Here is a 72,089-nt window from a genome sequence, read left to right on the forward strand (position 1 = left end):
GTCGAACTCAACTACTATGGAGTATCTATCGCTTTTCCCTTTCATTATGCTTGATTACTTCATGAATGCGTGCGATGCCTTTCAATTACTTTAAGCTAAACTACCCCTACTAAATATTTAACAGGATGGTTAGACCAGCTGGCCGCCCGCGTGGCCGTGCCAACGATGCACCACCCCCGCCTCCTGAGTATATGGCGGGGATGATCCAACAGTTTGAGCTGAACCGCCAGTTTATGCAAGGGCTCATGGATCAGTTCCAAAGGCCGAACATGAACCAACCACAAGGCGTGACACTGCAAGACTTCTGCCGTCTCAACCCTGCGATCTACCGCAGCTCAACTCAGCCTCTTGATGCTGATGACTGGCTCCGTGACATTTCTTATGAGCTAGAGTCTGCCAATGTGCCCCTGGCGAGCTATGTCAACTTTGCCGCCTACTTTCTGAAGGGTCCCGCTGCTCAATGGTGGGACAGCCACAGGCGCTCTCAGCCCGATGGAACTATCATCACTTGGGCAGAGTTCAAGGCTGCTTTTCGTGCTCGATACATTCCCCAGGGAATCATGGACCGGAAGAAGCGTGAGTTCCGCAACTTGGTCCAGGGCAACAAGACTGTGGATGCTTATCAGCGGGAATTTCTGGAATTATCTCGCTATGCTGAAGAAGACATTGCGACTGATGCACGCAGGCAGGAGAAGTTCCGTGAAGGCCTCCACCCTGATATCAAGCTGACACTCCTCGTTCAGGACTATGCTGATTTCGCCACCCTCGTGAACAAGGCTATTCAGGTTGAGACTGGTCTGCAGGAATACAAAGATAGCAGCAAGCGCAACCGTGACATGGGCTCATCTTCGGGCTCATCTGCACAGAAGCGGAAGATCTGGATTCCCAACAACATGTACCATGCACCTGCTCCTCCTCCGAGGCCGTCCTATGCTGCACCTCGCCTGCCTCCTCCACCACCTAGGCAGCCGAGGCTTCCAGCTCCACCGCCTCGAGTTCCTCCTTCCCGTCCTGAGGACGGGTTGTGCTTCAAGTGTGGCCGTCCAGGTCACCGTGCTAGAGACTGCAGGCAGAATCAGAATCAGCTGGCACTTCCCGCAACTGGCCGTGGCAACAACCAGAACCGCAACTTCAACGCTAAGCCTGCTTATGTTCGTGGTCAGGCCAACAACATTGATATGGGTCAAGCTCAAGACCAGCCTGCTACCGTGATGGGTACACTTCTCGTTAACTCAGTACCTGCTTCTGTATTGTTTGATACAGGAGCATCGCATTCCTTTATGTCGGAAAATTTTGCATACATGCATGACATTAGGAGCGAAGAGATGAACATCCCGATAGTGGTAAACACCCCTGGGGGCGAATGCCGAACCTCTGTGGTTTGCCCCCATGTTCCAGTTGAAATTGAAGGATTAGAATTCCTTGCCAACCCCATCCTACTAAAGTCATCCAACATTGATATCATATTGGGGATGGACTGGTTGAAAGCTCATACGGCATCGATCGTTTGTGCCACTAAGACCGTCCACCTCCTACACCCTTCAGATGAACTAGTAAGCTACCATGCTCATCTCGTCCGTAATGCTGAGGCACGGCTGTATGCCTTGAATGCATTAAATGCGTCGCCTCTTGAAGGGATTGAAAACATTCCAGTGGTCCGAGAATTTCAAGATGTCTTTCCAGAAGAACTTCCGGGGATTCCCCCTGCTCGAGCTGTCGAGTTTGTCATTGACTTGGTACCCGGTACCACTCCTATTGCCAAGCGTCCTTATAAAATGCCACCACATGAACTCCTTGAACTTAAGCAAGAAATTGACAACTCGCTCCGTCTGGGTTTCATCCGTCCGAGTTCCTCTGCTTGGGGAGCACCTTCTCTCTTTGTTAAGAAGAAGGATGGGACAAATCGATTGGTTCAAGACTATCGTCCTATAAACCTGCCACTATTCAAAACAAATATCCTCTCCCTCGGATAAATGATTTGTATGATCAACTTGCTGGTTCCACCGTTTTCTCTAAGCTCGACTTGAGATTGGGATACCACCAGATCCGTGTTCGCAAGGAGGATATTCCAAAGACCGCCTTTGTTACTCGATATGGATCATACGAGTACACCGTCATGTCCTTCGGCTTAACCAATGCACCGGCAACTTTCTCTCGATTGATGAATTATATATTCATGGACTACCTCGACAAATTTGTCGTGGTATATCTGGATGATATTCTGGTGTTTTCGAAGAACAAAGAAGAGCATGCTGAACATCTTCGTCTTGTACTGGATAAGCTTCGGGAGCATAAACTCTATGCGAAGTATTCCAAATGTGAGTTCTGGCTAGACGAAGTGACTTACCTTGGTCATGTGATTTCCAAGGATGGTATTGCGGTCAACCCCGAACGAATTCAAGCTATTCTTGATTGGACTCCCCCGAAGAATGTCAAGCAAGTCAGAAGTTTTCTCGGACTCGCCAGCTATTGCCGTCGATTCGTCGAGAACTTCTCCAAGATTGCGAAGCCCTTAACCAACCTGCTTCACAAAGGTGTTAAGTATGAATGGACTGATAAATGTCAGGAAAGTTTCCAGGCACTCAAGGACAAACTAACGTCCGCTCCAGTACTTGCTCCTCCAGATACGAAAAGGGATTTCGTCATATACTGTGATGCTTCTCGTCAAGGAATAGGTTGTGTCCTAATGCAGGATCGCAAGGTGATCGCTTATGCTTCACGTCAACTGCGTGCTCATGAAGAGAACTACCCAGTTCATGATCTCGAGCTTGCCGCAGTCATTCATGCATTGAAGGAATGGCGACAATACCTTGTCGGTAATCGCTGTGAAATCTACACCGACCATCAAAGTCTGAAGTACTTGTTCACTCAACCGGAGCTGAACCTGCGTCAACAAAGATGGATGGAGCGTATAGCAGATTTTGACTGTAGTATATCATATACCCCTGGCAAGGCTAATGTAATGGCTGATGCCTTAAGTCGCAAGTCATACTGCAACCACCTCCAGGTTCATGAGGTTCACGATCGTCTGCAAGAGGAATTCTGTAAGCTGAACCTCCACATTGTTCCTCAGGGCTACCTTGTTCCGCCTCCTGAAGAGTATCAAAAGATGAACCTTCGTGTTGTTAATCAGGGTTCCCTCAGTAACCTAGTGGTTGAACCAGATCTTGTGAGCTCCATAAAGAATATACAAAACTTTGACGATGATGTCGACAGGATTAAGAGTTATATTGCGAAGGGTAAACCCTCCTTTTTCACTGTTGATGAAGGTGGTGCCTTGTATTTCAAGGGTCGCCTATTCGTTCCAAATAAGAAGGAAAATCTCAGGATGACTGGGAAGGTGATGGAAGAAGCTCATGACACACCATTGTCTATTCACCCGGGTAGTACCAAGATGTACCAAGACATCCGGCAAAGATTCTGGTGGCCCAATATGAAACAAGACATTGCACGCTATGTGGCAGAATGTGATATATGCCGGCGTATCAAAGCAGAACACCAAAAGCCTGCTGGAACTCTGCAACCTATCTCTATTCCCGAGTGGAAATGGGATCACGTTGAAATGGACTTCGTCACTGGTTTTCCCAGGTCTCAGAAAGGTAATGATGCTATTCTTGTCGTCATTGATCGACTGTCCAAAGTTGCACATTTTCTGGCCGTCAAAGAAACGATTAATGCTAGTCAGCTGGCAGATCTTTATATGTCAAGAGTTGTTTCACTGCACGGTATTCCGTTGGTGATCAGTTCGGACCGTGGCAGCTTGTTTACTTCAAAATTCTGGGAAAGTTTTCAGAAGGCTATGGGGACTCATCTGTCCTTCAGCACTGCATTTCATCCTCAATCCCAGGGACAAGTTGAACGAGTCAACCAAATTCTCGAAGACATGCTTCGAGCTTGTGTCATTTCTTTCGGTAAGAAATGGGAGGAATCTCTCCCGTATGCCGAGTTCTCTTACAACAATAGCTATCAAGCTAGCCTGAAGATGGCCCCTTTCGAAGTATTGTATGGGCGAAGGTGTCGAACTCCTCTGAATTGGTCAGAAACTGGGGAACGATCACTCTTCGGTCCGGATATTATTCAACATGCCGAAGAGCAAGTCCACATTATTCACGAGAATCTGAAGGCTGCTCAGTCTTGTCAGAAGAGTCAGTATGACCGTCATCATCAAGATATGGTCTATCAACCTGGCGAAAAGGCTTATCTTCGTGTCACACCAATGAGAGGTGCACACCGTTTCGGAATCAAGGGCAAGTTAGCTCCTCGTTATATTGGTCCTTTCACTGTTCTCGAAAGGCGTGGAAGAGTGGCTTATCAATTGGAACTGCCGGCGAACCTTTCTCAGGTTCACGATGTCTTCCATGTTTCTCAACTCCGTCGCTGCTTCAAGGATCCTATTCGAGCAGTGGATCACGATATGCTAGAGCTACAACAAGACCTCTCTTATAAAGAGCATCCGGTCCGCATTCTCGACCAAGCTGAACGTAAGACTCGTCGCAAGGTCACTAAGTTCCTTAAGGTGCAGTGGTCAAATCACTCTGAAGATGAAGCCACTTGGGAACGCGAGGATCATCTTCGTGATGAATACCCCGGGCTCTTTCCCTCTACCTCTTAATTCTCGGGACGAGAATTCTTGTTAGTAGGGGAGAATTGTGACATCCTCGACTTTTGCTACAGTAGTAATTGTAATTAAGCTACAGTGATCACCGCTAATGATGCCACGTCATCGAATTCCCATCTCAGACCCGCGTGGATTCGCGTCTGTCCGGATCGATGATTTGAAAGCAATGGGAAGCACCTTATCGGTTCATTACAAGTATTAAAAGGATATACATATAAGAGGAAAGTATTGAAGAAATAGTAATGATAAAAGAAAGAAAGAAAACTGAAAGAAAGAAATAATAAAAAAAAAGAAAAGGGAAAAGGTAAAGCAAAATAAAAACAAATCAAAAAAAAAAAAGGAGAAAGCCCCCCCCCCCCAGCCGGCCCAGCTGGGCCAAAAGGGGCCCAGCCGGCCACCTCCCGCGCCCCACCCCCAAACCCTAGCGCCCTCCTGGCGCCACCCTCCCCCACGCCAACTCCCTCCCCCCCCTGGGCGCCGCCGCCAGCCCTCCCCCACGAGGGCCCCACTCCCTCCCGTAACTCCCTCCCTCCCGTGACTCTCGCCCCCTCCCCATCCCACGACCGAGCCCCTCCACTCCCCTGCCGAGCCCCCCTCCTCTCCACCTCGCCCCTCTCCCTCCCCAACCGGCGGCCGCCCTTCCCCCCGCCGGCAGCCCCCTCCCCCGGCGGCCTCCTCTCCCCACGGCCGCCCCCCTCATCCCCCTCACCCCCCGGCGGCTCCTCCCCTCTCTCCGCGGCGAGCTCCCCCGTCGCCCCCCCGGCGGCCACCTCCTCCACCGGGCCACCCAACCCGGCGGCCCCCCCTCCACCACGCCGGCCACCTCGGCCCCCCCCTCCAGGTCCGGCGGCCGGGGCCCTCCCCATCCCGTCGGCCGACCCCGGGAGCCCCGCCGGCCGAGCCCCTCCCCGTCGGCGGCTCCACCTCCGGGGGCCTCTCCTCACCGGGGCCTCCACACCGGCTCCTCCTCGCCGGCACGTCACCACCACCGTCACCGGCACCGTCTCCACGTCCGTCTCCACCGTCAACTACGTGCGAACTCCGGCTTCACCGGGCCGTCACGTCACCGTCGGTGAGCCCCTCCTCGGGCTCCTCCCACCTCACCGTTCTCCTCGACGTCACGGTTCCGTTCCGGCAAACGGGGCCTCGATCCGTCGAGGGTAGACTCCGGTAGGAGGATTTGAGTATTTGGTTCTTCTAGGTGGTGTTAGAGAAAATTGTTCTCTGTCTCTGTTAACAGAGAGAGATGAGTGTTGAAAAAAAAAATGTAAAAGAGTAAATGGTGTATTAGATGCGTATGTATGTATGTATGTATGTATGAGATGTGATGTATGTATTTGCGTATGTGGATATTTAGAGGAATACGGTATTTGCACGGATAGGTATCTAATAAAAAAATAAATGAGGAAATAACCTTAGGCCACTTACCGGTGGGGCCAATGCACCGCTGTCAATGACAGGGAGGCCCCACGCGATGATTAAAAATAATGTTTTCTTAGAATAGATAAATAAATAGATATTTAGTTAAAATAATTAATTAACATAATTAGAGTATGACACGTGGGTCCCTCGTTGAATTAATCTGATTAATAAATAATTAATCTTAAATAAAACTTGTGCCTATGACGTTCGGGACCCGCTGGTGAGTTGACCGGTCAAATGCGATGTCAGCCTGACATCGCGATGATGTCATAATAGGATTTTACTAAATCTTTTAAATCTGTTTTTAATTCTTAAATAATTAATAAACCTTTGAAAATTAATATTAAATAATCCGTAAGTCAGATCAAAATATTTTCAACATGAAAGTTGATCAGCAAAGCGAGACGAACCCGGATACACGGCCCGTTCGTGTGTCACGCGTCCCTAGCATAGCAAACATGGAACTTTTCCATCGTTTCCAGTGTAACCGGTAGTAGCCCGAGACCCGGAAAATATCGTCAGATATTCTTCCGACCCGTCTATGATGGATGATGCTGCGTTAGCTCATGCCTAGCCTGCATATTTCCATGTCATGCTTTGTGTTGCATCGGTGCTATTATTTATTGTTTCTTCCCCCTCTTCTTACCGGTAGACCCCGAGACTGACGCTGCTGCCGGGTACATCTACGACCCTGCCGATCAGTCCTTTGCCGCAGAGCAGCAAGGCAAGCAAATTCCCCTTGATCATTCCTATATCGCCTATGTCTTTCTTCCTATTGCTTGCATTAGTATTTTGCTACTGTTGTAGTTAGCTCCTATATCTGATGCATAGCCTGTTTTTGATGAACTGCTACTTTCAGTCCTGTACCTTTAATCTGCTTAGTATAGGTGGAGCAGTCATCCCCTCTGACCCCGTAGATCAGTTGCCCCGCTTGTTTTCAAATCTCGATCTCTGATCGACGAGCCAGACCCGACACAGCACGTTCACCCCCCCTTCGTTGTACGACACTACAGGGATACTATCGGGTACCGAGGGTGACACCTCGCTAAGTACTCCTGATGATATCTCTGTAGTATAGCTAGTCGGTCGTGGTTCTCGAGGGTGATTCCTCTTTCACCATTCCCGATGACGTCTCTGTCGTGCCACCCCGCGAGTGTGGGACCCCCGAGGGTGATTCCTCTAAGCCCACCTTGACGGGTACATCGTTCGGAATCCAACGAGGGTGATACCTCGGATTCCCCCCGATGTTACAACCACACAGTTACCTGACCATGTTACTGGGATCATTGGTGTTTAGTTGTAAGACGGGTGGATTCCCGCGAGACCGTGTTGTTGGCCTAATTAAAATGCTAATGGATTTGGGTATTTGATCTGGGTTGGTCGGAGACCTTTTCGCACTAACCGGCTACGCGGGAAGAATTATGGGTACTCGACGTCGCGGTATCAGCCGAAGCTTTTCAGATGCCAGCAGTGTAGCGGCGCGCGCCCGAGTGGTCCCGAGATGCATCGCGCTTGTGATTAAGGGATGCTAGGACTGACGTCGGCCGCCCACGCCACGTGCAGGAGCGTGAAGGGGAACTGGGCCCATGAACCCTTTGTGCTTAGGATTTAGACCGGCGGGCTGGCCTCTCTGATTTGTCTTAGGTGGGGCTGCGACGTGTCGATATTCCGAGGCCGGGCAGGACCCAGAAAAGTATGTCCGGCCAGAGTGTTATCGAGCGTGACGGGACATGTGGTGCACCCCTGCAGGGATGAAAATTAACTATTCGGATAGCCGTGTCCACGGTTACAGGACGACTTGGAGTTGTGCCCCGATCTTATACAACTAAAATTGTTACTTAACTGGAATTAGTTTGCCTCGGGATTGCTTCCTCGCAGGGAGTCGAGGGAGGATCTTTAGGCGTGACCTCACTTTAATATTGCTGCAACAATATGACTATTAATGTTTTACCCCTGTTCTACTCTCGTCTAATGCTGCAAGACCCTGAAGATGCTAGTCTTCGATAGGACTAGGTCTTCTCTCTCTATTCTCGCATTGCTGCAGTCAATCCACATATAACCCCCTTCTTTGATACTGGTGCATTATTAGAATAGTTCTGATGTAAGACTTGCGAGTACTTTGGATGAGTACTCACCGCTGCTTTGCTCCCCCCCCTTGTTCCCTTGATCCGTTTGCTGCGACCAGATGATGAAGCCCAGGAGATGGAGGTCCCCGCCACCGACGACTGCTACCCCGACGGTGCCTACTACTACGTGGAGGCCGCTGATGATCAGGAGTAGTTAGGAGGTTCCCAGGCAGGAGGCCTCGCCTCGTTCGATCGTTGTATCTTTTGTGTTAGCCTTCTCTAAGGCACCCCTTGTTTTATGTCAGTACTCAGATATTTGTTGCTTCCGCTGACTCGTGTGCTTATCGAGCTTTCGTATTCTAGCCCTCGAGGCCCCTGGCTTGTAATATGAAGCTCATGTTATTTCATTTGTGTCTAGAGTTGTGTTGTGATATCTCCCCGTGAGTCCTTGGGTTTGATCGTACGCATTTGCGTGTATGATTAGCGTACGATTAAGCCGAGGGCGTCACAGAGGGTAACAAGATTGAGGAAAACAAGGAGAGGAGGAGGCTAGTCAAACAGTTCGCTCTTCATAAGATGGCCGACGCATTCCGGAAATTCAAGCAAAATCTAGCCCATGACTTTGTCAAGCAGAACAAGACTCCGGATTTCAAAGGACAATATGAGAAACTGAAACATGATTGGCCAGAATTTGTGAAGCAAAAGAAATCGGAGCAGTTCATTCAAATATCGAAAAAAATAAGGAAAATGCGGCTAAGAAGGAGTACAATCATATTATGGGGCCAGGAGGGTATCGCATTTGGGTGCCTAGGTTGGAGAAGATGGAGAACGAGCTGAGGGCGCGAGGAATCCGTCCAGGTACGGAGGGATGGGACCCAAGGGCCAAAAGCTGGTGGTACGGGCATGGGGGAACGCTGAACCCGGAGACAGGGGAGTGTGTTTACCGGGGCAAATTAATTAAACCCACCCAAGCCCTTATTGACGCAATGAGGGATGCTCAAGAGGGGAAGATCAAGTTCAACAGAGAGAACGACGCGCTGACAAAAGCCCTCGGGAATCCTGAACACGGAGGACGTGTACGAGGCATGGGGCACATTCCGTGGAAAATAGGGTTCCCCCAGAACGATGACCCGTATGGTTACAGAAGCCGTAAGAGAAAGATGGATCGGGAAGCAGATGTTGTGGCGCGGTTGGCATCGGAAATGGATGTGATGAAGAAAACCGTGAGTGTACTATTAGCAGAAAGAAATGTAGCTCGGGCGCAGCATGAAGATCATCCAGCGGATCTCGGAAGCCAGCAGCGGAGAAGCAGCGTGGCTTCCACGGAGGCCCCACCGGCTGGTGCAGATGCACCGACGATCGAAATTACTGCACCGAAGCCTCTGGTGGTCGAAACTACTGCACCGGAGCCTCCTCGCTACCCCGTGGACGATATAAAGGAGATGAAAGAATGTCATCTGTATTATCCTATCGGGAACATGTCCATGAAGGTAGCCATCGGCAGTGCTTTACCATGTTTACCTGGAGCACTCCACCACAACAACCCCATTCAAGATGGCCATGCTCGTGTCACGGTGGAGGACATAGTCCAAGGGTTTGAGGACCTGGAGATTGACATTGCTACACCTGAAGGGGAGAAAAGACTTGGAGATGTCAAGCGCCATTTCATTCTATGGCAAAAGAAGTTTATCAAGTTTCCAGGCGAGGCGCCAAGGACAACAAGTCCACCCCCCTACGGTGGTGGTGGTGGCGGTGGCGGTGGTGGTGGTGGTGGTGGTGGTGGTGGCGGTTCACCTACACCTCCGTCACGTCAGCCGACGCCCCCCAGTCCACAACGTCCGGCGGGTGATCAGACGCCGCCCCCTAGTCCTCGTCCGGCGGGTGATCAGACGCCGCCCCCCAATCCACCTCCGGCAAAGAAGCAGAAGCAGTCCTGGATTATTAACCCGGACCCTTATGTACCTAAGACCACAAAGGTACCGGAGCCATCACTGAAGCCTCTCCCCACAAGGCCTTGGGAACGTAGTGCCAAGGAAACTGCCGCGGCCGCGGCTGCTGATCATGAGAAATGGAAGGCGGACTGCAAGAAGAAAAGAGAGCCCGAGCCCAAGCCAGTATTTTCTGATGAGCAAAAGAAGTGGGTTAAGTCATTTTTGAGCACACCGTCCCAAGCCGCGAAGAATCTGCCTGACGACTATGCACGTGAACTTCGTAGGCAGGCACTCATGTTGAAGGAGAAGAAAGAGCGGGCGGAGAACCAGGAGAACAAAGCCTTGGAGGAGGCCGAGAAAACGGAATTAGAAAGTAAAAAAAGCGGGAAACGAGTTGCCCAGCTCGGGGAACAAAGTAAACAATCGATTGCCCCGCTTATAGTGAAAGCCGCCGGTCCGGATGACCCCGATATCATAGCAGCTGCGGCAGCACATGGATTGACTGTAACGAGTGCCAAAGAACAAGCGGCCAACTTAGGTATTACTCTTCGTGAACTGTTAGTCCTTGATGAGGTGCCAGTGAAGGAGGTAGTAATTACATATGTGAAGAATGGGCCTCTCGTCGAGCCTGCGCAGGAAGAGGATCTACCTCCACAAATGAAAGGTCTGCTGAAATGGTACAAGGGTTACATAAAAAATAAAAACGCCAAAGAATATATTTATGCGGAAGTTAGATATGAGCATCACTTCAAACATTACTATGTACAAATTCATCTGAGTGAATTGTTCCAGCTTTTCAATCTGCGCGAGCTCGACAAATCTATCATCAGTTGCTACGTTCTGTAAGTGATTTATTTCTACCCCATCTCGTTCATATTGCCTGCACTATATATATGTCCTAACTATATTGTTGTGTCCGCTATTATACATGCAGAATGAAGATTAAGGAATGCAGAGTAAGGAACATCCATGATGTTGGGTTCATTGACCCACACATCGTTAATGGATATGTGTTGGAGCATCACCCCGCCGACATGGAGGCAGACCTGTGGCAGTTTCTTACAAAGCAGGAACTCAAAAGTGATATTCTATTTCCTCACCATTTTGGGTGAGTGTTTCTGTCTTGAGCACATTCTCTTTTGTTTACTCCATGCATGGTATGTGGCCGGCTAATCGATGAGTTATGCATGACGTACTGTGCATGTATCGTGTCCGCAGGTTCCACTGGATTCTGCTAGTAATTAAAGTTGACACCTCAGAATGTCTGGTCCACGACTCTCTGAATATGGATCCAAAGCTTTGGGGCGGCATGAGAAGAATGCTGCAGAAGTAATTATTTTCATTCATTTGCGCTCTATATCGATCGGCCTATTTCGTTCATTTCCTAATATCAAGTAACTAATAACTCTCTTGTTCATTTAATTTTCTTTGCCTCGTAGGGTTTGGAGACGGTTCGTAGATACAAAGGTCGGTGAATTCAAAAAAGAGCTAGAATTCAAAAGGTCAAAGGCTAAGAATGGTGGGGATATTCAGCCAGCGGGGACCAATCTATGTGGATACTATGTCTGTGAGATGATCCGGAGATACACCTCTGAGCGGGTTCCGAGTGATACCAATGCTCAGAGGAATAACCTCCGGATGATGCTTAGTCCAGAAGCTCGCTTCCGACCACTTCAAGAGGAACTAGCTGGATGGTTCAGGAGGGAAGTCCTCCATCCTAAAGGAGAACACCATTACGAGGACGTAGAACTTTATATGCATTAAATTATGTATGGAAACTTGTTCAAAATTGTATATGGTCATCCGATGATATTGAATATATATTGTATATTCCTCTTGAATTCTTTTTGGTTCTAATTTCAAATTTGTTTGAAATTGTACATTCATATGCATGTATGTAGTACCGTAGAATATGTGAAACTCCTTCAAAATTAAAATAAAGCACAAAAGAAATAAAACAATACAAATTAAACAGAAAACAGGTTTAGGGGGGGCTACCTAAACCTGCGGCGGCCTTTAGTCGCGGTTGGCCAGAAGAACCGCGACTAAAGGTCCTCCGCCCCGACGGCCGCCTGGCGCCCACGTGGACGGGCCTTTAGTTGCGGTTCTTAAGAAACCGCGACTAAGGGGGGGCCTTTAGTCGCGCCTATTTGGTCGCGGTTGCGCAACTGCGACTAATGGCAGTTGCGAACCGCGACCAAAGGCCCTTTTTCCACCAGTGTTACATGTGATAATCGGACAATTTGTAATATGTTTTGTACCATTTCGAACCATCATGGTATATTTTTCACTTCTGTGAAACTGAAAAGTTGTTTAAATATTGAAATCGACATATGCTAGCAATCCTGCTTCATTTGTTGCTATCAAAGTTGTCTCTGCAGCAGTATGTAGCTCCTCCAAAAACTTATTTATACAAATGACATAATTTTAGCACATTTTCATAACCTTTTCATTCATTACTGTAAATTTCCCTACCGTGTAAACTGAAATATTTTTCAAATAGGATATAAGTTATATTACAACAACCTTTCCTTCATTTCATGCTTTGGGATTAGTCTGTGCAGCAGTATCTGGCTCCTCTTATATAGGTATCATACATCTTTAGCACCATTTTAGCACCCACTTGATTCATCACTCTAGAATTTCACTTAATGTGAAAATGAAAACTTATTTATATATCATCTCGACATATTCCACTCGCCTTTCCATATTTCAATTTTCAAGGGTACTTATCGTTGCATTATATACCTCACACAATGACTTACATGTGAAAATCGGACAATTTATAATATTATTCGTATTGTTTCGGTCCATGATGGTATATTATCTCTTATGTGAAAATAAAAAGTTGTTTAAATATACAAATCGATATATGCTAGTGGTCCCGCTTAATTTCTTGCTTCTGAAGTTGTCTCTATAGCAATATGTACCTCCTCCAACAACTTATATGCGGAAATGATATAATTTCAACACTTTACTCGTAACCGTTTTATTCATTACTATAGTTTTTATCTTCCCGGGGAAGTGGAATATTTTTCAAATAGGGTAGTCGCCATATTACGACATCATTTTCTTCATTTCATAGTTTGCCACTACTCTGTGCAGCAGTATGTGGCTCCGCCTTATGTAGGATTATACGTCATCAGCATAATTTTCGCATCATCTTAATCTGTCACTTTAGATTTCCGTTCGTCTAAAACTGAAAATTAATTTGTATATGATATCGTCGATATATAACAGTAGCCTTTCGACCATTTCTTTATTACAGGGTAGTTTTTGTTGTGTTATGTAACTCAAACAACAACTTACATGTGGAAATCGGAGAATTTGTAAAATATGTTTTGTACCATTTCGAACCATCATGGTATATTTTTCACTTGTGTGAAACTGAAAAGTTGTTTAAATATCGAAATCGACATATGCTATCAATCCTGCTTCATTTGTTGCTGTCAAAGTTGTCTCTGCAGCAGTATGTAGCTCCCCCAAAAACTTATTTGTAGAAATGACATAATTTTAGCACATTTTCATAACCTTTTCATTCATTACTGTAAATTTCCCTACCATGTAAACTGAAACATTTTTCAAATAGGATATAAGTCATATTACAAAAACCTTTCCTTCATTTCATGCTTCTGGATTAGTCTTTGCAGCAGTATCTGGCTCCACTTATATAGGAATCATACATCTTTAGCACCATTTTCGCACCCTCTTGATTCATCACTCTAGATTTTCACTTCATCTGCAAATGAAAACTTATTTATATATCATCTCGACATATTCCACTTGCCTTTCCGTTAAATTAATTTTCAAGAGTAGTTACCGTTGCATTATATAACTCACACAATTTCTTACATGTCGAAATCAGACAATTTGTAATATTATTCATATTGTTTTGGTCCATCATGGTATATTTTCTCTGATGTGAAAATAAAAAGTTGTTTAAATAGACAAATCGACATATGCTAGTAGTCCCGCTTCATTTCTTGCTTCCGAAGTTTTCTCTACAGCAATATGTAGCTCCTCCAACAACTTATATGTGGAAATGATATAATTTCAACACTTTTCTCGTAACCGTTTTATTCATTACTATAGATTTTTTCTTCCCGAGGAAGTGGAATATTTTTCAAATAGGGTAGTCGCCATATTACGACATCATTTTCTTCATTTCATAGTTGACCACTACTCTATGCAGCAGTATGTGGATCCGCCTTATGTACGAATTATACATCATTAGCATCATTTTCGCATCATCTAAATTTGTCACTTTAGATTTCCGTTCGTCTAAAACTGAAAAATATGTTATATGGCATCGTCCACAAATAACAGTAGCCTTTCGAACATTTCATTATTACAGGGTAATTTTTGTTGCATGATGTACCTCAAACAACAAGTTACATGTGGAAATCGAACAATTTGTAATATGTTTTATATAATTTCGATCCATCATGGTATATTTTCTCTTCTGGAAAACTGAAAAGTTGCTTAAATAGCGAAATCGACATATGCTATTAGTCATGCTTCATTTGTTGACGTCAAAGTTGTTCGTGCAGCAGTTTGTAGCTCATCCAAAAACATATTTGTACAAATGATATAATTTTAGCATATTTACATAACCTTTTCATCCATTACTGTAAATTTCTCTACCCTGTAAACTGATACATTTTTAAAACAGGGTAGAAGTCACATTACAGCAACCTTTCCTTCATTTTATGCTTCGGTATTAGTCTCTGCAGCAGTATGTGGCTCCTCTTATATAGGAATCATACATCTTTAGCACCATTTTCGTACCCTTTTGATTCATCACTCTAGATTTTCACTTCATGTGAAAATGAAAACATATTTATATAGCATCTCGACATATTCCACTCGCCTTTCCATCATTTCGATCTTCAAGAGTAGTTATCGTTGCATTATATACCTCACACAACGACTTACATGTGGAAATCGGACAATTTGTAATACTACTCATATTGTTTCGGTCCATCACGGTATATTTTCTCTTATGTGAAAATAAAAGGTTTTTTTAAATAGACAAATCGACATATGCTAGTAGTCCCGCTTCATTTCTTGCTTCCGAAGTTATCTCTACAGCAATATGTAGCTCCTCCACCTACTTATATGTGGAAATGATATAATTTGAACACTTTTATCGTAACCTTCTTATTCATTACCACAGGTTTTCTTCATTTCATAGTTTGCCACTACTCTGTGCAGCAGTATGTGGCTCCGCCTTATGTAGGAATAATACATCATTAGCATCATTTTCGCATCATCTTAATCTGTCACTTTACATTTCCGTTCGTCTAAAACCGAAAATTATATTATATGGCATCGTCGACATATAACAGTAGCCTTCCGACCATTTCATAATTACAGGGTAATTTTTGTTGCATGATGTACCTCAAACAACAAGTTACATGTGGAAATCGGACAATTTGTAATATGTTTTGTACAATTTCGATTCATCATTCCTATAGTTTTTCTCTTCCCGGGGAAGTGGAATAGTTTTCAAATAGGGTAGTCGCCATATTACGACATCATTTTCTTCATTTCATAGTTTGCCACTACTCTGTGCAGCAGTATGTGGCTCCACCTTATGTATGAATTATACATCATTAGCATCATTTTCGCATCATCTTAATCTGTCACTTTAGATTTCCGTTCGTCTAAAACTGAAAATTAATTTGTATATGATATCGTCGATATATAACAGTAGCCTTTCGACCATTTCTTTATTACAGGGTAGTTTTTGTTGTGTTATGTACCTCAAACAACAACTTACATGTGGAAATCGGAGAATTTGTAAAATATGTTTTGTACCATTTCGAACCATCATGGTATATTTTTCACTTATGTGAAACTGAAAAGTTGTTTAAATATCGAAATCGACATATGCTATCAATCCTGCTTCATTTGTTGCTGTCAAAGTTGTGTCTGCAGCAGTATGTAGCTCCTCCAAAAACTTATTTGTACAAATGACACAATTTTAGCACATTTTCATAACCTTTTCATTCATTACTGTAAATTTCCCTACCATGTAAACTGAAACATTTTTCAAATAGGATAGAAGTCATATTACAACAACCTTTCCTTCATTTCATGCTTCTGGATCAGTCTTTGCAGCAGTATCTGGCTCCACTTATATAGGAATTATACATCTTTAGCACCATTTTCGCACCCTCTTGATTCATCACTCTAGATTTTCACTTCATCTGCAAATGAAAACTTATTTATATATCATCTCGACATATTCCACTCGCCTTTCCGTTAAATTAATTTTCAAGAGTAGTTACCGTTGCATTATATAACTCACACAATGACTTACATGTCGAAATCGGACAATTTGTAATATTATTCTTATTGTTTCGGTCCATCATGGTATATTTTCTCTGATGTGAAAATAAAAAGTTGTTTAAATAGACAAATCGACATATGCTAGTAGTCCCGCTTCATTTCTTGCTTCCGAAGTTTTCTCTACAGCAATATGTAGCTCCTCCGACAACTTATATGTTGAAATGATATAATTTCAACACTTTTCTCATAACCGTTTTATTCATTACTATAGATTTTGTCTTCCCGAGGAAGTGGAATATTTTTCAAATAGGGTAGTCGCCATATTACGACATCATTTTCTTCATTTCATAGTTGACCACTACTCTATGCAGCAGTATGTGGATCCGCCTTATTTACGAATTATACATCATTAGCATCATTTTCGCATCATCTAAATTTGTCACTTTAGATTTCCGTTCGTCTAAAACTGAAAAATATGTTATATGGCATCGTCCACAAATAACAGTAGCCTTTCGAACATTTCATTATTACAGGGTAATTTTTGTTGCATGATGTACCTCAAACAACAAGTTACATGTGGAAATCGAACAATTTGTAATATGTTTTATATAATTTCGATCCATCATGGTATATTTTCTTTTCTGGAAAACTGAAAAGTTACTTAAATAGCGAAATCGACATATGCTATTAGTCATGCTTCATTTGTTGACGTCAAAGTTGTTTGTGCAGCAGTTTGTAGCTCATCCAAAAACATATTTGTACAAATGATATAATTTTATCATATTTACATAACCTTTTCATCCATTACTGTAAATTTCTCTACCCTGTAAACTCATACATTTTTAAAACAGGGTAGAAGTCACATTACAACAACCTTTCCTTCATTTTATGCTTCGGTATTAGTCTCTGCAGCAGTATGTGGCTCCTCTTATATAGGAATCATACATCTTTAGCATCATTTTCGTACCCTTTTGATTCATCACTCTAGATTTTTCACTTCATGAAAAAATGAAAACATATTTATATAGCATCTCGACATATTCCACTCGCCTTTCCATCATTTCAATCTTCAAGAGTAGTTATCGTTGCATTATATACCTCACACAACGACTTACATGTGGAAATCGGACAATTTGTAATACTACTCATATTGTTTCGGTCCATCACGGTATATTTTCTCTTATGTGAAAATAAAAGGTATTTTTAAATAGACAAATCGACATATGCTAGTAGTCCCGCTTCTTTTCTTGCTTCTGAAGTTATCTCTACAGCAATATGTAGCTCCTCCACCTACTTATATGTGGAAATGATATAATTTGAACACTTTTATCGTAACCTTCTTATTCATTACCACAAGTTTTCTTCATTTTATAGTTTGCCACTACTCTGTGCAGCAGTATGTGGCTCCGCCTTATGTAGTAATAATACATCATTAGCATCATTTTCGCATCATCTTAATCTGTCACTTTAAATTTTCGTTCGTCTAAAACCGAAAATTATATTATATGGCATCGTCGACAAATAACAGTAGCATTCCGATCATTTCATAATTACAGGGTAATTTTTGTTGGATGATGTACCTCAAACAACAAGTTACATGTGGAAATTGGACAATTTGTAATATGTTTTGTACAATTTCGATCCATCATGGTATATTTTCTCTTCTGTGAAACTGAAAAGTTGCTTAAATAGCGAAATCGACATATGCTATTAGTCCTGCTTCATTTGTTGATGTCAAAGTGGTCTCTGCAGCAGTTTGTAGCTCCTCCAAAAACATATTTGTACAAATGATATAATTTTAGCACATTTACATAACCTTTTCATCCATTATTGTAAATTTCCCTACCCTGTAAACTGATAGATTTTTAAAACAGGATAGAAGTCACATTACAACAACCTTTTCTTCATTTCATGCTTCGGGATTAGTCTCTGCAGCAGTATGTGGCTCGTCTTATATAGTAATCATACATCTTTAGCATCATTTTCGTACCCTCGTTATTCATCACTCTACATTTTCACTTCATGTGAAAATGAAAACATATTTATATAGCATCTTGACATATTCCACTCGCCTTTCCATCATTTCAATCTTCAAGAGTAGTTAGCGTTGCATTTTATACCTCACACAACAACTTACATGTGGAAATTGGACAATTTGTAATACTACTCATATTGTTTCGGTCCGTCACGGTATATTTTCTCTTATGTGGAAATAAAAAAGTTTTTTTAAATAGACAAATCGACATATGCTAGTAGTCCCGCTTCATTTCTTGCTTTCGAAGTTATCTCTACAGCAATATGTAGCTCCTCCACCAACTTATATGTGGAAATGATATAATTTCAACACTTTTATCATAACCTTTTTATTCATTACCATAGGTTTTCTCTTCTTGGGGAAGTGGAATATTTTTCAAATAGGGTACTCGCCATATCACGACATCATTTTCTTCATTTCATAGTTTGCCACTACACTGTGCACCAATATGTGGCTCCCCCTTATGTAGAAATTATACATCATTAGCATCATCTTAATCTGTCACTTTAGAGTTCCGTTCGTCTAAAATTGAAAACTATTTTATATGGTATCATCGACATATAATAATACCCTTTCGACCATTTCATTATTATAGGATAGTTTTTTTTTGCGTTATGTACCTCAAACAACGACCTACATGTGGAAATCGGACAATTTGTAATATGTTTTGTACCATTTCGAACCATCATTGTATATTTTTCACTTCTGTGAAACTGAAAAGTTGTTTACATAGCGAAATTGACATATGCTATCAGTCCTGCTTCCTTTGTTGCTGTCAAAGTTGTCTCTGCAGCAGTATGTAGCTCCTCCAAAAACTTATTTGTACAAACGATATAATTTTAGCATATTTTCATAACCTTTTCATTCATTACTGTAAATTTCCCTACCGTGTAAACTGATACATTTTTAAAACAGGATAGAAGTCATATTACAACAACCTTTTCTTCATTTCATGCTTCGGGATTGGTCTCTGCAGCAGTATGTGGCTCCTCTTATATAGGAATCATACATGTTTAGCACCAATTTCGCAACCACTTGATTCATCACTCTAGATTTTCACTTAATGTAAAAATGAAAACTTATTTATATATCATCTCGACATATTCCACCGCCTTTCCTTGATTTCAATTTTCAAGAGTAGTTACCGTTGCATTATATAACTCACACAATAACTTACATGTGAAAATCGGACAATTTATAATATTATTCGTATTGTTTCGGTCCATCATCGTATATTTTCTCTTATGTGAAAATAAAAGGTTGTTTAAATAGACAAATCAACATATGCTAGTAGTCCCACTTCATTTCTTGTTTCCGAAGTTGTCTCTACAACAATATGTAGCTCCTCCAACAACTTATATGTGGAAATGATATAATTTCAACACTTTTCTCGTAACTGTTTTATTCATTACTATAATTTTCTCTTCCCGGGGAAGTGGAATATTTTTCAAATAGGGTAGTCGCCATATTACGACATCATTTTCTTCATTTCATAGTTGACCACTACTCTATGCAGCAGTATGTGGCTCCGCCTTATGTAGGAATTATACATCATTAGCATCATTTTCGCATCATCTTAATTTGTCACTTTGAATTTCCGTTCGCCTAAAACGGAAAAATATATTATATGGCATCGTCCACAGAGAACAGTTGCCTTTCGACCATTTCATTATTACAGGGTAATTTTTGTTGCATGATGTACCTCAAACAACAACTTACATGTGGAAATCGGACAATTTGTAATATGTTTTGTATAATTTCGATCCATCATGGTATATTTTCTCTTATGTGAAACTGAAAAGTTGCTTAAATAGGGAAATCGACATATGCTATTAGTATTGCTTCATTTGTGGACGTCAAAGTTGTCTGTGCAGCAGTTTGTAACTCATCCAAAAACATATTTGTAGAAATGATATAATTTTAGCATATTTATATAACCTTTTTATCCATTACTGTAAATTTCCCTACCCTGTAAACTGATACATTTTTAAAACAGGGTAGAAGTCACATTACAACAACCTTTCCTTCATTTCATGCTTCGGCATTAGTCTCTGCAGCAGTATGTGGCTCCCCTTATATAGGAATCATACATCTTTAGCACCATTTTCGTACTCTTTTGATTCATCACTCTAGATTTTCACTTCATATGAAAATGAAAACATATTTATATAGCATCTCGACATATTCCACTCGCCTTTCCATCATTTCAATATTCAAGAGTAGTTAGCGTTGCATTATATATCTCACACAACGACTTACATGTAGAAATCGGACAATTTGTAATACTACTCATATTGTTTCGGTCCATCACGGTATATTTTCTCTTATGTGAAAATAAAAAGTTTTTGAAATAGAAAAATCGACATATGCTAGTAGTCCCGCTTCATTTCTTCCTTCCGAAGTTATCTCTACAGCAATATGTAGCTCCTCCACCAACTTATATGTGGAAATGATATAATTTCAACACTTGTACCATAACCTTCTTATTCATTACCACATGTTTTCTCTTCCTGGGAAGTGGAATATTTTGAAAATAGGGTAATCGCCATATTACGACATCATTTTCTTCATTTCATAGTTTGCCACTACTCTGTGCAGCAGTATGTCGCTCCGCCTTATGTATGAATTATACATCATTAGCATCATTTTCGCATCATCTTAATCTGTCACTTTAGATTTCCGTTCGTCTAAAACTAATAATTAATTTATATGATATTGTCGATATATAACAGTAGCCTTTCGACCATTTCTTTATGACAGGGTAGTTTTTGTTGCGTTATGTACCTCAAACAACAACTTACATGTGGAAATCGGAGAATTTGTAAAATATGTTTTGTCCCATTTCGAACCATCATGATATATTTTTCACTTCTATGAAACTAAAAAGTTGTTTAAATAGCGAAATCGACATATGCTATCAGTCCTTCTTCATTTGTTGCTGTCAAAGTTGTCTCTGCAGCAGTATGTAGCTCCTCCAAAAATTATTTGTACAAATGATATAATTTTAGCATATTTTCATAACCTTTTCATTCATTATTATAAATTTCCCTACCGTGTAAACTGAAACATTTTTCAAATAGGATAGAAGTCATATTACAACAACCTTTTCTTCATTTCATGCTTCTGGATTAGTCTCTGCAGCAGTATCTGGCTCCTCTTATATAGGAATCATACATCTTTAGCACCATTTTCGCACCCTCTTGATTCATCATCTTAGATTTTCACTTCATCTGCAAATGAAAACTTATTTATATATCATATCGACATATTCCACTCGCCTTTCCATCAAATTAATTTTCAAGAGTAGTTATCGTGCATTATATAACTCACACAATGATTACATGTCGAAATCGGACAATTTGTAATATTATTCATATTGTTTCGGTCCATCATGGTATATTTTCTCTGATATGAAAATAAAAAGTTGTTTAAATAGACAAATCGACATATGCTATTAGTCCCGCTTCATTTCTTGCTTCCGAAGTTGTCTCTACAGCAATATGTAGCTCCTCCAACAACTTATATGTGGAAATGATATAATTTCAACACTTTTCTCGTAACCGTTTTTTTCATTACTATAGTTTTTCTCTTTCCGGGGAAGTGGAATGTTTTTCAAATAGGGTAGTCGCCATATTACGACATCATTTTCTTCATTTCATAGTTTGCCACTACTCTGTGCAGAAGTATGTGGCTCCGCCTTATCTAGGATTATACGTCATCAGCATCATTTTTCGCATCATCTTAATCTGTCACTTTAGATTTCCGTTCGTCTAAAACTGAAAATTAATTTACATGATACCATCGATAGCTAACAGTACCCTTTCGACCATTTCTTTATTACAGGGTAGTTTTTGTTGCGTTATGTACCTCAAACAACAACTTACATGTGAAAATCGGATAATTTGTAATATGTTTTGTACCATTTCGAACCATCATGGTATATTTTTCACTTCTGTGAAACTGAAAAGTTGTTTAAATATCGAAATCGACATATGCTACCAATCCTGCTTCATTTGTTGCTATCAAAGTTGTCTCTGCAGCAGTATGTAGCTCCTCCAAAAACTTATTTGTACAAATGACATAATTTTAGCACATTTTCATAACCTTTTCATTCATTACTGTAAATTTCCCTACCGTGTAAACTGAAATATTTTTCAAATAGGATATAAGTTATATTACAACAACCATTCCTTCATTTCATGCTTTGGGATTAGTCTGTGCAGCAGTATCTGGCTCCTCTTATATAGGTATCATACATCTTTAGCACCATTTTCGCACCCACTGGATTCATCACTCTAGAATTTCACTTAATGTGAAAATGAAAACTTATTTATATATCATTTCGACATATTCCACTCGCCTTTCAATATTTCAATTTTCAAGGGTAGTTATCGTTGCATTATATACCTCACACAATGACTTACATGTGAAAATCGGACAATTTATAATATTATTCGTATTGTTTCGGTCCATGATGGTATATTTTCTCTTATGTGAAAATAAAAAGTTGTTTAAGTAGACAAATCGATATATGCTAGTAGTCCCGCTTAATTTCTTGCTTCTGAAGTTGTCTCTATAGCAATATGTAGATCCTCCAACAACTTATATGCGGAAATGATATAATTTCAACACTTTACTCGTAACCGTTTTATTCATTACTATAGTTTTTCTCTTCCCGGGGAAGTGGAATATTTTTCAAATAGGGTAGTCGCCATATTACGACATCATTTTCTTCATTTCATAGTTTGCCACTACTCTGTGCAGCAGTATGTGGCTCCGCCTTATGTAGGATTATACGTCATCAGCATAATTTTCGCATCATCTTAATCTGTCACTTTAGATTTCCGTTCGTCTAAAACTGAAAATTAATTTGTATATGATATTGTCGATATATAACAGTAGCCTTTCGACCATTTCTTTATTGCAGGGTAGTTTTTGTTGTGCTATGTACCTCAAACAACAACTTACATGTGGAAATCGGAGAATTTGTAAAATATGTTTTGTACCATTTCGAACCATCATGGTATATTTTTCACTTGTGTGAAACTGAAAAGTTGTTTAAATATCGAAATCGACATATGCTATCAATCCTGCTTCATTTGTTGCTGTCAAAGTTGTCTCTGCAGCAGTATGTAGCTCCTCCAAAAACTTATTTGTACAAATGACATAATTTTAGCACATTTTCATAACCTTTTCATTCATTACTGTAAATTTCCCTATCATGTAAACTGAAACATTTTTCAAATAGGATAGAAATCATATTACAACAACCTTTCCTTCATTTCATGCTTCTGGATTAGTCTTTGCAGCAGTATCTGGCTCCACTTATATAGGAATCATACATCTTTAGCACCATTTTCGCACCCTCTTGATTCATCACTCTAGATTTTCACTTCATCTGCAAATGAAAACTTATTTATATATCATCTCGACATATTCCAGTCGCCTTTCCTTTATTTCAATTTTCAAGAGTAGTTATCGTTGCATTACATAAATCACACAATAACTTACATGTGAAAATAGGACAATTTGTAATATTATTCGTATTGTTTCGGTCCATCATCGTTTATTTTCTCTTATGTGAAAATAAAAGGTTGTTTAAATAGACAAATCAACATATGCTAGTAGTCCCACTTCATTTCTTGCTTCCGAAGTTGTCTCTACAACAATATGTAGCTCCTCCAACAACTTATATGTGGAAATGATATAATTTCAACACTTTTCTCGTAACTGTTTTATTCATTACTATAATTTTCTCTTCCCAGGGAAGTGGAATATTTTTCAAATAGGGTAGTCGCCATATTACGACGTCATTTTCTTCTTTTCATAGTTGACCACTACTCTATGCAGCAGTATGTGGCTCCGCCTTATGTAGAAATAATACATCATTAGCATCATTTTTGCATCATCTTAATTTGTCACTTTAAATTTCCATTCGCCTAAACTGAAAAATATATTATATGGCATCGTCCACAGAGAACAGTTGCCTTTCGACCATTTCATTATTACAGGGTAATTTTTGTTGCATGATGTACCTCAAACAACAAGTTACAAGTGGAAATCGGACAATTTGTAATATGTTTTGTATAATTTCGATCCATCATGGTATATTTTCTATTCCGTGAAACTGAAAAGTTGCTTAAATAGCGAAATCGACATATGCTATTAGTACTGCTTCATTTGTGGACGTCAAAGTTGTCTGTGCAGCAGTTTGTAGCTCATCCAAAAACATATTTGTACAAATGATATAATTTTAGCATATTTACATAACCTTTTTATCCATTACTGTAAATTTCCCTACCCTGTAAACTGATTCATTTTTAAAACAAGGTAGAAGTCACATTACAACAACCTTTCCTTCATTTCATGCTTCGGGATTAGTCTCTGCAGCAGTATGTGGCTCCCCTTATATAGAAATCATACATCTTTAGCACCATTTTCGTACTCTTTTGATTCATCACTCTAGATTTTCACTTCATGTGAAAATGAAAACATATTTATATAGCATCTCGACATATTCCACTCGCCTTTCCATCATTTCAATATTCAAGAGTAGTTAGCGTTGCATTAGTATATCTCACACAACGACTTACATGTGGAAATCGGACAATTTGTAATACTACTCATATTGTTTCGGTCCATCACGGTATATTTTCTCTTATGTGAAAATAAAAAGGTTTTGAAATAGAAAAATCGACATATGCTAGTAGTCCCGCTTCATTTCTTGCTTCCTAAGTTATCTCTACAGCAATATGTAGCTCCTCCACCAACTTATATGTGGAAATGATATAATTTGAACACTTTTACCATAACCTTCTTATTCATTACCACAGGTTTTCTCTTCCTGGGGAAGTGGAATATTTTGAAAATATGGTAATCGCCATATTACGACATCATTTTCTTCATTTCATAGTTTGCCACTACTCTGTGCAGCAGTATGTCGCTCCGCCTTATGTATGAATTATACATCATTAGCATCATTTTCGCATCATCTTAATCTGTCACTTTAGATTTCCGTTCGTCTAAAACTAAAAATTAATTTATATGATATTGTCGATATATAACAGTAGCCTTTCGACCATTTCTTTATTACAGGGTAGTTTTTGTTGCGTTATGTACCTCAAACAACAACTTACATGTGGAAATCGGAGAATTTGTAAAATATGTTTTGTCCCATTTCGAACCATCATGGTATATTTTTCACTTCTATGAAACTAAAAAGTTGTTTAAATAGCGAAATCGACATATGCTATCAGTCCTTCTTCATTTGTTGCTGTCAAAGTTGTCTCTGCAGCAGTATGTAGCTCCTCCAAAAATTATTTGTACCAATGATATAATTTTAGCACATTTTCATAACCTTTTCATTCATTATTATAAATTTCCCTACCGTGTAAACTGAAACATTTTTCAAATAGGATAGAAGTCATATTACAACAACCTTTTCTTCATTTCATGCTTCTGGATTAGTCTCTGCAGCAGTATGTGGCTCCTCTTATATAGGAATCATACATCTTTAGCACCATTTTCGCACCCTCTTGATTCATCATCCTAGATTTTCACTTCATCTGCAAATGAAAACTTATTTATATATCATATCGACATATTCCACTCGCCTTTCCATCAAATTAATTTTCAAGAGTAGTTACCGTTGCATTATATAACTCACACAATGACTTACATGTCGAAATCGGACAATTTGTAATATTATTCATATTGTTTCGGTCCATCATGGTATATTTTCTCTGATGTGAAAATAAAAAGTTGTTTAAATAGACAAATCGACATATGCTATTAGTCCCGCTTCATTTCTTGCTTCCGAAGTTGTCTCTACAGCAATATGTAGCTCCTCCAACAACTTATATGTGGAAATGATATAATTTCAACACTTTTCTCGTAACCGTTTTTTTCATTACTATAGTTTTTCTCTTCCCGGGGAAGTGGAAAGTTTTTTAAATAGGGTAGTCGCCATATTACGACATCATTTTCTTCATTTCATAGTTTGCCACTACTCTGTGCAGAAGTATGTGGCTCCGCCTTATGTAGGATTATACGTCATCAGCATCAATTTTCGCATCATCTTAATCTGTCAATTTAGATTTCCGTTCGTCTAAAACTGAAAATTAATTTATATGATACCATCGATAGATAACAGTACCCTTTCGACCATTTCTTTATTACAGGGTAGTTTTTGTTGCGTTATGTACCTCAAACAACAACTTACATGTGAAAATCGGACAATTTGTAATATGTTTTGTACCATTTCGAACCATCATGGTATATTTTTCACTTCTGTGAAACTGAAAAGTTGTTTAAATATCGAAATCGAGATATGCTACCAATCCTGCTTCATTTGTTGCTATCAAAGTTGTCTCTGCAGCAGTATGTAGCTCCTCCAAAAACTTATTTGTACAAATGACATAATTTTAGCACATTTTCATAACCTTTTCATTCATTACTGTAAATTTCCCTACCGTGTAAACTGAAATATTTTTCAAATAGGATATAAGTTATATTACAACAACCATTCCTTCATTTCATGCTTTGGGATTAGTCTGTGCAGCAGTATCTGGCTCCTCTTATATAGGTATCATACATCTTTAGCACCATTTTCGCACCCACTGGATTCATCACTCTAGAATTTCACTTAATGTGAAAATGAAAACTTATTTATATATCATTTCGACATATTCCACTCGCCTTTCAATATTTCAATTTTCAAGGGTAGTTATCGTTGCATTATATACCTCACACAATGACTTACATGTGAAAATCGGACAATTTATAATATTATTCGTATTGTTTCGGTCCATGATGGTATATTTTCTCTTATGTGAAAATAAAAAGTTGTTTAAGTAGACAAATCGATATATGCTAGTAGTCCCGCTTAATTTCTTGCTTCTTAAGTTGTCTCTATAGCAATATGTAGATCCTCCAACAACTTATATGCGGAAATGATATAATTTCAACACTTTACTCGTAACCGTTTTATTCATTACTATAGTTTTTCTCTTCCCGGGGAAGTGGAATATTTTTCAAATAGGGTAGTCGCCATATTACGACATCATTTTCTTCATTTCATAGTTTGCCACTACTCTGTGCAGCAGTATGTGGCTCCGCCTTATGTAGGATTATACGTCATCAGCATAATTTTCGCATCATCTTAATCTGTCACTTTAGATTTCCGTTCGTCTAAAACTGAAAATTAATTTGTATATGATATTGTTGATATAAAACAGTAGCCTTTCGACCATTTCTTTATTGCAGGGTAGTTTTTGTTGTGCTATGTACCTCAAACAACAACTTACATGTGGAAATCGGAGAATTTGTAAAATATGTTTTGTACCATTTCGAACCATCATGGTATATTTTTCACTTGTGTGAAACTGAAAAGTTGTTTAAATATCGAAATCGACATATGCTATCAATCCTGCTTCATTTGTTGCTGTCAAAGTTGTCTCTGCAGCAGTATGTAGCTCCTCCAAAAACTTATTTGTACAAATGACATAATTTTAGCACATTTTCATAACCTTTTCATTCATTACTGTAAATTTCCCTATCATGTAAACTGAAACATTTTTCAAATAGGATAGAAATCATATTACAACAACCTTTCCTTCATTTCATGCTTCTGGATTAGTCTTTGCAGCAGTATCTGGCTCCACTTATATAGGAATCATACATCTTTAGCACCATTTTCGCACCCTCTTGATTCATCACTCTAGATTTTCACTTCATCTGCAAATGAAAACTTATTTATATATCATCTCGACATATTCCACTCGCCTTTCCTTTATTTCAATTTTCAAGAGTAGTTATCGTTGCATTACATAAATCACACAATAACTTACATGTGAAAATCGGACAATTTGTAATATTATTCGTATTGTTTCGGTCCATCATCGTATATTTTCTCTTATGTGAAAATAAAAGGTTGTTTAAATAGACAAATCAACATATGCTAGTAGTCCCACTTCATTTCTTGCTTCCGAAGTTGTCTCTACAACAATATGTAGCTCCTCCAACAACTTATATGTGGAAATGATATAATTTCAACACTTTTCTCGTAACTGTTTTATTCATTACTATAATTTTCTCTTCCCAGGGAAGTGGAATATTTTTCAAATAGGGTAGTCGCCATATTACGACGTCATTTTCTTCTTTTCATAGTTGACCACTACTCTATGCAGCAGTATGTGGCTCCGCCTTATGTAGAAATAATACATCATTAGCATCATTTTCGCATCATCTTAATTTGTCACTTTAAATTTCCATTCGCATAAACTGAAAAATATATTATATGGCATCGTCCACAGAGAACAGTTGCCTTTCGACCATTTCATTATTACAGGGTAATTTTTGTTGCATGATGTACCTCAAACAACAAGTTACAAGTGGAAATCGGACAATTTGTAATATGTTTTGTATAATTTCGATCCATCATGGTATATTTTCTCTTCTGTGAAACTGAAAAGTTGCTTAAATAGCGAAATCGACATATGCTATTAGTACTGCTTCATTTGTGGACGTCAAAGTTGTCTGTGCAGCAGTTTGTAGCTCATCCAAAAACATATTTGTACAAATGATATAATTTTAGCATATTTACATAACCTTTTTATCCATTACTGTAAATTTCCCTACCCTGTAAACTGATTCATTTTTAAAACAGGGTAGAAGTCACATTACAACAACCTTTCCTTCATTTCATGCTTCGGGATTAGTCTCTGCAGCAGTATGTGGCTCCCCTTATATAGGAATCATACATCTTTAGCACCATTTTCGTACTCTTTTGATTCATCACTCTAGATTTTCACTTCATGTGAAAATGAAAACATATTTATATAGCATCTCGACATATTCCACTCGCATTTCCATCATTTCAATATTCAAGAGTAGTTAGCGTTGCATTAGTATATCTCACACAACGACTTACATGTGGAAATCGGACAATTTGTAATACTACTCATATTGTTTCGGTCCATCACGGTATATTTTCTCTTATGTGAAAATAAAAAGGTTTTGAAATAGAAAATTCGACATATGCTAGTAGTCCCGCTTCATTTCTTGCTTCCGAAGTTATCTCTACAGCAATATGTAGCTCCTCCACCAACTTATATGTGGAAATGATATAATTTCAACACTTCTACCATAACCTTCTTATTCATTACCACAGGTTTTCTCTTCCTGGGGAAGTGGAATATTTTGAAAATAGGGTAATCGCCATATTACGACATCATTTTCTTCATTTCATAGTTTGCCACTACTCTGTGCAGCAGTATGTCGCTCCGCCTTATGTATGAATTATACATCATTAGCATCATTTTCGCATCATCTTAATCTGTCACTTTAGATTTCCGTTCGTCTAAAACTAAAAATTAATTTATATGATATTGTCGATATATAACAGTAGCCTTTCGACCATTTCTTTATTACAGGGTAGTTTTTGTTGCGTTATGTATCTCAAACAACAACTTACATGTGGAAATCGGAGAATTTGTAAAATATGTTTTGTCCCATTTCGAACCATCATGGTATATTTTTCACTTCTATGAAACTAAAAAGTTGTTTAAATAGCGAAATCGACATATGCTATCAGTCCTTCTTCATTTGTTGCTGTCAAAGTTGTCTCTGCAGTATTGTGACATCCTCGACTTTTGCTACAGTAATGATTGTAATTAAGCTACAGTGATCAACCGCTAATGATGCCACGTCACCGAATTTCCATCTCAGACCCGCGTTGATTCAAGCCTATCCGGGTTCAAAATTTGAGGACAAAAGAAAAGTGTATTATAAATTCATGACAAATATCGAAAGAACATATATGTAAAAAAAGGAAAGTATAAAAAAAATGATAAGAGAAAGAAAAGAAAATTGAAAGAAAGAAATAATAAAAAAAAGGAAACAGGGAAAACAAACTAAAACAAATTAAAACAAACAAAAAAAAAGAAGGGAAGAAAGCCCCCCCCCAGCCGTCCCAACTGGGCCAAGTGGCCCAGCCGGCCTCCCCAAACCCTAGCGCGCCCCCCCTCGCGAGCAGCCTCCCACGCCAGCTCCCTCCCCCCCCCTGTGCGCCGCCGCCAGCCACCCCCCTCGTGGGGGGGCCCCACCCCACGACGCCAGCCCCCCCCCCCCGCGCCTCCTGCCCTCCCACCCTCTCCTCTCCTCCCGTAACTCCCTCTCTCTCTCTCGGCCCCCACCAACTGAGAGCCCCTCCCATCCCGTCGCCCCCCTCCTCTCCACCTCCCCTCCTCCCAGATCCTCCCCCGCCGGCCTCCTCCCTCCACCGCCTCCCGCCGGCGGCCCCTGCCGCCTCTCTCCCACGTCGCCTCCTCCCTCCCAGTTCCTCCCGCCGGCCCCCCCCCCCCGTCGGGCTCCTACACCGACGGTGCCCCGGCGACCCCCCCCCCCCCCACCAGCTGCCCCTCCCCATCGGCACCTCGGTCGGGGCCTCGCCGGTCGTGGCGGCCCCGCCTCGGCCTCCCTCCGCTCGCCCCGGGGCGAGGCCTGCGCCGGCCGGCCCCTGCACCGCGACCGAGCTCCCTCCGGTGCCTCCTCCTTGTCAGGCCGCCCCGCCTCCACTACACCGCCCCGCCGCCGAATCCCTCGCCGGCTCCCCTTCTCCACCTCGACGTCGCCGGCCATCGCTACTCCAACCGGCCACCACCAGCACCACCGCAACGGCCTCCTCACGCCCGCTGCCCCTCCCCTACAGGAGTAGTGAGCCCCCTCTCCTCTTTCTCCATTGATCCGGCGCCCCTCTGTGACGTGCGTTTTTGTATGTAAGGAACAAAAAAAAAGAAAAAGAAATATATATGTATAATCGTATGTATGTATGCATGAATATATATGTGTGTACGTATAGGTGAAGGTGTATGTATGTGCGAGGATATGTATGTACGAACTTAAATATGTATGTATGTATGATATAATGGATGTATGTACGTACGTATATATATATATATATGTGTGCATCGAGTGCGTGTGTGTGTAATTGTTTTTGCGTAATCGATGTCTCAATGACATACGGGGCCGCCGCCCTTAAAACATTTAAAGTTAGTAGGGAAAATGAAAGCAAATAATAATAATAAAGATATATGTATTTATTAAATAACTAATTAATTAGATATAATAATTAATTAATGAGTTAATGGATTAGTTAAATAGATATTTTAGTTAAATTAATTAATTAACATAATTAGAGAATGACACGCGGGTCCCCCACTAAATTAATCTGTTTAAATAATAGTTAATCTTAAATAAAACTTGTGCCTATGACGTTCGGGACCCGCTGGTCAGTTGACCGGTCAAATGTTGATGTCAGCATGACATCGCGATGATGTCATAATAGGATTTTATTAAATCTTTTAAATCTGTTTTTAATTCCTAAATAATTAATAAAACTTTGAAAATTAATATTAAATAATCCGTAAGTCAGATCAAAATAATTTCAACATGAAAGTTGATCAGCAAAGCGAGACGAACCCGGATACACGGCCCGTTTTTGATGAACTGCTACTTTCAGTCCTGTACTTTTAACCTGCTTAGTATAGGTGGAGCAGTCATCCCCTCTGACCCCGTAGATCAGTTGCCCCGCTTGTTTTCAAATCTCGATCTCTGATCGACGAGCCAGACCCGACACAGCACGTTCACCCCCCCCCTTCGTTGTACGACGCTACAGAGATACTATAGGGTACCGAGGGTGACACCTCGCTAAGTACTCCTGATGATATCCCTGTAGTATAGCTAGTCGGTCGTGGTTCTCGAGGGTGATTCCTCTTTCACCATTCCCGATGACGCCTCTGTCGTGCAACCCCGCGAGTGTGGGACCCCCGAGGGTGATTCCTCTAAGCCCACCTTGACGGGTACATCGTTCGGGATCCAACGAGGGTGATACCTCGGATTCCCCCCGATGTTACAGCCACACAGTTACTCGACCATGTTACTGGAATCTTCGGTGATTAGTTGTAAGACGGGTGGATTCCCGCGAGACTGTGTTGCTGGCCTAATTAAAATGCTAATGGATTTGGGTATTTGATCTGGGTTGGTCGGAGACCTTTTCGCACTAACCGGCTGCGCGGGAAGAATTATGGGTACTCGGCGTCGCGGTATCAGCCGAAGCTTTTCAGATGCGAGCAGTGTAGCGGCGCGCGCCCGAGTGGTCCCGAGATGCATCGCGCTTGTGATTAAGGGATGCTAGGACTGACGTCGGCCGCCCACGCCACGTGCAGGAGCGTGAAGGGGAACTGGGCCCATGAACCCTTTGTGCTTAGGATTTAGACCGGCGGGCTGGCCTGTCTGATTAGTCTTAGGTGGGGCTGCGACGTGTCGATATTCCGAGGCCGGGCAAGACCCAGAAAAGTATGTCCGGCCTGAGTGTTATCGAGCGTGAGGGGACATGTGGTGCACCCCTGCAGGGATGAAAATTAACTATTCGGATAGCCCTGTCCACGGTTACAGGACGACTTGGAGTTGTGCCCCGATCTTATACAACTACAATTGTTACTTAACTGGAATTAGTTTGCCTCGGGATTGCTTCCTCGCAGGGAGTCGAGGGAGGATCTTTAGGCGTGACCTCACTTTAATATTGCTGCAACAATATGATTATTAATGTGTTACCCCTGTTCTACTCTCGTCTATTGCTGCAAGACCCTGAAGATGCTAGTCTTCGATAGGACTAGGCCTTCTCTCTCTATTCTCGCATTGCTGCAGTCAGTCCACATATAACCCCCTTCTTTGATACTGGTGCATAATTAGAATAGTTCTGATGTAAGACTTGCGAGTACTTTGGATGAGTACTCACCGCTGCTTTGCTCCCCCCTTGTCCCCTTGATCCGTTTGCTGCGACCAGATGATGAAGCCCAGGAGATGGAGGTCCCCGCCACCGACGACTGCTACCCCGACGGTGCCTACTACTACGTGGAGGCCGCTGATGATCAGGAGTAGTTAGGAGGTTTCCAGGCAGGAGGCCTCGCCTCGTTCGATCGTTGTACCTTTTGTGCTAGTCTTCTCTAAGGCACCCCATGTTTTATGTCTGTACTCAGATATTGTTGCTTCCGCTGACTCGTGTGCTTATCGAGCCTTCGTATTCTAGCCCTCGAGGCCCCTGGCTTGTAATATGAAGCTGATGTTATTTTATTTGTGTCTAGTGTTGTGTTGTGATATCTTCCCGTGAGTCCTTGGGTTTGATCGTACGCATTTGCGTGTATGGTTAGCGTACGATTAAGCCGAGGGCGTCACAAGTTGGTATCAGAGCCAGGTTTCGATCCTGGGACCTGTGGGTTATGGGCCCACATCTCAATTAGGTGGTATTAGTATCTTTTACTCCTTTCCTATAATCTGGGCTCTACTTTCTCTTCTCGTTCGGGTCAAAGATTTTACTAACTCTAACATTAGGTTCTCGAATCACATCAATCCGGAGCGCTGGACTATCTACTCTTTTTCTCCTGAATATGTATTACACACACTGTCATTGACATCCGTCAATCTTATTTTCAGATGCGTCCCGCAAGACAGCACGTGCGCCTGACACAGGCCACTGAGACGACTGGGTTCCCGGCCATTTTGGTCGATCTCCTGACCAGGCTGGGATATCGCTGGTACCCCGAGTACACTGTGTTCGAGGATTTCTGCGAGTACAACCAGTGCCAGTACCAGGCTGAGGTTCGCATCTTCGACCAGAGGGGCGGCGAGACCCTCGAGCGCCACGTGTTCTGTCGTATTGGAGTGTCGGTCGAGATGGCCGTCCACGATGCGGCCTACATCGCCATCACCCGACTCCGTGGAGCGTACCCTCACCTGGAGGAGAGCCCTTTCAGATACATCCCGCATGCTCCCGCTGGGGATGAGACTGGGTCTGATCTCACTGCCTACGCTTCTGACGTTCGGGAGCGCGGCGACCGTTCCTACGTCGCTGTCTGTGCCCCCTACGTGACGCGTCGCTACGACGCGCGGATTCTGGTGCAGTACACTGAGGCAATGGATCGTGCTTTCCGAGCTCTGACTGTGGAGTTGTATGCTACGCGCGCTCGTCTTTACGACGCGTTGACAGAGCTGCAGCCATCACACTGCCCGAGGGTTCCACCTATACGCATCCGCGAGCCGAGCAGGACAGAGCTACCATCAGCTCTCGAGTGGACTGATGTTGGGGGTAGAACCCCTGCACTTGGACCTCAGCTGCTCGACTGGATGCGGTACCCTCACCACAGTCACAACGGGACACAGGGTCCTGTCCCTACCTTCTATCACCGCCAGCTACCAGGATTCGATCGTCCTCTCCGACGTTGATGTAGCCTTATCGCTACATCTCGTTGTGGTACTCTTCCACCGCGTGCCTGCGCGCCGCCTAGTGAGTCCAGGGTATCGTCAAATGCGTCCGGGCTATCGCCAAATTTCGAGTTTTTAATCGTTAGTCTGTAATCGAACTTATGTATGGGTTTGTATGTCGAACTCAACTACTATGGAGTATCTATCACATTTCCCTTTCATTATGCTTGATTACTTCTTGAATGCGTTCGATGCCTTTGCCATTACTTTAAGCTAAACTACCCCTGCTAAATATTTAACAGGATGGTTAGACCAGTTGGCCGTCCGCGTGGCCCTGCCAACGATGCACCACCCCCGCCTCCTGAGTATATGGCGGGGATGATCCAACAGTTTGAGCTGAACCGCCAGTTTATGCAAGGGCTCATGGATCAGTTCCAAAGGCCGAACATGAACCAACCACAAGGCGTGACACTGCAAGACTTCTGCCGTCTCAACCCTGCGATCTACCGCAGCTCAACTCAGCCTCTAGATGCTGATGACTGGCTCCGTGACATTTCTTATGAGCTAGAGTCTGCCAATGTGCCCCTGGCGAGCTATGTCAACTTTGCCGCCTACTTTCTGAAGGGTCCCGCTGCTCAATGGTGGGACAGCCACAGGCGCTCTCAGCCCGATGGAACTATCATCACTTGGGCAGAGTTCAAGGCTGCTTTCCGTGCTCGATACATTCCCCAGGGAATCATGGACCGGAAGAAGCGTGAGTTCCGCAACTTGGTCCAGGGCAACAAGACTGTGGATGCTTATCAGCGGGAATTTCTGGAATTATCTCGCTATGCTGAAGAAGACATTGCGACTGATGCACGCAGGCAGGAGAAGTTCCGTGAAGGCCTCCACCCTGATATCAAGCTGACACTCCTCGTTCAGGACTATGCTGATTTCGCCACCCTCGTGAACAAGGCTATTCAGGTTGAGACTGGTCTGCAGGAATACAAAGATAGCAGCAAGCGCAACCGTGACATGGGCTCATCTTCGGGCTCATCTGCACAGAAGCGGAAGATCTGGATTCCCAACAACATGTACCATGCACCTGCTCCTACTCCGAGGCCGTCCTATGCTGCACCTCGCCTGCCTCCTCCACCACCTAGGCAGCCGAGGCTTCCAGCTCCACCGCCTCGAGTTCCTCCTTCCCGTCCTGAGGACGGGCTGTGCTTCAAGTGTGGCCGTCCAGGTCACCGTGCTAGAGACTGCAGGCAGAATCAGAATCAGCTGGCACTTCCCGCAACTGGCCGTGGCAACAACCAGAACCGCAACTTCAACACTAAGCCTGCTTATGTTCGTGGTCAGGCCAACAACATTGATATGGGTCAAGCTCAAGACCAGCCTGCTATCGTGATGGGTACACTTCTCGTTAACTCAGTACCTGCTTCTGTATTGTTTGATACACGAGCATCGCATTCCTTTATGTCGGAAAATTTTGCATACATGCATGACATTAGGAGCGAAGAGATGAACATCCCGATAGTGGTAAACACCCCTGGGGGCGAATGCCGAACCTCTGTGGTTTGCCCCCATGTTCCAGTTGAAATTGAAGGATTAGAATTCCTTGCCAACCCCATCCTACTAAAGTCATCCAACATTGATCTCATATTGGGGATGGACTGGTTGAAAGCTCATACGGCATCGATCGTTTGTGCCACCAAAACCGTCCACCTCCTACACCCTTCAGATGAACTAGTAAGCTACCATGCTCATCTCGTCCGTAATGCTGAGGCACGACTGTATGCTTTGAATGCATTAAATGCGTCGCCTCTTGAAGGGATTGAAAACATTCCAGTGGTCCGAGAGTTCCAAGATGTCTTTCCAGAAGAACTTCCGGGGATTCCCCCTGCTCGAGCTGTCGAGTTTGTCATTGACTTGGTACCCGGTACCACTCCTATTGCCAAGCGCCCTTATAAAATGCCACCACATGAACTCCTTGAACTTAAGCAAGAAATTGACAACTCGCTCCGTTTGGGTTTCATCCGTCCGAGTTCCTCTGCTTGGGGAGCACCTTCTCTCTTTGTTAAGAAGAAGGATGGGACAAATCGTTTGGTTCAAGACTATCGTCCTATCAACCAGGCCACTATTCAAAACAAATATCCTCTCCCTCGGATAAATGATTTGTATGATCAACTTGCTGGTTCCACCGTTTTCTCTAAGCTCGACCTGAGATTGGGATACCACCAGATCCGTGTTCGCAAGGAGGATATTCCAAAGACCGCCTTTGTTACTCGATAAGGATCATATGAGTACACTGTCATGTCCTTCGGCTTAACCAATGCACCGGCAACCTTCTCTCGACTGATGAATTATATATTCATGGACTACCTCGACAAATTTGTCGTGGTATATCTGGATGATATTCTGGTGTTTTCGAAGAATAAAGAAGAGCATTCTGAACATCTTCGTCTTGTATTGGATAAGCTTCGGGAGCATAAACTCTATGCGAAGTATTCCAAATGTGAGTTCTGGCTAGACGAAGTGACTTACCTTGGTCATGTGATTTCCAAGGATGGTATTGCGGTCAACCCCGAATGGATTCAAGCTATTCTTGACTGGACTCCCCCAAAGAATGTCAAGCAAGTCAGAAGTTTTCTCGGACTCGCCAGCTATTGCCGTCGATTCGTCGAGAACTTCTCCAAGATTGCGAAGCCCTTAACCAACCTGCTTCACAAAGGTGTTAAGTATGAATGGACTGATAAATGTCAGGAAAGTTTCCAAGCACTCAAGGACAAACTGACGTCCGCTCCAGTACTTGCTCCTCCAGATACGAAAAGGGATTTCATCATATACTGTGATGCTTCTCGTCAAGGAATAGGTTGTGTCCTAATGCAGGATCGCAAGGTGATCGCTTATGCTTCACGTCAACTGCGTGCTCATGAAGAGAACTACCCAGTTCATGATCTCGAGCTTGCCGCAGTCATTCATGCATTGAGGGAATGGCGACAATACCTTGTCGGTAATCGATGTGAAATCTACACCGACCATCAAAGTCTGAAGTACTTGTTCACTCAACCGGAGCTGAACCTGCGTCAACAAAGATGGATGGAGCGTATAGCAGATTTTGACTATAGTATATCATATACCCCTGGCAAGGCTAACGTAATGGCTGATGCCTTAAGTCGCAAGTCATACTGCAACCACCTCCAGGTTCATCAGGTTCACGATCGTTTGCAAGAGGAATTCCGTAAGCTGAACCTCCACATTGTTCCTCAGGATTACCTTGTTCCCCCTCCTGAAGAGTATCAAAAGATGAACCTTTGTGTTGTTAATCAGGGTTCCCTCAGTAACCTAGTGGTTGAACCAGATCTTGTGAGCTCCATAAAGAATATACAGAACTTTGACGATGATGTCGACAGGATTAAGAGCTATATTGCAAAGGGCAAACCCTCCTTTTTCACTGTTGATGAAGGTGGCGCTTTGTATTTCAAGGGTCGCCTATTCGTCCCAAATAAGAAGGAAAATCTCAGGATGGCTGGGAAGGTGATGGAAGAAGCTCATGACACACCACTGTCTATTCACCCGGGTAGTACCAAGATGTACCAAGACATCCGGCAAAGATTCTGGTGGCCCAATATGAAACAAGACATTGCACGCTATGTGGCAGAATGTGATATATGCCGGCGAATCAAAGCAGAACACCAAAAGCCCGCTGGAACTCTGCAACCTATCTCTATTCCCGAGTAGAAATGGGACCATGTTGAAATGGACTTTGTCACTGGTTTTCCCAGGTCTCAGAAAGGTAATGATGCTATTCTTGTCGTCATTGATCGACTGTCTAAAGTTGCACATTTCCTGGCCGTCAAAGAAACGATTAATGCTAGTCAGCTGGCAGATCTTTATATGTCAAGAGTTGTTTCACTGCACGGTATTCCGTTGGTAATCAGTTCGGACCGTGGCAGCTTGTTCACTTCTAAATTCTGGGAAAGTTTTCAGAAGGCTATGGGGACCCATCTGTCCTTCAGCACTGCATTTCACCCTCAATCCCAGGGACAAGTTGAACGAGTCAACCAAATTCTCGAGGACATGCTTCGAGCTTGTGTCATTTCTTTCGGTAAGAAATGGGAGGAATCTCTCCCGTATGCCGAGTTCTCTTACAACAATAGCTATCAAGCTAGTCTGAAGATGGCCCCTTTCGAAGTATTGTATGGGCGAAGGTGTCGGACTCCTCTGAATTGGTCAGAAACTGGGGAACGATCACTCTTCGGTCCGGATATTATTCAACATGCCGAAGATCAAGTCCGCATTATCCATGAGAATCTGAAGGCTGCTCAGTCTCGTCAGAAGAGTCAGTATGACCGTCATCATCAGGATATGGTCTATCAACCTGGCGAAAAGGCTTATCTTCGTGTCACACCAATGAGAGGTGCACACCGTTTCGGAATCAAGGGCAAGTTAGCTCCTCGTTATATTGGCCCTTTCACTGTTCTCGAAAGGCGTGGAAGAGTGGCTTATCAATTGGAACTGCCGGCGAACCTTTCTCAGGTTCACGATGTCTTCCATGTTTCTCAACTCCGTCGCTGCTTCAAGGACCCTATTCGAGCAGTGGATCACGATATGCTTGAGCTACAGCAAGACCTCTCTTATAAAGAGCATCCGGTCCGCATTCTCGACCAAGCTGAACGTAAAACTCGTCGCAAGGTCACTAAGTTCCTTAAGGTGCAGTGGTCAAATCACTCCGAAGATGAAGCCACTTGGGAACGCGAGGATCATCTTCGTGATGAATACCCCGGGCTCTTTCCCTCTACCTCTTAATTCTCGGGACGAGAATTCTTGTTAGTAGGGGAGAAATGTGACATCCTCGACTTTTGCTACAGTAGTGATTGTAATTAAGCTACAGTGATCAACCGCTAATGATGCCACGTCACCGAATTTCCATCTCAGACCCGCGTTGATTCAAGCCTATCCGGGTTCAAAATTTGAGGACAAAAGAAAAGTGTATTATAAATTCATGACAAATATCGAAAGAACATATATGTAAAAAAAAGGAAAGTATAAAAAAATGATAAGAGAAAGAAAAGAAAATTGAAAGAAAGAAATAATAAAAAAAAAGGAAACAGGGAAAACAAACTAAAACAAAACAAAACAAACAAAAAAAAGAAAGGAAGAAAGCCCCCCAGCCGGCCCAACTGGGCCAAGTGGCTCAGCCGGCCTCCCCAAACCCTAGCGCGCCCCCCCTGGCGAGCAGCCTCCCACGCCAGCTCCCTCCCCCCCCCCCCCCGGTGCGCCGCCGCCAGCCACCCCCCCCCCCCCTCGTGGGGGGGCCCCACCCCACGACGCCAGCCCCCCCCCCGCCCCTCCTGCCCTCCCACGCTCTCCTCTCCTCCCGTAACTCCCTCTCTCTCTCTCGGCCCCCACCAACCGAGAGCCCCTCCCATCCCGTCGCCCCCCTCCTCTCCACCTCCCCTCCTCCCAGATCCTCCCCCGCCGGCCTCCTCCCTCCACCGCCTCCCGCCGGCGGCCCCTGCCGCCTCTCTCCCACGTCGCCTCCTCCCTCCCAGTTCCTCCCGCCGGCGCCCCCCCCCCCCCCGTCGGGCTCCTACACCGACGGTGCCCCGGCGACCCCCCCCCCCCACCAGCTGCCCCTCCCCATCGGCACCTCGGTCGGGGCCTCGCCGGTCGTGGCGGCCCCGCCTCGGCCTCCCTCGCTCGCCCCGGGGCGAGGCCTGCGCCGGCCGGCCCCTGCACCGCGAGCGATCTCCCTCCGGTGCCTCCTCCTTGCCAGGCCGCCCCGCCTCAACTACACCGCCCCGCCGCCGAATCCCTCGCCGGCTCCCCTTCTCCACCTCGACGTCGCCGGCCATCGCTACTCCAACCGGCCACCACCAGCACCACCGCAACGGCCTCCTCACGCCCGCTGCCCCTCCCCTACAGGAGTAGTGAGCCCCCTCTCCTCTTTCTCCATTGATCCGGCGCCCCTCTGTGACGTGCGTTTTTGTATGTAAGGAACAAAAAAAAAGAAAAAGAAATATATATGTATAATCGTATGTATGTATGCATGAATATATATGTGTGTACGTATAGGTGAAGGTGTATGTATGTGCGAGGATATGTATGTACGAACTTAAATATGTATGTATGTATGATATAATGGATGTATGTACGTACGTATATATATATGTGTGCATCGAGTGCGTGTGCGTGTAATTGTTTTTGCGTAATCGATGTCTCAATGACATACGGGGCCGCCGCCCTTAAAACATTTAAAGTTAGTAGGGAAAATGAAAGCAAATAATAATAATAAAGATATATGTATTTATTAAATAACTAATTAATTAGATATAATAATTAATTAATGAGTTAATGGATTAGTTAAATAGATATTTTAGTTAAATTAATTAATTAACATAATTAGAGTATGACACGTGGGTCCCTCGTTGAATTAATCTGTTTAAATAATAGTTAATCTTAAATAAAACTTGTGCCTATGACGTTCGGGACCCGCTGGTCAGTTGACCGGTCAAATGTTGATGTCAGCATGACATCGCGATGATGTCATAATAGGATTTTATTAAATCTTTTAAATCTGTTTTTAATTCCTAAATAATTAATAAAACTTTGAAAATTAATATTAAATAATCCGTAAGTCAGATCAAAATAATTTCAACATGAAAGTTGATCAGCAAAGCGAGACGAACCCGGATACACGGCCCGTTCGTCTGTCACGCGTCCCTAGCATAGCAAACTTGGAACTTTTCCTCCGTTTCCAGTATAACCGGTAGTAGCCCGAGACCCGGAAAATATCGTCAGATATTCTTCCGACCCGTCTATGACGGATGTTGCTGCGTTAGCTCATGTCTAGCCTGCATCTTTCCATGTCATGCTTTGTGTTGCATCGGTGCTATTATTTATTGTTTCTTCCCCCTCTTCTTACCGGTAGACCCCGAGACTGGCGCTGCTGCCGGGTACATCTACGACCCTGCCGATCAGTCCTTTGCCGCAGAGCAGCAAGGCAAGCAAACACCCCCCTTGATCATTCCTATATCGCCTATGTCTTTCTTCCTACTGCTTGCATTAGTATTTTGCTACTGTTGTAGTTAGCTCCTATATCTGATGCATAGCCTGTTTTTGATGAACTGCTACTTTCAGTCCTGTACTTTTAACCTGCTTAGTATAGGTGGAGCAGTCATCCCCTCTGACCCCGTAGATCAGTTGCCCCGCTTGTTTTCAAATCTCGATCTCTGATCGACGAGCCAGACCCGACACAACACGTTCACCCCCCCTTCGTTGTACGACGCTACAGAGATACTATCGGGTACCGAGGGTGACACCTCGCTAAGTACTCCTGATGATATCCCTGTAGTATAGCTAGTCGGTCGTGGTTATCGAGGGTGATTCCTCTTTCACCATTCCCGATGACGCCTCTGTCGTGCAACCCCGCGAGTGTGGGACCCCCGAGGGTGATTCCTCTAAGCCCACCTTGACGGGTACATCGTTCGGGATCCAACGAGGGTGATACCTCGGATTCCCCCCGATGTTACAGCCACACAGTTACTCGACCATGTTACTGGGATCTTCGGTGATTAGTTGTAAGACGGGTGGATTTCCGCGAGACTGTGTTGCTGGCCTAATTAAAATGCTAATGGATTTGGGTATTTGATCTGGGTTGGTCGGAGACCTTTTCGCACTAACCGGCTACGCGGGAAGAATTATGGGTACTCGGCGTCGCGGTATCAGCCGAAGTTTTTCAGATGCCAGCAGTGTAGCGGCGCGCGCCCGAGTGGTCCCGAGATGCATCGCGCTTGTGATTAAGGGATGCTAGGACTGACGTCGGCCGCCCACGCCACGTGCAGGAGCGTGAAGGGGAACTGGGCCCATGAACCCTTTGTGCTTAGGATTTAGACCGGCGGGCTGGCCTCTCTGATTAGTCTTAGGTGGGGCTGCGACGTGTCGATATTCCGAGGCCGGGCAGGACCCAGAAAAGTATGTCCGGCCAGAGTGTTATCGAGCGTGACGGGACATGTGGTGCACCCCTGCAGGGATGAAAATTAACTATTCGGATAGCCGTGTCCACGGTTACAGGACGACTTGGAGTTGTGCCCCGATCTTATACAACTACAATTGTTACTTAACTGGAATTAGTTTGCCTCGGGATTGCTTCCTCGCAGGGAGTCGAGGGAGGATCTTTAGGCGTGACCTCACTTTAATATTGCTGCAACAATATGATTATTAATGTGTTACCCCTGTTCTACTCTCGTCTATTGCTGCAAGACCCTGAAGATGCTAGTCTTCGATAGGACTAGGCCTTCTCTCTCTATTCTCGCATTGTTGCAGTCAGTCCACATATAACCCCGTTCTTTGATACTGGTGCATAATTATAATAGTTCTGATGTAAGACTTGCGAGTACTTTGGATGAGTACTCACCGCTGCTTTGCTCCCCCCTTGTCCCCTTGATCCGTTTGCTGCGACCAGATGATGAAGCCCAGGAGATGGAGGTCCCCGCCACCGACGACTGCTACCCCGACGGTGCCTACTACTACGTGGAGGCCGCTGATGATCAGGAGTAGTTAGGAGGTTCCCAGGCAGGAGGCCTCGCCTCGTTCGATCGTTGTACCTTTTATGCTAGCCTTCTCTAAGGCACCCCATGTTTTATGTCTGTACTCAGATATTGTTGCTTCTGCTGACTCGTGTGCTTATCGAGCCTTCGTATTCTAGCCCTCGAGGCCCCTGGCTTGTAATATGATCTGATGTTATTTTATTTGTGCCTAGTGTTGTGTTGTGATATCTTCCCGTGAGTCCTTGGGTTTGATCGTACGCATTTGCGTGTATGGTTAGCGTACGATTAAGCCGAGGGCGTCACAAGTATGTAGCTCCTCCAAAAACTTATTTGTACAAACGATATAATTTTAGCACATTTTCATAACCTTTTCATTCATTATTGTAAATTTCCCTACTGTGTAAACTGATACATTTTTAAAACAGGATAGAAGTCAAATTACAACAACCTTTTCTTCATTTCATGCTTCGGGATTAGTCTCTGCAGCAGTATGTGGCTCCTCTTATATAGGAATCATACATGTTTAGCACCATTTTCGCACCCACTTGATTCATCACTGTAGATTTTCACTTAATGTAAAAATGAAAACTTATTTATATATCATCTCGACATATTCCACTCGCCTTTCCTTCATTTCAATTTTCAAGAGTAGTTACCGTTGCATTATATAACTCACACAATAACTTACATGTGAAAATCGGACAATTTATAATATTATTCGTATTGTTTCGGTCCATCATCGTATATTTTCTCTTATGTGAAAATAAAAGGTTGTTTAAATAGACAAATCAACATATGCTAGTAGTCCCACTTCATTTCTTGCTTCCGAAGTTGTATCTACAACAATATGTAGCTCCTCCAACAACTTATATGTGGAAATGATATAATTTCAACACTTTTCTCGTAATTGTTTTATTCATTACTATAATTTTCTCTTCCCGGGGAAGTGGAATATTTTCAAATAGGGTAGTCGCCATATTACGACATCATTTTCTTCATTTCATAGTTGACCACTACTCTATGCAGCAGTATGTGGCTCCGCCTTATGTAGGAATTATACATCATCAGCATTATTTTTCGGATCATCTTCATTTGTCAATTTAGATTTCCGTTCGTCTAAAACTGAAAATTAATTATATGGCATCGTCCACAGAGAACAGTTGCCTTTCGACCATTTCATTATTACAGGGTAATTTTTGTTGCATGATGTACCTCAAACAACAAGTTACCTGTGGAAATCAGACAATTTGTAATATGTTTTGTATAATTTCGATCCATCATGGTATATTTTCTCTTCTGTGAAACTGAAAAGTTGCTTAAATAGCGAAATCGCCATATGCGATTAGTATTGCTTCATTTGTGGACGTCAAAGTTGTCTGTGCAGCAGTTTGTAACTCATCCAAAAACATATTTGTACAAATGATATAATTTTAGCATATTTACATAACCTTTTTATCTATTACTGTAAATTTCCCTACCCTGTAAACTGATACATTTTTAAAACAGGGTAGAAGTCACATTACAACAACCTTTCCTTCATTTCATGCTTCGGGATTAGTCTCTGCAGCAGTATGTGGCTCCCCTTATATAGGAATCATACATCTTTAGCACCATTTTCGTACTCTTTTGATTCATCACTCTATATTTTCACTTCATGTGAAAATGAAAACATATTTATATAGCATCTCGACATATTCCACTCGCCTTTCCATCATTTCAATATTCAAGAGTAGTTAGCGTTGCATTATATATCTCACACAACGACTTACATGTGGAAATCGGACAATTTGTAATACTACTCATATTGTTTCGGTCCATCACGGTATATTTTCTCTTATGTGAAAATAAAAAGTTTTTGAAATAGAAAAATCGACATCTGCTAGTAGTCCCGCTTCATTTCTTGCTTCCGAAGTTATCTCTACAGCAATATGTAGCTCCTCCACCAACTTATGTGTGGAAATGATATAATTTCAACACTTTTACCATAACCTTCTTATTCATTACCACAGGTTTTCTCTTCCTGGGGAAGTGGAATATTTTGAAAATAGGGTAATCGCCATATTACGACATCATTTTCTTCATTTCATAGTTTGCCACTACTCTGTGCAGCAGTATGTCGCTCCGCCTTATGTATGAATTATACATCATTAGCATCATTTTCGCATCATCTTAATCTGTCACTTTAGATTTCCGTTTGTCTAAAACTAAAAATTAATTTATATGATATTGTCGATATATAACAGTAGCTTTTCGACCATTTCTTTATTACAGGGTAGTTTTTGTTGCGTTATGTACCTCAAACAACAACTTACATGTGGAAATCGGAGAATTTGTAAAATATGTTTTGTCCCATTTCGAACCATCATGGTATATTTTTCACTTCTATGAAACTAAAAAGTTGTTTAAATAGAGAAATCGACATATGCTATCAGTCCTTCTTCATTTGTTGCTGTCAAAGTTGTCTCTGCAGCAGTATGTAGCTCCTCCAAAAATTATTTGTACAAATGATATAATTTTAGCATATTTTCATAACCTTTTCATTCATTATTATAAATTTCCCTACCGTGTAAACTGAAACATTTTTCAAATAGGATAGAAGTCATATTACAACAACCTTTTCTTCATTTCATGCTTCTGGATTAGTCTCTGCAGCAGTATCTGGCTCCTCTTATATAGGAATCATACATCTTTAGCACCACTTTCGCACCCTCTTGATTCATCATCCTATATTTTCACTTCATCTCCAAATGAAAACTTATTTATATATCATATCGACATATTCCACTCGCCTTTCCATCAAATTAATTTACAAGAGTAGTTACCGTGCATTATATAACTCACACAATGACTTACATGTCAAAATCGGACAATTTGTAATATTATTCATATTGTTTCGGTCCATCATGGTATATTTTCTCTGATGTGAAAATAAAAAGTTGTTTAAATAGACAAATCGACATATGCTATTAGTCCCGCTTCATTTCTTGCTTCCGAAGTTGTCTCTACAGCAATATGTAGCTCCTCCAACAACTTATATGCGGAAATGATATAATTTCAACACTTTTCTCGTAACCGTTTTTTTCAATACTATAGTTTTTCTCTTCCCGGGGAAGTGGAATGTTTATCAAATAGGGTAGTCGCCATATTACGACATCATTTTCTTCATTTCATAGTTTGCCACTACTCTGTGCAAAAGTATGTGGCTCCGCCTTATGTAGGATTATACGTCATCAGCATCATTTTTCGCATCATCTTAATCTGTCACTTTAGATTTCCGTTCGTCTAAAACTGAAAATTAATTTATATGATACCATCAATAGCTAACAGTACCCTTTCGACCATTTCTTTATTACAGGGTAGTTTTTGTTGCGTTATGTACCTCAAACAACAACTTACATGTGAAAATCGGACAATTCGTAATATGTTTTGTACCATTTCGAACCATCATGGTATATTTTTCACTTCTGTGAAACTGAAAAGTTGTTTAAATATCAAAATCGACATATGCTACCAATCCTGCTTCATTTGTTGCTGTCAAAGTTGTCTCTGCAGCAGTATGTAGCTCCTCCAAAAACTTATTTGTACAAATGACATAATTTTAGCACATTTTCATTCATTACTGTAAATTTCCCTACCATGTAAACTGAAACATTTTTCAAATAGGATAGAAGTCATATTACAACAACCTTTTCTTCATTTCATGCTTCTGGATTAGTCTTTGCAGCAGTATCTGGCTCCACTTATATAGGAATCATACATCTTTAGCACCATTTTCGCACCCTCTTGATTCATCACTCTAGATTTTCACTTCATCTGCAAATGAAAACATATTTATATATCATCTCGACATATTCCACTCGTCTTTCCTTCATTTCAATTTTCAAGAGTAGTTACCGTTGCATTATATAACTCACACAATAACTTACATGTGAAAATCGGACAATTTGTAATATTATTCGTATTGTTTCGGTCCATCATCGTATATTTTCTCTTATGTGAAAATAAAAGGTTGTTTAAATAGACAAATCAACATAAGTTAGTAGTCCCACTTCATTTCTTGCTTCCGAAGTTGTCTCTACAACAATATGTAGCTCCTCCAACAACTTATATGTGGAAATGATATAATTTCTACACTTTTCTCGTAACTGTTTTATTCATTACTATAATTTTCTCTTCCCGGGGAAGTGGAATATTTTTCAAATAGGGTAGTCGCCATATTACGACATCATTTTCTTCATTTCATAGTTGACCACTACTCTATGCAGCAGTATGTGGCTCCGCCTTATGTAGGAATTATACATCATTAGCATCATTTTCGCATCATCTTAATTTGTCACTTTAAATTTCCGTTCGCCTAAAACTGAAAAATATATTATATGGCATCGTCCACAGAGAACAGTTGCCTTTCGACCATTTCATTATTACAGGGTAATTTTTGTTGCATGATGTACCTCAAACAACAAGTTACAAGTGGAAATCGGACAATTTGTAATATGTTTTGTATAATTTCGATCCATCATGGTATATTTTCTCTTCTGTGAAACTGAAAAGTTGCTTAAATAGCGAAATAGACATATGCTATTAGTACTGCTTCATTTGTGGACGTCAAAGTTGTCTGTGCAGCAGTTTGTAGCTCATCCAAAAACATATTTGTACAAATGATATAATTTTAGCATATTTACATAACCTTTTTATCCATTACTGTAAATTTCCCTACCCTGTAAACTGATACATTTTTAAAACAGGGTAGAAGTCACATTACAACAAACTTTCCTTCATTTCATGCTTCGGGATTAGTCTCTGCAGCAGTATGTGGCTCCCCTTATATAGGAATCATACATCTTTAGCACCATTTTCGTACTCTTTTGATTCATCAGTCTAGATTTTGACTTCATGTGAAAATGAAAACATATTTATATAGCATCTCGACATATTCCACTCGCCTTTCCATCATTTCAATATTCAAGAGTAGTTAGCGTTGCATTAGTATATTTCACACAACGACTTACATGTGGAAATCGGACAATTTGTAATATTACTCATATTGTTTCGGTCCATTGTGACGCCCTCGGCTTATCGTACGCTAATCAAACACGCAAATGCGTACGATCAAACCCAAGGACTCACGGGGTGATATCACAACACAACTCTAGACACAAATAAAATAACATCAGCTTCATATTACAAGCCAGGGGCCTCGAGGGCTAGAATACGAAAGCTCGATAAGCAAACGAGTCAGTGGAAGCAACAAATATCTGAGTACAGACATAAAACATGGGGTGCCTTAGAGAAGGCTAGCACAAAAGGTACAACGATCGAACGAGACGAGGCCTCCTGCCTGGGAACCTCCTAACTACTCCTGATCATCAGCGGCCTCCACGTAGTAGTAGGCACCATCGGGGTAGCAGTCGTCGGCGGCGGGGACCTCCATCTCCTGGGCTTCATCATCTGGTCGCAGCAAACGGATCAAGGGAACAAGGGGGGAGCAAAGCAGCGGTGAGTACTCATCCAAAGTACTCGCAAGTCTTACATCAGAACTATTCTAATTATGCATCAGTATCAAAGAAGGGGGTTATATGTGGACTGACTGCAGCAATGCGAGAACAGAGAGAGAAGGCCTAGTCCTATCGAAGACTAGCATCTTCAGGGTCTTGCAGCAATAGACGAGAGTAGAACAGGGGTAACACATAATAGTCATATTGTTGCAGCAATATTAATGTGAGGTCACGCCTAAAGATCCTCCCTCGACTCCCTGCGAGGAAGCAATCCCGAGGCAAACTAATTCCAGTTAAGTAACAATTGTAGTTGTATAAGATCGGGGCACAACTCCAAGTCGTCGTGTAACCGTGGACACGGCTATCCGAATAGTTAATTTTCATCCCTGCAGGGGTGCACCACATGTCCCGTCACGCTCGATAACACTCTGGCCGGACATACTTTTCTGGGTCTTGCCCGGCCTCGGAATATCGACACGTCGCAGCCCCACCTAAGACTAATCAGAGAGGCCATCCCGCCGGTCTAAATCCTAAGCACAAAGGGTTCATGGGCCCAGTTCCCCTTCACGCTCCTGCACGTGGCGTGGGCGGCCGACGTCAGTCCTAGCATCCCTTAATCACAAGCGCGATGCATCTCGGGACCACTCGGGCGCGCGCCGCTACACTGCTGGCATCTGAAAAGCTTCGGCTGATACCGCGACGCCGAGTACCCATAATTCTTCCCGCGTAGCCGGTTAGTGCGAAAAGGTCTCCGACCAACCCAGATCAAATACCCAAATCCATTAACATTTTAATTAGGCCAACAACACGGTCTCGCGGGAATCCACCCGTCTTACAACTAATCACCGAAGATCCCAGTAACATGGTCGAGTAACTGTGTGGTTGTAACATCGGGGGAATCCGAGGTATCACCCTCGTTGGATTCCGAACGATGTACCCGTCAAGGTGGGCTTAGAGGAATCACCCTCGGGGGTCCCACACTCGCGGGGTTGCGCGACAGAGGTGTCATCGGGAATGGTGAAAGAGGAATCACCCTCGATAACCACGACCGACTAGCTATACTACAGAGATATCATCAGGAGTACTTAGCGAGGTGTCACCCTCGGTACCCGATAGTATCTCTGTAGCGTCGTACAACGAAGGGCGGTGAATGTGCTGTGTCGGGCCTGGCTCGTCGATCAGAGATCGAGATTTGAAAACAAGCGGGGCAACTGATCTACGGGGTTAGAGGGGATGACTGCTCCACCTATACTAAGCATATTAAAAGCACAGGACTGAAAGTAGCAGTTCATCAAAAACAGGCTATGCATCAGATATAGCAGCTAACTACAACAGTAGCAAAATACTAATGCAAGAAGTAGGAAGAAAGACATAGGCGATATAGGAATGATCAAGGGGAGTTTGCTTGCCTTGCTGCTCTGCGGCAAAGGACTGATCGGCAGGGTCGTAGATGTACCCGGCAGCAGCGTCAGTCTCGGGGTCTACCGGTAAGAAGAGGGGGAAGAAACAATAAATAATAGCACCGATGCAACACAAAGCATGACATGGAAAATATGCAGGCTAGACATGAGCTAACGCAGCAACATCGGTCACAGACGGGTCGGAAGAATATCTGACGATATTTTCCGGGTCTCGGGCTACTACCGGTTATACTGGAAACGATGGAAAAGTTCCATGTTTGCTATGCTAGGGACGCGTGACAGACGAACGGGCCGTGTATCTGGGTTCGTCTCGTTTTGCTGATCAACTTTCATGTTAAAATTATTTTGATCTGACTTACGGATTATTTAATATTAATTTTCAAAGTTTTATTAATTATTTAGGAATTAAAAAAAGATTTAAATGATTTAATAAAATCCTATTATGACATCATCGCGATGTCAGGCTGACATCAACGTTTGACTGGTCAACTGACCAGCGGGTCCCGAACGTCATAGGCACAAGTTTTTATTAAGATTAATTATTTATTAATCAGATTAATTCAACGAGGGACCCACGTGTCATACTCTAATTATGTTAATTAATTATTCTAATTAACAGATTAACTTATATATTTATTTAACTAATTCATTAACTCATTAATTAATTATTATATCTATTTATTTATTTATTTAAGAAAAACATTATTTTTATAATTTATATTAACTCTCGCGTGGGGCCTCCCTGTCATAGACAGCGGGTGCATTGGCCCCACCGGTAAGTGACCCTAGGCCATTTACACATTTTAATCACAAATAAATAACCATACAAATGTCGTATCTCTCCACATGCCTATATACGCAAACACATACATAATACGGGTATCGAATACATACATACATACATACGGAATACAACATTTGATTTTATTTCTTTTCTCTCAAAAGCTCTCAACACTCATCTCTCTCTGTGTTAACAGACAGAGAACTCTCTCTGCTAACACAACCTAGAGGAACCAAACACTCAAATCCTCCTACCGGAGTCCACCGTCGACGGATCGAGGCCCCGTTTGCCGGAACGGAACCGGGACGTCGAGGAGAACGACAAGGTGGGAGGAGCCCGAGGAGGGGCTCACCGACGGTGACGTGACGGCCCGGTGAAGCCGGAGTTCGCACGAAGGTGACGGTGGAGACGGCGTGGAGGCGGTGACGGTGACGGATGACGATGGTGGTGACGTGCCGGCGAGGGGGAGCCGGTCGGATCCGGTGAGTTGGTGATGTCTCCTTGCCCGGTCCCACCCGGACCGAGCGGGAGATGGCCGACGGGGGCCGGGGCTCGCCGCGGGGAGGAGGAGGCCGAGGGGCGGCCGGGGCTCGCCGCGGGGAGGAGGAGGGGCTCGCCGGGGGAGGAGGAGGCCGTGAGAGGGGGGCCGCCGGGGGAGGTTAGGCCGTGGGGAGGGAGGCCGTGAGAGGGGGGGCCGAGGTGGCCGGGGCCCCTGCCGGCGGGGTGGAGGCCGAGGGGGGTGGAGGCCGCGGGAGGGAGGAGGCCGTGGGGGGAGGAGGCCGCCGGCGGGAGGAAGGAGGCCGTGGGGGGAGGAGGCCGCCGGTGAGAGGAGGTGGCTGTGAGGGGGGGGCTCGCCGCGGGAGGTAGGAGGCGGTGGAGAGGCGGGCTCGCCGGCGGGAGGCAGGGGGGCGACGGGAGGGGAGCCGAGGTGGGTGGCGAGGGTCGTGGGGAGGGAGAGGGGGTCGTGGGCGATCTGGCGCGGGGGAGGGACCGAGAGGGAGGGGTGGGGCTCCTGTCGGTGGGGTGGTGGTCACGGGGGAGTGGGGGGGCGTGGCGGCGCCCAGGGGGGAGGGAGTAGCGAGGGGAGGGGCTAGGGTTTAGTGGGAGGGGGCGCGGGGGGGGCCTGGTGGTTGGCTGCGTGGGCCGGCCTGCTGGGTCGGTGGCCCAGTTGGGCCGGTGGGATTTGTATTTTTTTTTCTTTTTAGTTAATTTTTTTATAGTTTATGTTTTATTCATTTAGAGGCTCTAAATCATTTCTAAAAATGCATGATTCAACTTCACAAATCATTTGGGAATATTTGTAACTCATCGGACATTTTTATTTTTGCATTCGAAACTTCCCTCATTTGACTTTAAATTAGATATGATAATTGCTTTGCTTTTATTTAAGTGACAACTTATTTTAGATAAACTTGATGACGTGGGAGAATTAGTGTGTGATTATTGTAGCTTAATTTTCCCGGGGCGTCACAACTCTCCCTTACTAACAAGAATTCTCGTCCCGAGAATTTAGAGGTAGAAGGAAAGAGCTCGGGTTATTCATCACGAAGATGACCCTCGCGTTCCCAAGTGACTCATCTTCAGAATGATTTGATCATTTCACTTTGAGGAACTTGGTGACTTTTGCGACGAGCCTGACGTTCAGTCTGGTCGAGAATGCGGACCGGATGCTCTTTATGAGAGAGGTCTTGTTGCAGCTCAAGTATATCCCTGATCCACTGCTCGAATAAAATCTTTGAAGTAGCGACAGAGCTGAGACACATGAAAGACACCCTGAACCTGAGGAAGGTTCGCCAGCAGTTCCAATTGATAAGCTATTTTCCACGCCTTTCGAGAATAGTGAAAGGACCAATATAGCGAGGAGCTAACTTGCCCTTGGTTACAAAACGGTGTGCGCCTCTCATTGGGGTGACACGAAGATAAGCCTTTTCGCCAGGTTGATAGACCATATCTTGATGATGACGGTCATACTGACTTTTCTGACAAGACTGAGCAGCCTTCAGATTCTCGTGAATAATGCGGACTTGATCTTCAACATGTTGGGTAACATCTGGACCATAGAGTGATCGATACTTTGAATGGTGGCTCAGGAATTTCATACGAAGCCAAGTATAAGGGATACCTTGGAATCAAAGGTGTACAGGAGAGTCAGGTTTCAATCCTGTGGAACTTTGGGTTATGGGTCCACCATGTGGCCCGAGAGTAGGTAGAGGGGTGGCATACTATACGGTCTTGGTAATAAGACATGTCAGAGGATAACCTGTCAGTTATATTGGCAACATCATCGATACCAAGGGCGGGGAACGAATAGAACCATTTTCCTGCTCGTTGAAACGAGGCGGGCCAATAGGCAAGGTTCTCGTCCACCGGTGGCTACCGGAATGTTATCCATAATAGTAGCAGTGTCTTACCGACAGAGTCGTAAACCAAGAATTTTACCTAAGCAGGGGATTAACACTGCTTAGATAAGTTATGCCACAATAAAAATCAAACAGACCAATGGGAGGGAAAATGTGTTCACACACACACAAGTATTAGAGTATACCATTCCCGAGGAAATCATAGAGTATGGTATACATGATAGGTCATCCAACACATAACCATCTTGGTAAAGAGACAAGAAGAATCCACATGTTTATCCATACCATGTGGGTTGGATAATTGATCAGGAACAATTTAGCATCGCGCTTCCAATGTTCCAGTTGAATTTAGAGTACCACATCCGTGCTTTGGGGTAGCATCGACATGGTCATCAGATAAAGGTTGGGCATATGGCTATACAAAGAGGAACCAGGAGGGACAACTTACAAAGCTAAGTCATACAATTTCCTCATGGTAGAATGGCGAACCTTACATATGGAAGGATTTATAACAATAGGTCCTCCGACCCAGTGTGCCAGACAGGACATCACTGTACCGGTTTTCCTAAAGACCAAAGTTATAATTATTGGGATACGTATTGGTGCCGGGACACCTCAGGCTCAAGATACCTGAGAAGAAGGATGAAAACGCAAGATTCTCATGAGGTGAGCTACACAAGCAATTCTTGAATCAAGAGTTTGATTTAATACATATGAACACAATGTCAAGACATTCGTGCCCACATAGAATTCGTACGTCAAAATGCAACTGGGTTCTCATTTGGACACCATCATAGAGGATAACATGGCTCCATGTGTAAGTCTGGATTAGCTCTTATGAAAGAACTTCTTTTCCTTGATCAAATCAGTCAGTAGCTTGACGTGCTAAGAGAAATTATATGGAGTGAGGATAGCAAATCTTCAAAACATATAACACTTCGCACATGCGTGAATGATTTGGTATTTCACGAGAGGAAGCGAAACAAAACTTTCCATATTCACGGCGGAAAGAGTGCACGTGAACTTTGGGAAATACACTCCTACTATCCACATATTCTTCATGAGCTAGGCACAAGGATAATGATTTCAAGAGCTTCATCGTGGTACATAGAGGAGTTGAGAGTGTGGCTGATAGGCTCAACAGCAATCCCTCAAGGTTTTACCAGTGTTGAACTTCCAAAATTTATAATATTAAGGAGATAACATTTGTCAAATCAAATGGTATAATGTCGTATGCTCGAGGGAACAACAACAATTAAACATTGGTCGAAGGGTGCACTCGGAAATACGGGTTGAGTAGCACAACCAATGCTAAAATGATGAGTCAACACCCAACACACCAAGAAGGAAACAATCAGTTGTTAACCTCAAGGGGATAGGGTTGATAGAAGTATGGGAACCACACATCAGAGTTCATTTGTCGGTATACCGGTTAGAAACAACACGGGACCAAGAAATGAATGGTGATGGCAAGAAGTATTACTATATCAAGAATTCTTAATACGCGTGCAATTTTCACGACATTCTTGACATACCAGATAGTAATACTCCAAGGTAGAAGATAACATAAGCTAGACAGTGAGTAACACAAAGGACAACATAAAACATGAACACGTTTGTGTTGGAGGGAAAGCAACACGGGTGTCGATGATAATACAATCATCGAGGGAAAGGGATGGTATTTCTCAACATGCATTCAATTGATACCCTCCAAGAGCTCCGAATGCTGATGGTGATCACGACACATTTGTCGAGAAATTTCATGAAGATGTAATCGTTTAGCGACGACATCAAGCAAGGGAATGATGAAGCAAGAGATTGTCGGAAACACAGATAAGACTGCTCGCTTAGAATTGAGATTGCCTTTCAAGACAACCAACATGAGGTGGAAAGCTCGATGCAAGCTTAACGCACAGTTGGTATTGTGTTCCAGGGATGAAGGGTATAGATAGCAAGGTCGAGCTACAACATGACGATGATGATGTAGCTTAACAGCTTGGAATGACATGATCGAGTACAAACTCGTAAACAAGGAAGATTACTAAAAATTGTTGAATCATAATGCGTACTCGATTCAGTTATCGATGTACTCACGTGTCCAACAACTCAAACACGAGGAAAACTGGAATTAATGAAAATATCATGGTTGAGGAGGAGCTCACAAGAAGTTTCATAGCTCCGCGCTATCCTCGAGCTACAAGGAATAATACGCGAAGGTAGATCAACTTTACGGTTTGGACCGGCGTGTCGATCTGAAGAAGACAAGTACTTTAACTCGTCCGAGAATGAAATCAAGGTACGACAACATGGTCGGAACCACGACTGCAAAGGACAAGATTACAGATCCCATATTTGAACTACAGAATGAATTGATTAATTATACGAGAAGTTTCTGTGATAGGATCAACGTCGTTTCCATGGGCATGAACACAATGTTCAAGGTCGACTCCCACTTCATCAATGCATCACCTGCCATTTATTCCTCGCCTTTGATCAAGTTGTAGCTTTGAAAGAACATTTGGCAAAACACCAGAAGAGCAAGACTTGTGAAAACTCTTCAGGTCATATTGATTAAGGAAGGCACATGTCCAACCCATCGGGGCATCTTAGGAACATATACCACAAACTTGAAGAGTAACTAACACATGCTTGAAGGGCATGGCTGACAATTCGTATGGTACAACTTATCAAAGGGAGAAGACACAATTTACCAATGGCATCATGTGTCAGGGGAAGCAATCACAAGAATTTTCTAAAGCAAAGGATGACGTCGGATAATAACTCAAATGAGTGTGGCAATCCACAAATGATTTGATGTGAGTACCGGTACTCAATCCTAGGGGGGAAAACGCAAGGCATCGGATTATAGAACATCTGAAAAATATCGATACTTAATCATCAAAGGAATTATGATTTCCAGGTTGGTGTATCATAATCAGATCCTCCGATCAAATACAAGTTGAATAGATTTAGATGGACAACCAATAAAAATTGATTTGTCGAGAACCAGCTCTGTCTGGAAGGACGTCTGAGCCGATAGATAATTTATGAGCCACAACAGATGATCGTGTGCATTCACAGAAAGGTAGAATCAATCAGATCACAGGGAAATCACAAAGGATTTTAATGAATGCTGCTAGAAATATGGATTTAACCATAATGCAAGCACGTGAGAAAGGCCATGAATGTTAGGCTACGGAGGATTTCGGAAGACCGAATAGTAAGTCGAAGAACTTTCGAAACCCATGACAACTGATGATGGACGAATCCCCGATAAAATAATTCGTTGCATCTCGTAAACAAGAGAAATTGGAGAAAAAAAGTATGAACGACATTTGTATGTAGTCATCCGTAGTGGTTGACGAAGGAAGGGGAAATTGCAGAAACAATGAGCACAACAGCTCAAGAGGACATCGAAGAGTAACTGCAGTTCTTCTAAGGGATAAAGCCATCGTCTGGAATACGGGGCTCTTCGGGATGAAATATTTACGAGAACCTAATGTTAGAGTTAGTAAAATATTTAACCCGAAAGAGAAGAGAGAGTAGAGCCCAGAGTATAGGAAAGGAGTAAAAGATACTAATACCACCCAATTGAGATGTGGGCCCGTAAGCCACAACATCAGTGTTAGTAAAGTTTTTCAAACACTAGACTCAACTTCGGCCAAGGAGTTGGAAAGGGGACTACCTACAGGCAGTTGGCTCTGATACCAACTTGTGACGCCCTCGGCTTATCGTACGCTAATCAAACACGCAAATGCGTACGATCAAACCCAAGGACTCACGGGGTGATATCACAACACAACTCTAGACACAAATAAAATAACATCAGCTTCATATTACAAGCCAGGGGCCTCGAGGGCTAGAATACGAAAGCTCGATAAGCAAACGAGTCAGCGAAAGCAACAAATATCTGAGTACAGACATAAAACATGGGGTGCCTTAGAGAAGGCTAGCACAAAAGATACAACGATCGAACGAGGCGAGGCCTCCTGCCTGGGAACCTCCTAACTACTCCTGATCATCAGCGGCCTCCACGTAGTAGTAGGCACCGTCGGGGTAGCAGTCGTCGGCGGCGGGGACCTCCATCTCCTGGGCTTCATCATCTGGTCGCAGCAAACGGATCAAGGGAACAAGGGGGGAGCAAAGCAGCGGTGAGTACTCATCCAAAGTACTCGCAAGTCTTACATCAGAACTATTCTAATTATGCATCAGTATCAAAGAAGGGGGTTATATGTGGACTGACTGCAGCAATGCGAGAACAGAGAGAGAAGGCCTAGTCCTATCGAAGACTAGCATCTTCAGGGTCTTGCAGCAATAGACGAGAGTAGAACAGGGGTAACACATAATAGTCATATTGTTGCAGCAATATTAAAGTGAGGTCACGCCTAAAGATCCTCCCTCGACTCCCTGCGAGGAAGCAATCCCGAGGCAAACTAATTCCAGTTAAGTAACAATTGTAGTTGTATAAGATCGGGGCACAACTCCAAGTCGTCCTGTAACCGTGGACACGGCTATCCGAATAGTTAATTTTCATCCCTGCAGGGGTGCACCACATGTCCCGTCACGCTCGATAACACTCTGGCCGGACATACTTTTCTGGGTCTTGCCCGGCCTCGGAATATCGACACGTCGCAGCCCCACCTAAGACTAATTAGAGAGGCCAGCCCGCCGGTCTAAATCCTAAGCACAAAGGGTTCATGGGCCCAGTTCCCCTTCACGCTCCTGCACGTGGCGTGGGCAGCCGACGTCAGTCCTAGCATCCCTTAATCACAAGCGCGATGCATCTCGGGACCACTCGGGCGCGCGCCGCTACACTGCTGGCATCTGAAAAGCTTCGGCTGATACCGCGACGCCGAGTACCCATAATTCTTCCCGCGTAGCCGGTTAGTGCGAAAAGGTCTCCGACCAACCCAGATCAAATACCCAAATCCATTAACATTTTAATTAGGCCAACAACACGGTCTCGCGGGAATCCACCCGTCTTACAACTAATCACCGAAGATCCCAGTAACATGGTCGAGTAACTGTGTGGTTGTAACATCGGGGGAATCCGAGGTATCACCCTCGTTGGATTCCGAACGATGTACCCGTCAAGGTGGGCTTAGAGGAATCACCCTCGGGGGTCCCACACTCGCGGGGTTGCGGGACAGAGGCGTCATCGGGATTGGTGAAAGAGGAATCACCCTCGATAACCACGACCGACTAGCTATACTACAGAGATATCATCAGGAGTACTTAGCGAGGTGTCACCCTCGGTACCCGATAGTATCTCTGTAGCGTCGTACAACGAAGGGGGTGAATGTGCTGTGTCGGGCCTGGCTCGTCGATCAGAGATCGAGATTTGAAAACAAGTGGGGCAACTGATCTACGGGGTCAGAGGGGATGACTGCTCCACCTATACTAAGCATATTAAAAGCACAGGACTGAAAGTAGCAGTTCATCAAAAACAGGCTATGCATCAGATATAGGAGCTAACTACAACAGTAGCAAAATACTAATGCAAGAAGTAGGAAGAAAGACATAGGCGATATAGGAATGATCAAGGGGAGTTTGCTTGCCTTGCTGCTCTGCGGCAAAGGACTGATCGGCAGGGTCGTAGATGTACCCGGCAGCAGCGTCAGTCTCGGGGTCTACCGGTAAGAAGAGGGGGAAGAAACAATAAATAATAGCACCGATGCAACACAAAGCATGACATGGAAAATATGCAGGCTAGACATGAGCTAACGCAGCAACATCGGTCACAGACGGGTCGGAAGAATATCTGACGATATTTTCCGGGTCTCGGGCTACTACCGGTTATACTGGAAACGATGGAAAAGTTCCATGTTTTCTATGCTAGGGACGCGTGACAGACGAACGGGCCGTGTATCCGGGTTCGTCTCGTTTTGCTGATCAACTTTCATGTTAAAATTATTTTGATCTGACTTACGGATTATTTAATATTAATTTTCAAAGTTTTATTAATTATTTAGGAATTAAAAAAACAGATTTAAATGATTTAATAAAATCCTATTATGACATCATCGCGATGTCAGGCTGACATCAACGTTTGACTGGTCAACTAACCAGCGGGTCCCAAACGTCATAGGCACAAGTTTTTATTAAGATTAATTATTTATTAATCAGATTAATTCAACGAGGGACCCACGTGTCATACTCTAATTATGTTAATTAATTATTCTAATTAACAGATTAACTTATATATTTATTTAACTAATTCATTAACTCATTAATTAATTATTATATCTATTTATTTATTTATTTAAGAAAAACATTATTTTTATAATTTATATTAACTCTCGCGTGGGGCCTCCGTGTCATAGACAGCGGGTGCATTGGCCCCACCGGTAAGTGACCCTAGGCCATTTACACATTTTAATCACAAATAAATAACCATACAAATGTCGTATCTCTCCACATGCCAATATACGCAAACACATACATAATACGGGTACCGAATACATACATACATACATAATACGGAATACAACATTTGATTTTATTTCTTTTCTCTCAAAAGCTCTCAACACTCATCTCTCTCTCTGTTAACAGACAGAGAACTCTCTCTGCTAACACAACCTAGAGGAACCAAACACTCAAATCCTCCTACCGGAGTCCACCGTCGACGGATCGAGGCCCCGTTTGCCGGAACGGAACCGGGACGTCGAGGAGAACGACAAGGTGGGAGGAGCCCGAGGAGGGGCTCACCGACGGTGACGTGACGGCCCGGTGAAGCCGGAGTTCGCACGAAGGTGACGGTGGAGACGGCGTGGAGGCGGTGACGGTGACGGATGACGATGGTGGTGACGTGCCGGCGAGGGGGAGCCGGTCGGATCCGGTGAGTTGGTGATGTCTCCCTGCCCGGTCCCTCCCGGACCGAGCGGGAGATGGCCAACGGGGGCCGGGGCTCGCCGCGGGGAGGAGGAGGCCGAGGGGCGGCCGGGGCTCGCCGCGGGGAGGAGGAGGGGCTCGCCGGGGGAGGAGGAGGCCGTGAGAGGGGGGGCGCCGGGGGAGGTTAGGCCGTCGGAAGGGAGGCCGTGAGAGGGGGGCCGAGGTGGCCGGGGCCCCTGCCGGCGGGGTGGAGGCCGAGGGGGGGTGGAGGCCGCGGGAGGGAGGAGGCCGTGGGGGGAGGAGGCCGCCGGCGGGAGGAAGGAGGCCGTGGGGGGGAGGAGGCCGCCGGCGGGAGGAGGTGGCCGTGAGGGGGGGCTCGCCGCGGGAGGTAGGAGGCGGTGGAGAGGCGGGCTCGCCGGCGGGAGGCAGGGGGCGACGGGAGGGGAGCCGAGGTGGGTGGCGAGGGTCGTGGGGAGGGAGAGGGGGTCGTGGGCGATCTGGCGCGGGGGGGGGGGACCGAGAGGGAGGGGTGGGGCTCCTGTCGGTGGGGTGGGTGGTCACGGGGGAGTGGGGGGGCGTGGCGGCGCCCAGGGGGGGAGGGAGTAGCGAGGGGAGGGGCTAGGGTTTAGTGGGAGGGGGCGCGGGGGGGGCCTGGTGGTTGGCTGCGTGGGCCGGCCTGCTGGGTCGGTGGCCCAGTTGGGCCGGTGGGATTTGTATTTTTTTTTCTTTTTAGTTAATTTTTTTATAGTTTATGTTTTATTCATTTAGAGGCTCTAAATCATTTCTAAAAATGCATGATTCAACTTCACAAATCATTTGGGAATATTTGTAACTCATCGGACATTTTTATTTTTGCATTCGAAACTTCCCTCATTTGACTTTTAATTAGATATGATAATTGCTTTGCTTTTATTTAAGTGACAACTTATTTTAGATAAACTTGATGACGTGGGAGAATTAGTGTGTGATTATTGTAGCTTAATTTTCCCGGGGCGTCACATCCATCACGGTATATTTTCTCTTGTTTGAAAATAAAAAGTTTTTGAAATAGGAAAATCGACATATGCTAGTAGTCCCGCTTCATTTCTTGCTTCCGAAGTTATCTCTACAGCAATATGTAGCTTCTCCATCAACTTATATGTGGAAATGATATAATTTCAACACTTTTACCATAACCTTCTTATTCATTACCACAGGTTTTCTCTTCCTGGGGAAGTGGAATATTTTGAAAATAGGATAATCGCCATATTACGACATCATTTTCTTCATTTCATAGTTTGCCACTACTATGTGCAGCAGTATGTCGCTCCGCCTTATGTATGAATTATACATCATTAGCATCATTTTCGCATCATCTTAATCTGTCACTTTAGATTTCCGTTCGTCTAAAACTAAAAATTAATTTATATGATATTGTCGATATATAACAGTAGCCTTTCGACCATTTCTTTATTACAGGGTAGTTTTTGTTGCGTTATGTACCTCAAATAACAACTTACATGTGGAAATCGGAGAATTTGTAAAATATGTTTTGTCCCATTTCGAACCATCATGGTATATTTTTCACTTCTATGAAACTAAAAAGTTGTTTAAATAGCGAAATCGACATCTGCTATCAGTCCTTCTTCATTTGTTGCTGTCAAAGTTGTCTCTGCAGCAGTATGTAGCTCCTCCAAAAATTATTTGTACAAATGATATAATTTTAGCACATTTTGATAACCTTTTCATTCATTATTATAAATTTCCCTACCGTGTAAACTGAAACATTTTTCAAATAGGATAGAAGTCATATTACAACAACCTTTTCTTCATTTCATGCTTCTGGATTAGTCTCTGCAGCAGTATATGGCTCCTCTTATATAGGAATCATACATCTTTAGCACCATTTTCGCACCCTCTTGATTCATCATCCTAGATTTTCACTTCATCTGCAAATGAAAACTTATTTATATATCATATCGACATATTCCACTCGCCTTTCCATCAAATTAATTTTCAAGAGTAGTTACCGTGCATTATATAACTCACACAATGACTTACATGTCGAAATCGCACAATTTGTAATATTATTCATATTGTTTCGGTCCATCATGGTATATTTTCTCTGATGTGAATATAAAAAGTTGTTTAAATAGACAAATCGACATATGCTATTAGTCTCGCTTCATTTCTTGCTTCCGAAGTTGTCTCTACAGCAATATGTAGCTCCTCCAACAACTTATATGTGGAAATGATATAATTTCAACACTTTTCTCGTAACCGTTTTTTTTCATTACTATAGTTTTTCTCTTCCCGGGGAAGTGGAATGTTTTTCAAATAGGGTAGTCGCCATATTACGACATCATTTTCTTCATTTCATAGTTTGCCACTACTCTGTGCAGAAGTATGTGGCTCCGCCTTATGTAGGATTATACGTTATCAGCATCATTTTTCGCATCATCTTAATCTGTCACTTTAGATTTCCGTTCGTCTAAAACTGAAAATTAATTTATATGATACCATCGATAGATAACAGTACCCTTTCGACCATTTCTTTATTACAGGGTAGTTTTTGTTGCGTTATGTACCTCAAACAACAACTTACATGTGAAAATCGGACAATTTGTAATATGTTTTGTACCATTTCGAACCATCATGGTATATTTTTCACTTCTGTGAAACTGAAAAGTTGTTTAAATATCGAAATCGACATATGCTACCAATCCTGCTTCATTTGTTGCTATCAAAGTTGTCTCTGCAGCAGTATGTAGCTCCTCCAAAAATTTATTTATACAAATGACATAATTTTAGCACATTTTCATAACCTTTTCATTCATTACTGTAAATTTCCCTACCGTGTAAACTGAAATATTTTTCAAATAGGATATAAGTTATATTACAACAACCTTTCCTTCATTTCATGCTTTGGGATTAGTCTGTGCAGCAGTATCTGGCTCCTCTTATATAGGTATCATACATCTTTAGCACCATTTTCGCACCCACTTGATTCATCACTCTAGAATTTCACTTAATGTGAAAATGAAAACTTATTTATATATCATCTCGACATATTCCACTCGTCTTTCCATATTTCAATTTTCAAGGGTAGTTATCGTTGCATTATATACCTCACACAATGACTTGCATGTGAAAATCAGACAATTTATAATATTATTCGTATTGTTTCGGTCCATGATGGTATATTTTCTCTTATGTGAAAATAAAAAGTTGTTTAAATAGACAAATCGATATATGCTAGTAGTCCCGCTTAATTTCTTGCTTCTGAAGTTGTCTCTATAGCAATATGTAGCTCCTCCAACAACTTATATGCGGAAATGATATAATTTCAACACTTTACTCGTAACCGTTTTATTCATTACAATAGTTTTTCTCTTCTCGGGGAAGTGGAATATTTTTCAAATAGGGTAGTCGCCATATTACGACATCATTTTCTTCATTTCATAGTTTGCCACTACTCTGTGCAGCAGTATGTGGCTACGCCTTATGTAGGATTATACGTCATCAGCATAATTTTCCCATCATCTTAATCTGTCACTTTAGATTTCCGTTCGTCTAAAACTGAAAATTAATTTTTATATGATATCGTCGATATATAACAGTAGCCTTTCGATCATTTCTTTATTACAGGGTAGTTTTTCTTGTGTTATGTACCTCAAGCAACAACTTACATGTGGAAATCGGAGAATTTGTAAAATATATTTTGTACCATTTCGAACCATCATGGTATATTTTTCACTTCTGTGAAACTGAAAAGTTGTTTAAATATTGAAATCGACATATGCTATCAATCCTGCTTCATTTGTTGCTGTCAAAGTTGTCTCTGCAGCAGTATGTAGCTCCTCCAAAAACTTATTTGTAGAAATGACATAATTTTAGCACATTTTCATAACCTTTTCATTCATTACTGTAAATTTCCCTACCATGTAAACTGAAACATTTTTCAAATAGGATATAAGTTATATTACAACAACCTTTCCTTCATTTCATGCTTCTGGATTAGTCTTTGCAGCAGTATCTGGCTCCACTTATATAGGAATCATACATCTTTAGCACCATTATCGCACCCTCTTGATTCATCACTCTAGATTTTCACTTCATCTGCAAATGAAAACTTATTTATATATCATCTCGACATATTCCACTCGCCTTTCCTTCATTTCAATTTTCAAGAGTAGTTACCGTTGCATTATATAACTCACACAATAACTTACATGTGAAAATCGGACAATTTGTAATATTATTCATATTGTTTCGGTCCATCATCGTATATTTTCTCTTATGTGAACATAAAAGGTTGTTTAAATAGACAAATCAACATATGCTAGTAGTCCCACTTCATTTCTTGCTTCCGAAGTTGTCTCTACAACAATATGTAGCTCCTCCAACAACTTATATGTGGAAATGATATAATTTTAACACTTTTCTCGTAACTGTATTATTTATTACTATAATTTTCTCTTCCCGGGGAAGTGGAATATTTTTCAAATAGGGTAGTCGCCATATTACGACATCATTTTCTTCATTTCATAGTTGACCACTACTCTATGCAGCAGTATGTGGCTCCGCCTTATGTAGGAATTATACATCACTAGCATTATTTTCGCATCATCTTAATTTATCACTTTAAATTTCCGTTCGCCTAAAACTGAAAAATATATTATATGGCATCGTCCACAGAGAACAGTTGCCTTTCGACCATTTCATTATTACAGGGTAATTTTTGTTGCATGATGTACCTCAAACAACAAGTTACATGTGGAAATTGGACAATTTGTAATATGTTTTGTATAATTTCGATCCATCATGGTATATTTTCTCTTCTATGAAACTGAAAAGTTGCTTAAATAGCGAAATTGACATATGCTATTAGTACTGCTTCATTTGTGGACGTCAAAGTTGTATGTGCATCAGTTTCTAGCTCATCCAAAAACATATTTGTACAAATGATATAATTTTAGCATATTTACATAACCTTTTTATCCATTACTGTAAATTTCCCTACCCTGTAAACTGATACATTTTTAAAACAGGGTAGAAGTCACATTACAACAACCTTTCCTTCATTTCATGCTTCGGGATCAGTCTCTGCAGCAGTATGTGGCTCCCCTTATATAGGAATCATACATCTTTAGCACCATTTTCGTACTCTTTTGATTCATCACTCTAGATTTTCACTTCATGTGAAAATGAAATCATATTTATATAGCATCTCGACATATTCCACTCGCCTTTCCATCATTTCAATATTCAAGAGTAGTTAGCGTTGCATTAGTATATCTCACACAACGACTTACATGTGGAAATCGGACAATTTGTAATACTACTCATATTGTTTCGGTCCATCACGGTATATTTTCTCTTATGTGAAAATAAAAAGGTTTTGAAATAGAAAAATCGACATATGCTAGTAGTCCCGCTTCATTTCTTGCTTCCGAAGTTATCTCTACAGCAATATGTAGCTCCTCCACCAACTTATATGTGGAAATGATATAATTTCAACACTTTTACCATAACCTTCTTATTCATTACCACAGGTTTTCTCTTCCTGGGGAAGTGGAATATTTTGAAAATAGGGTAATCGCCATATTACGACATCATTTTCTTCATTTCATAGTTTGCCACTACTCTGTGCAGCAGTATGTCGCTCCGCCTTATGTATGAATTATACATCATTAGCATCATTTTCGCATCATCTTAATCTGTCACTTTAGATTTCCGTTCGTCTAAAACTAAAAATTAATTTATATGATATTGTCGATATATAACAGTATCCTTTCGACCATTTCTTTATTACAGGGTAGTTTTTGTTGCGTTATGTACCTCAAACAACAACTTACGTGTGGAAATCGGAGAATTTGTAAAATATGTTTTGTCCCATTTCGAACCATCATAGTATATTTTTCACTTCTATGAAACTAAAAAGTTGTTTAAATAGCGAAATCGACATATGCTATCAGTCCTTCTTCATTTGTTGCTGTCAAAGTTGTCTCTGCAGCAGTATGTAGCTCCTCCAAAAATTATTTGTACAAATGATATAATTTTAGCACATTTTCATAACCTTTTCATTCATTATTATAAATTTCCCTACCGTGTAAACTGAAACATTTTTCAAATAGGATAGAAGTCATATTACAACAACCTTTTCTTCATTTCATGCTTCTGGATTAGTCTCTACAGCAGTATATGGCTCCTCTTATATAGGAATCATACATCTTTAACACCATTTTCGCACCCTCTTGATTCATCATCCTAGATTTTCACTTCATCTGCAAATGAAAACTTATTTATATATCATATCGACATATTCCACTCGCCTTTCCATCAAATTAATTTTCAAGAGTAGTTACCGTGCATTATATAACTCACACAATGACTTACATGTCGAAATCGCACAATTTGTAATATTATTCATATTGTTTTGGTCCATCATGGTATATTTTCTCTGATGTGAATATAAAAAGTTGTTTAAATAGACAAATCGACATATGCTATTAGTCCCGCTTCATTTCTTGCTTCCGAAGTTGTCTCTACAGCAATATGTAGCTCCTCCAACAACTTATATGTGGAAATGATATAATTTCAACACTTTTCTCATAACCGTTTTTTTCATTACTATAGTTTTTCTCTTCCCGGGGAAGTGGAATGTTTTTCAAATAGGGTAGTCGCCGTATTACGACATCATTTTCTTCATTTCATAGTTTGCCACTACTCTGTGCAGAATTATGTGGCTCCGCCTTATGTAGGATTATACGTCATCAGCATCATTTTTTTGCATCATCTTAATCTGTCATTTTAGATTTCCGTTCGTCTAAAACTGAAAATTAATTTATATGATACCATCGATAGATAAGAGTACCCTTTCGACCATTTCTTTATTACAGGGTAGTTTTTGTTGCGTTATGTACCTCAAACAACAACTTACATGTGAAAATCGGACAATTTGTAATATGTTTTGTACCATTTCGAACCATCATGGTATATTTTTCACTTCTGTGAAACTGAAAAGTTGTTTAAATATCGAAATCGACATATGCTACCAATCCTGCTTCATTTGTTGCTATCAAAGTTGTCTCTGCAGCAGTATGTAGCTCCTCCAAAAATTTATTTTTACAAATGACATAATTTTAGCACATTTTCATAACCTTTTCATTCATTACTGTAAATTTCCCTACCGTGTAAACTGAAATATTTTTCAAATAGGATATAAGTTATATTACAACAACCTTTCCTTCATTTCATGCTTTGGGATTAGTCTGTGCAGCAGTATCTGGCTCCTCTTATATAGGTATCATACATCTTTAGCACCATTTCCGCACCCACTTGATTCATCACTCTAGAATTTCACTTAATGTGAAAATGAAAACTTATTTATATATCATCTCGACATATTCCACTCGCCTTTCCATATTTCAATTTTCAAGGGTAATTATCGTTGCATTATATACCTCACACAATTACTTACATGTGAAAATCAGACAATTTATAATATTATTCGTATTGTTTCGGTCCATGATGGTATATTTTTTCTTATGTGAAAATAAAAAGTTGTTTAAATAGACAAATCGATATATGCTAGTAGTCCCTCTTAATTTCTTGCTTCTGAAGTTGTCTCTATAGCAATATGTAGCTCCTCCAACAACTTATATGCGGAAATGATATAATTTCAACACTTTACTCGTAACCGTTTTATTCATTGCTATAGTTTTTCTCTTCCCGGGGAAGTGGAATATTTTTCAAATAGGGTAGTCGCCATATTACGACATCATTTTCTTCATTTCATAGTTTGCCACTACTCTGTGCAGCAGTATGTGGCTACGCCTTATGTAGGATTATACGTCATCAGCATAATTTTCCCATCATCTTAATCTCTCACTTTAGATTTCCGTTCATCCAAAACTGAAAATTAATTTTTATATGATATCGTCGATATATAACAGTAGCTTTTCGACCATTTCTTTATTACAGGGTAGTTTTTGTTGTGTTATGTACCTCAAACAACAACTTACATGTGGAAATCGGAGAATTTGTAAAATATGTTTTGTACCATTTCGAACCATCATGGTATATTTTTCACTTCTGTGAAACTGAAAAGTTGTTTAAATATCGAAATCGACATATGCTATCAATCCTGCTTCATTTGTTGCTGTCAAAGTTGTCTCTGCAGCAGTATGTAGCTCCTCCAAAAACTTATTTGTAGAAATGACATAATTTTAGCACATTTTCATAACCTTTTCATTCATTACTGTAAATTTCCCTACCATGTAAACTGAAACATTTTTCAAATAGGATATAAGTTATATTACAACAACCTTTCCTTCATTTCATGCTTCTGGATTAGTCTTTGCAGCAGTATCTGGCTCCACTTATATAGGAATCATACATCTTTAGCACCATTTTCGCACCCTCTGGATTCATCACTCTAGATTTTCACTTCATCTGCAAATGAAAACTTATTTATATATCATCTCGACATATTCCACTCGCCTTTCCTTCATTTCAATTTTCAATAGTAGGTACCGTTTCATTATATAACTCACACAATAACTTACATGTGAAAATCGGACAATTTGTTATATTATTCGTATTGTTTCGGTCCATCATCGTATATTTTCTCTTATGTGAACATAAAAGGTTGTTTAAATAGACAAATCAACATATGCTAGTAGTCCCACTTCATTTCTTGCTTCCGGAGTTGTCTCTACAACAATATGTAGCTCCTCCAACAACTTATATGTGGAAATGATATAATTTCAACACTTTTCTCGTAACTGTTTTATTTATTACTATAATTTTCTCTTCCCGGGGAAGTGGAATATTTTTCAAATAGGGTAGTCGCCATATTACGACATCATTTTCTTCATTTCATAGTTGACCACTACTCTATGCAGCAGTATGTGGCTCCGCCTTATGTAGGAATTATACATCACTAGCATCATTTTCGCATCATCTTAATTTGTCACTTTAAATTTCCGTTCGCCTAAAACTGAAAAATATATTATATGGCATCGTCCACAGAGAACAGTTGCCTTTCGACCATTTCATTATTACAGGGTAATTTTTGTTGCATGATGTACCTCAAACAACAACTTACATGTGGAAATCGGACAATTTGTAATATGTTTTGTATAATTTCGATCCATCATGGTATATTTTCTCTTCTATGAGACTGAAAAGTTGCTTAAATAGCGAAATTGACATATGCTATTAGTACTGCTTCATTTGTGGACGTCAAAGTTGTATGTGCAGCAGTTTGTAGCTCATCCAAAAACATATTTGTACAAATGATATAATTTTAGCATATTTACATAACCTTTTTATCCATTACTGTAAATTTCCCTACCCTGTAAACTGATACATTTTTAAAACAGGGTAGAAGTCACATTACAACAACCTTTCCTTCATTTCATGCTTCGGGATTAGTCTCTGCAGCAGTATGTGGCTCCCCTTATATAGGAATCATACATCTTTAGCACCATTTTCGTACTCTTTTGATTCATCACTCTAGATTTTCACTTCATGTGAAAATGAAAACATATTTATATAGCATCTCGACATATTCCACTCGCCTTTCCATCATTTCAATATTCAAGAGTAGTTAGCGTTGCATTAGTATATCTCACACAACGACTTACATGTGGAAATCGGACAATTTGTAATACTACTCATATTGTTTCGGTCCATCACGGTATATTTTCTCTTATGTGAAAATAAAAAGTTTTTGAAATAGAAAAATCGACATATGCTAGTAGTCCCGCTTCATTTCTTGCTTCCGAAGTTATCTCTACAGCAATATGTAGCTCCTCCACCAACTTATATGTGGAAATGATATAATTTCAACACTTTTACCATAACCTTCTTATTCATTACCACAGGTTTTCTCTTCCTGGGGAAGTGGAATATTTTGAAAATAGTGACGTGTTGATATTCCGAGGCCGGGCAGGACCCAGAAAAGTGTGTCCGGCCAGAGTGCATCGGGGAATATGTTGTGCACCCCTGCAGGGAAGAACTTATCTATTGGAATAGCCGTGTCCACGGTTACAGGACGACTTGGAGTTGTGCCCTGATCTTATACAACTACAACTGTTACTTAACTGGAATTAGTTGCCCCGGGATCGCTTCCTCGCAGGGAGTCGAGGGAGGATCTTTAGGCATGACCTCACTTTAATACTGCTGCAACAATATGACTAATTAATTGTGTTACACCTGTTCTACTCTCGTCTATTGCTGCAAGCCCCTGAAGATGATAGTCTTCGATAGGACTAGGCCTTCTCTCTCTATTCTCGCATTGCTACAGTCAATCCACATATAACCAACCCCCTTCTTTGATACTGATGCATACTTAGAATAGTTTTGATGTAAGACTTGCGAGTACTTTGGACCAGTACTCATCGTTGCTTTGCTTCCCCTTTGCCCCTTGATCCGTTGCTCCGACCAGATGATGGAGCCCAGGAGATGGAGGTTCCCGCCGACGACGACTGCTACCCCGACGGTGCCTACTACTACGTGGAGGCCGCTGAACACCAAGAGTAGTTAGGAGGTTCCCAGGCAGGAGGCCTCGCCTCGTTCGATCGTTGTATCTTTTGTGCTAGCCTCACTACTAGAAAAAGGCCTACTAGTGGCGCACCCACTTTAGCTATTAATGGCGCAATATGGTGTGCCATTATTATCACACCACTACTAATAAATAGTAATGGTGCACCCCCGGTGCGCCACTGTTAATATACATAATAGTGGCGCACCACCTGGTGCACCATTACTATCCAAGACAATAATGGCGCATCACCTGGTGCGCCATTACTATCCCAGATACTAATGGCGCACCTCCTGTAGGTGCGCCACTACTATGAATATTAGGATTTTTTTTCTTTTCTGATATTTATACACGTTAAAATATACATAATAGCACATAATATAAATAGCACAACATATATATAAACAGCAGATTTATCGAATACAATAGAAGATTGGTCTCCGAATACAATTCATCATATTAGTCTCCGAATTCAAAATAACGAACAAAGTTAGAACATTACAAGTCTCACGAGTAGCGAGTTTGTCTTCACATTACAAGTCGATATCTAAACTACCATCACATAGAAGAGGGTTGCGGTCACGATGATCATCATCGTGATGAAACTGATCTTCATCCGGTTCCTCCTCCGCTCCCTCCTCTCTCCCGCTAGATAGCGCGCGTATCTAGCTTCCGCCTTCGCCCTAGTGGTGTACCCTTTGTAACTGTTACCGCTGAAACGGTGAACCTGTCTCCGACACTCCTCCCAGTCGTCATAGACTCTGGGAACCTCACCCTTGTACACGACATACGACAGCATCTCTATGTACTAGACAAACAAAAGCAACACATTAATAGCACGATTCATGGTCCTAGTAATAAATAGCATCGACTACACATATAAGTTCAACGACTGTCCAAACTAAAGAGACATACAAGTTCATTAAAGTTTAATTACAACATAGCATCAGTACTTTCGACTCGACTCAGGGACCGGAGCATGGATGAAGCTGCCGTCTTTCATGATGGTCATGAATGTGGGGTCGTTGTCAGCCTGCATTTGTAGCGTTGTGCAATATCACTGTTCGACGGTGGACAGTTTAGGTAGAACTGCCCCTATCTAGCAAGGACATCTTGATAGATGATTTCCGCCAACTCTGACTGGATGCGAAAGAATTCTTGTCTGATATCCTTGTCCTGGATTGCCGACAAGCGTGCGGTCCAATCTTTGAGATCATTTGGTAGCATAGGTGATGCTGGTCCCGTATGATCGCCCCCATGTGATGGAGGGCGTAGTAGGCATCCTTCTGACTGTCAGGCGGCTGCTTGACATAGGGGAACGTCGTTACATGGGTGAACACGTTCTTGCCATACCTAAGAATTGGCCTCCTGAAGGTGCTCCAGATTTGGCGTAGCCGGGGAGGACAGTATCAAGAACTTTCTTGATATTTGTGTAGTCTTTCTTCGACTGACGGACCGAGTTGAAATACGTGGCCATGGAATATTTCGGGCTTAAGAGGATGAGTGTGCA

This window comes from Hordeum vulgare, chromosome 4H, assembly GCF_904849725.1.
Source record: "Hordeum vulgare subsp. vulgare chromosome 4H, MorexV3_pseudomolecules_assembly, whole genome shotgun sequence".
NCBI lineage: Eukaryota > Viridiplantae > Streptophyta > Magnoliopsida > Poales > Poaceae > Hordeum > Hordeum vulgare.